General features: G+C 43.1%; 1 protein-coding gene across 2 annotated transcripts; it reads right to left on the bottom strand.

The window, feature by feature from the left end:
- Positions 1-4,223: 4,223 nt before the first annotated feature.
- On the bottom strand, positions 4,224-49,536 carry LOC112235558 (egl nine homolog 1). Of its 2 annotated transcripts, XM_024404008.2 has the most exons (5): positions 48,467-49,536; positions 33,965-34,084; positions 15,393-15,529; positions 14,886-14,953; positions 4,224-5,764 (listed from the first exon to the last, which is right to left on the bottom strand). In XM_024404008.2, the coding sequence occupies exons 1-5, from the start codon at positions 49,208-49,210 to the stop codon at positions 5,709-5,711; spliced, it is 1,125 nt and encodes a 374-aa protein (XP_024259776.1). In that variant the 5' UTR covers positions 49,211-49,536; the 3' UTR covers positions 4,224-5,708. The 2 variants fall into 2 exon arrangements, with proteins under 2 accessions (XP_024259776.1, XP_024259778.1); XM_024404010.2 differs by lacking the exons at positions 4,224-5,764; positions 14,886-14,953; positions 15,393-15,529 and adding an exon at positions 33,510-33,847.
- Positions 49,537-72,089: the final 22,553 nt, after the last annotated feature.

Raw genomic sequence — 72,089 nt, forward strand, 5'->3', positions numbered from 1 at the left:
TCAATTATGTATTAAAACACTAGATGGTTGATTATAAAATTTGATTTGATATGTATTGGCCATTGAGAGACTTTAAAGCCACTGTCCCCCATATTGGTGCTTCTCAGGAGCAGTCCTCCATAGGAATGAATGGAATGCTACATTATTTCAATTTAAGGGCAAAATTACATATATTTAAGCATTTATTTGTTGTAGAGTGAACAGTAACATTCATATTCTCAAAAAATTATACTTTAAGGAAAAACTATTTTTGTTTTGTTTGTTCATATAATACAATTTAAAAGTATGCATTGAGGTATCTGTTATGTAATATGCTTGACAAAGTGTTGGAGGGGTACAAAAATGGTGACAGTCACTTCAAAATAGCGCCACCTGTCAGTCATCTAGTGTTTATATGCACCATTGGTTTGTATGTGTGCTAGAGCAGATGGAAGTTATGGCTCCCTGCGTGGAGGCCACGTCAAGCAGTGTTCGACTTCCGGCGCCGACAGAGATGGCCGCCTCGCTTCGCGTTCCTAGGAAACTATGCAGTGTTTCCAATGCAGTGTTTTTTTTTTTTTTACGTGTTATTTCTTACATTAGTACCCCAGGTCATCTTAGGTTTCATTACATACAGTCGAGAAGAACTACTGAACATAAGATCAGCGTCAACTCACCATCAGTACGACCAAGAATATGTTTTTCGCGACGCGGATCCTGTGTTCTGCCTTTCAAACAGGACAACGGAATGGTTCCCATGCAGCGACCCAAAAAAACGACTCCGAAAAAGAGGGAAACGAGGCGGTCTTCTGGTCAGACTCCGGAGACGGGCACATCGTGCACCACTCCCTAGCATTCTTCTCTCCAATGTCCAGTCTCTTGACAACAAGGTTGATGAAATCCGAGCAAGGGTAGCATTCCAGAGGGACATCAGAGACTGTAACGTTCTTTGCTTCACGGAAACATGGCTCACTGGAGAGACGCTATCGGAGGCGGTGCAGCCAGCGGGTTTCTCCACGCATCGCGCTGACAGAAACAAACATCTTTCCGGTAAGAAGAGGGGCGGGGGCGTATGCCTTATGGCTAACGAGACATGGTGTGATGAAAGAAACATACAGGAACTCAAATCCTTCTGTTCACCTGATTTAGAATTCCTCACAATCAAATGTAAGACCGCATTATCTACCAAGAGAATTCTCTTCGATTATAATCACAGCCGTATATATCCCCCCCCAAGCAGACACATCGATGGCTCTGAACGAACTTTATTTGACTCTTTGCAAACTGGAATCCATTTATCCGGAGGCTGCATTCATTGTAGCTGGGGATATTAACAAGGCTAATCTGAAAACAAGACTCCCTAAATTTTATCAGCATATCGATTGCGCAACCAGGGGTGGAAAAACCTTGGATCATTGTTACTCTAACTTCCGCGACGCATATAAGGCCCTGCCCCGCCCTCCTTTCGGAAAAGCTGACCACGACTCCATTTTGTTGATCCCTGCCCTACAGACAGAAACTAAAACAAGAGGCTCCCACGCTGAGGTCTGTCCAACGCTGGTCCGACCAAGCTGACTCCACACTCCAAGACTGCTTCCATCACGTGGACTGGGATATGTTTCGTATTGCGTCAGATAACAATATTGACGAATACGCTGATTCGGTGTGCGAGTTCATTAGAACTGTGCAACTGGGTACTGGACTTCCTGATGGGCCACCCCCAGGTGGTGAGGGTAGGCAACAACATCTCCACCCCGCTGATCCTCAACAACACTGGGGCCCCACAAGGGTGCGTTCTGAGCCCTCTCCTGTACTCACTGTTCACCCACGACTGCGTGGCCACGCACGCCTCCAACTCAATCATCAAGTTTGCGGACGACACAACAGTGGTAGGCTTGATTACCAACAACGACGAGACGGCCTACAGGGAGGAGGTGAGGGCCCTCGGAGTGTGGTGTCAGGAAAATAACCTCACACTCAACGTCAACAAAACTAAGGAGATGATTGTGGACTTCAGGAAACAGCAGAGGGAACACCCCCTATCCACATCGATGGAACAGTAGTGGAGAGGGTAGCAAGTTTTAAGTTCCTCGGCATACACATCACAGACAAACTGAATTGGTCCACTCACACAGACAGCATCGTGAAGAAGGCGCAGCAGCGCCTCTTCAACCTCAGGAGGCTGAAGAAATTCGGCTTGTCACCAAAAGCACTCACAAACTTCTACAGATGCACAATCGAGAGCATCCTGGCGGGCTGTATCACCGCCTGGTACGGCAACTGCTCCGCCCACAACCGTAAGGCTCTCCAGAGGGTAGTGAGGTCTGCACAACGCATCACCGGGGGCAAACTACCTGCCCTCCAGGACACCTACACCACCCGATGTTACAGGAAGGCCATTAAGATCATCAAGGACATCAACCACCCGAGTCACTGCCTGTTCACCCCGCTATCATCCAGAAGGCGAGGTCAGTACAGGTGCATCAAAGCTGGGACCGAGAGACTGAAAAACAGCTTCTATCTCAAGACCATCAGACTGTTAAACAGCCACCACTAACATTGAGTGGCTGCTGCCAACACACTGACACTGACACTGACTCAACTCCAGCCACTTTAATAATGGGAATTGATGGGAAATGATGTAAATATATCACTAGCCACTTTAAACAATGCTACCTTATATAATGTTACTTACCCTACATTATTCATCTCATAAGCATACGTATATACTGTACTCTATATCATCGACTGCATCCTTATGTAATACATGTATCACTAGCCACTTTAACTATGCCACTTTGTTTACATACTCATCTCATATGTATATACTGTACTCGATACCATCTACTGTATCTTGCCTATGCTGCTCTGTACCATCACTCATTCATATATCCTTATGTACATATTCTTTATCCCCTTACACTGTGTATAAGACAGTAGTTTTGGAATTGCTAGTTAGATTACTTGTTGGTTGTTACTGCATTGTCGGAACTAGAAGCACAAGCATTTCGCCACACTCGCATTAACATCTGCTAACCATGTGTATGTGACAAATAAAATTTGATTTGATTTATAAAGAACCAAAAAGGATGTAGCTGTGCCTGCCCACTTATAATTGTTGATATCACAATGCCAAATTACTTTCTCATTTTAATAAAATCTCAATAGTAAATACAATGAAAATGTACAACCACGTCTTTATTAATTGTTTGTGTTTCCATGACAGCCTAATTTTTGACACCACAGTAAAGCAGACAGAGGGCTTTTTACTGTATCACCCTTCCTCCAGAAAGGGCAGGTGTAGAAGAGAGCATGTTGATGGGCATGGACAGAGAGTCATAGGATTTCTCATGACCACTGTGGTCTGCACACTCCTGACCAGGGGGACCATGCTGTACAGAACTGTCTACCCCTCCAATACCTCCTAAAGCCCCACTGAAGCAGAGTTGGATGGAGTTTGTGGTCAACACCCTGGGAGTGGCAGTGTGGATGATGTCCATACTGGCAATTATTCTGTTTCCCCATTACATTGGGGTTGTAGCTTTGTCCATCACCTCCATCACCAGCATCCTTGGGCCAAGTGCACTGAATACCTCAAGTGGAATTTGTCCATAGACAAGGTGACGGTCATTGGCTGGAACATTTCTCATCCTGGCCGGTACCGCTCATCTGATCTTCGTCTTCTTGGATGCTCTTGATGTAAACTCGAAAGCCAAAACTACCAACTCATGAATCATCTTGGTGTTTTTTCTGAATGCAATAGGTGGGCCCCTGTCCTGCTCCTGATAGTAGGGACCATACTCCTGGTTAGAGCAGAACAAGCCAGACTCTGCTATTCACTCAACCTCTCTCTAACAGCTCTGTACAGCGACTGTCATTCACTGTTACGTAAACAGTGTTGGCAGAGCCATCATCAACATTTATTTAGGGAGTTTCCTCCATATTCCTTGCACATATTTTATTCCTTCATACATTTGTAAACACCAAAAGAGTAGGGACTAGAAAAAGGTAATTGGCTTTCCTGTGGATGTGATGTGAGACAACGCCTGGTTAGAGAAGTTCCTGAGGAGACTCTGCAATGAAGGGATATAAATTCAGACATGGGTGAAAGAATGTATATTTCCGCTGTGCTTGATTGAGCTTGCCCTTTACAATGGAACCAATTGAAAGGTCAGTAATTACATACTGGAATTTATATTTTAAAGTTAATGCAAACAATACATACATACACTGCTCTCTAAATGTTGTCTTATTTACATGTCAACTGATTTATTGATACATGAATAGATCAATGGCAAATAAATACAGTTTGAACAAAAATTCAAACCAGCGAGTTCGGATACTAGCCCAACGCTCTTAACCGCTAGGATACCTGCCGCATTCAGTTGGGTCTGCCAATTCTCCTGTTGATAAACTCATTGGTCAGATGTGACCACATGATGGCGATGGTGTATAGCCAGAGAGAAGAGTCATGCCGGTATTCTTGCAGTCGCTCTCACTCACTTTCAACCTCTGCTCAGTGGTTAGTGAAGGTATCGCACACATGCATACGTGCAGATACACACACACACACACACACACACACACACACACACACACACACACACACACACACACTGTAATGATGAGACCATACAGCAGTAGACTCAAATTGCACATACAAAACCCACCTTTTTACAAAAAAATTCAACTTCAGAACTGCAAGGCTAATAGGTAGGTGTCAGTTTTTGTTTTTTAAGACAAAGGTGATATTAATGTCTGCAACAACTGACAGATCACTGATCGCAGGTCAGGATGCTTCTGTAGCGCACACAGGGCCGTGTTCATTAGGGCACGCAAGGAAAACTTTTAAAACTGTTTTGCAACGGAAAACGAGCATGTCAGTTTCAGTCCATTTTCTTCTGTTTGGTGCCTAATGAACAAGACCCAGTTACCAAGCATTGAGTGCCAGGACACAGAACAGCACCGCAGTCAACATATACCTGCAATGTGAAAATCACTACCGCAGTTTGCAAAAAATGTGAAAACTTCTATCTTATTCGAGTCAGTGCAGCTCAAGCTATTAATAGCCTTTTTACTCAACTAAGCCAAACCGGGCCGTGACTAGTTGTACTGTACTGGTCTGGCGTGGTTACTCATCATCCTAGAATTGTGATGCAAAGGATCATGTGAAAAGAAAGTATCCAAATTAGCGCAGTGCGGTTTGAGTCGGCTCTATAGTGCGCATCAGGCAATAGAGGGACATCACGCACAGCCTTTTGTACCTTTTTTATAACACTGAGAGATCCATCCGATGGAGACCACGACAACCCGTCTGACAGATAAGTACATATGGGTACACTCCTTTCATCACCCTAAAATTCACAACAATATATTTTTTTTGCATTCGGTTCACTTAATACATATTATTTTTCTCCATAGCTCATTTTTACACCGGCATTCTTCACATAATAAAGCCCAAAAATCAATGCAACAAGCAAAAACAGAAACTTGGCAAATAATGATGATTCCTTGCAGTGCAATGTCATCACATTCAGGGTCTCTGTGTGTGTTGTGTGTCAACTTTGGATATTACAAGTTTAAAGAAAGCAGACTATTCCAAGTTGGGTTCATTCATCTCTCTCCTCTACATCCCACCATCCCTTTTCCTTCCCTCTCTCCCACCATCCATCCCTCTTTCCCCATCTGTCCACAGCAGCAGCGGGTGATGGCAGGAAGCTTCTCTCATATTAGCTCAGATCCGACGGCTTGTTCAATTCTACGTTTACTCCCTTTTCTCCTGCACCTATAGGACGGAATAGAGAAGGAGGGTGAGCGGGAGAGTTATATTTTATTAAATTTTATTCAACCTGTTAAGAAAGAATTCTAATTTTATTCATTTTTATTCAACCAGTTAAGAACAAATTCTTATTTCTTATGACTTCATATAAATTATTCTTTCTTCAAATCAAATCAAATTGTATTAGTCACATGCTCCCAATACAACAGGTTCACCTTACAGTGAAATGCTTACTTACAAGCCCCAAACCAACAATGCAGTTTAAAAAATATGAATAAGAAATAGAAGGAACAAGTAATTAAAGAGCAGCAGTAAAATAACAATAGCGAGACTACATACAGAGTCAATGTGCAGGGTAATATGTACAGGTACAGTGCCTTGCAAAAGTATTCATCCCCCTTGGTGTTTTTCCTATTTTGTTGCATTACAACCTGTAATTTAAATATATTTTCATTTGCATTTCATGTATTGGACATACATAAAATAGTCAAAATTGGTGAAGTGAAATGAAAAAAACAGTTGTTTAAAAGAAAACAGGAAAGTGGTGCATTGATTCACCCCCTTTGCTATGAAGCCCCTAAATAAGATCTGGTGCAACCAATTACCTTCAGACATCACATAATTACTTAAATAAAGTCCACCTGTGTACAATCTAAGTGTAACATGATCTGTCCAATGATCTCAGTATATATACAGTCGTGGCCAAAAGTTTTGAGAATGACACAAATATTAATTTTTCACTAAGTCTGCTGCCTCAGTTTGTATGATTGCAATTTGAATATACTCCAGAATGTTATGAAGAGTGATCAGATGAATTGCAATTAATTGCAAAGTCCCTCTTTGCCATGTAAATGAACTAATCGCCAAAAAACATTTCCACTGCATTTCTGCCCTGCTACAAAAGGACCAGCTGACATCATGTCAGTGAGTCTCTCATTAACACAGGTGTGAGTGATGACGAGGACAAGGCTGGAGATCACTCTGTAATGCTGATTGAGTTCGAATAACAGACTGGAAGCTTCAAAAGGAGGATGGTTCTTGGAATCATTGTTCTTCCTCTGTCAACCATGGTTGCCTGGAAGGAAATATGCGCCGTCATCATTGCGTTGCACAAAAAGGGCTTCACAGATATTGCTGCCAGTAAGATTGCACCTAACCATTTATCAGATCATCAAGAACTTCAAGGAGAGCGGTTCAAATGTTGCGAAGAAGGCTTCAGGGCGCCCAAGAAAGTCCAGCAAGCGCCAGGACCGTCTCCTAAAGTTGATTCAGCTGCAGGATTGGAGGCACCACCAGTACAGAGCTTGCTCAGGAATGGCAGCAGGCAGGTGTGAGTGCATCTGCACGCACAGTGAGGCGAATACTTTTGGAGGATGACCTGCTGTCAAGAAAGGCAGCAAAGAAGCCACTTCTCTCCAGGAAAAACATCAGGGACACACTGATATTCTGCAAAAGGTACAGGTATTGGACTGCTGAGGACTGGGGTAAAGTCATTTTCTCTGATGAATTTCCTTTCCGATTGTTTGGGGCATCCGGAAAAAAGCTTGTCTGGAGAAGACAAGGTGAGCGCCTCCATCAGTCGTGTCATGCCAACAGTAAAGCATCCTGAAACCATTCATGTGTGGGGTTGCTTCTCAGCCAAGGGAGTGGGCTCACTCACAATTTTGCCTAACAACACAGCCATGAATAAAGAATGGTACCAACACATCCTCCGAGAGCAACTTCTCCCAACCATCCAGGAACAGTTTGGTGACGAACAATGCCTTTTCCAGCATGATGGAGCACCTTGCCATAAGGCAAAAGTGATAACTAAGTGGCTCAGGGAACAAAACATCAATATTTTGGGTCCATGGCCAGGAAACTCCCCAGACTCCCCAGGCGGGTGAACAAACATAAACCCACAAATTCTGACAAACTACAAGCATTGATTATGCAAGAATGGGCTGCCATTAGTCAGGATGAGGTCCAGAAGTTAATTGACATCATGCCAGGATGGATTGCAGACGGATTCTTGAAAAAGAAGGGTCAACACTGCAAATATTGACTCTTTGTGCTGGAGAGAGCACCTTGCCACAATAAAAGCCTTGGACACTTATGAAATGCTTGTAATTATACTTCAGTATTCCATAGTAACATCTGACAAAAATATCTAAAGACACTGAGGCAGCAGACTTTGTGAAAATTAATATTTGTGTCATTCTCAAAACCTTTGGCCACGACTGTACACCTGTTCTGAAAGGCCCCAGAGGCTTGCAACACCACTAAGCAAGGGGAACCAACAAGCAAACGGCACCCTGAAGACCAAGGAGCTCTCCAAACAGGTCAGGGACAAAGTTGTGGAGAAGTACAGATCATTGTTGGGTTATAAAAAAAGATCTGAATATTTGAACATCCCACCGAGCACCATTAAATCTATTATAAAAAAATGGAAAGAATATGGCACCATAACAATCCTGCCAAGAGAAGTCCGCCCACCAAAACTCACGGACCAGGCAAGGAGGGCATTAATCAGAGGCAACAAAGAGACCAAAGATAACCCTGAAGGAACTGCAAAGCTCCACAGTGGAGATTGGAGCATCTGTCCATAGGACCACTTTAAGCAGTACACTTTTAAGCAGTACACTCCAGAGCTGCGCTTTACGGAAGAGTGGCTAGAAAAAGTCATTGCTTAAAGAAAAAAATAGGTACACAAGTTTGGTGTTAGCCAAAATGCATGTGGGAGACTCTCCAAACATATGGAAGGAGGTAGTCTGGTCAGATGAGACTAAAATTGAGCATTTTGGGCATCAAGGAAAATGCTATGTCTAGCGCAAACCCAACACCTCTCATCACCCCGAGAACACCATCCTCACATTGAAGCATGGTGGTAGCAGCATCATGCTGTGGGATGTTCTTCATCGGCAGGGCCTGGGAAACTGGTCAGAATTGAAGGATGTTGCAAAATACAGGGAAATTATTGAAGGCAACCTGTTTCAGTCTTCCAGAGATTTGAGACAGGGACGGAGGTTCACCTTCCAGTAACATTTGAGTGGTTTAACTTCTTCGATATAGGGGGCGCTCTTTTAATTTTTGGATAAAAACACGTTCCCGTTTTAAACAAGATATTTTGTCACGAAAAGATGCTCGACTATGCATATAATTGACAGCTTTGAAAGAAAACACTCTGACGTTTCCAAAACTGCAAAGATATTATCTGTGAGTGCCACAGAACTGATGCTACAGGCGAAACCAAGATGAAATTTCAAACATGAAATGGCCCAGATTTTGAAGGCGCTGTGTTCCAATGTCTCCTTATATGGTTGTGAATGCGCCAGGAATGAGCCTACACTTTCTGTCGTTTCCCCAAGGTGTCTGCAGCATTGTGACGTATTTGTAGGCATATCATTGGAAGATTGACCATAAGAGACTACATTTACCAGGTGCCCGCTTGTTGTCCTCCGTCGAAATTATTGCGTAATCTCCAGCTGCGTGCATTTTTCCATTTGCTCCAGAGGAGAAACCCAACTGCCACGAATGATTTATCATCGAATAGATATGTGAAAAACACCTTGAGGATTGATTCTAAACAACGTTTGCCATGTTTCTCTCGATATTAATTAATTTTTTAACTCTCGATAGAGTTAATTTGGAAAAAAGTTTGGCGTTGTAATTTTTTTCTTAGCCAAACGTGATGAACAAAACGGAGCGATTTCTCCTACACAAAATCTTTTTGGAAAAACTGAACATTTGCTATCTAACTGAGAGTCTCCTCATTGAAAACATCCGAAGTTCTTCAAAGGTAAATGATTTTATTTGAATGCTTTTCTTGTTTTTGTGAAAATGTTGCCTGCTGAATGCTAGGCTTAATGCTATGCTAGCTATCAATACTCTTACACAAATGCTTGTGTAGCTATGGTTGAAAAGCATATTTTGAAAATCTGAGATGACAGTGTTGTTAACAAAAGGCTAAGCTTGTGAGCCAATATATTTATTTTATTTCATTTGCGATTTTCATGAATAGTTAACGTTGTGTTATGGTAATGAGCTTGAGGCTATGATTACGCTCCCGGATACGGGACTGCTCGACGCAAGAAGTTAAGGGGAAACATTTACATGCCTTGGAATGGCCAAGTCAAAGCCCAGACCTCAATCCAATTGAGAATCTGTGGTATGATTTAAAGATTGGGGTACACCAGTGGAACCAATCCAACTTGAAGGAGCTGAATAAGTTTTGCCTTGAAGAATGGGCAAAAATCCCAGTGGCTAGATGTGCCAAACTTATAGAGACATACCCCCAAAGACTTGTGGCGAAATCTGCTCGGAGCCTTCACCGTGCGCTGCCACTTTAAGAGCGCATGAGCAGTAAGGAAGGAGGAGATAAAGGGAGCTCGTTCAGCTCTTTGGGGAGGGGCTCTTGGGTGGCGCGACAGTTTGATTGTGTGTGCTGTGCTGCAGAAGTTTTGTTTGTTTTCAGCGTGTGTAGTTTATAGAGTATATAACTCAATCATCGGTTAATCGCTCTAGGTCGTGGTTGTTTTCGTTTGGGACCGCGCCTGTTATGGATCGCATGGATTAGTAGCAACATTGTTGCGAAGCTTTAACATACAAACCAACAAACCATCGGACAGTCAGACAGTACACCTGCACGCCTGAAGACCACAGCTAAGATCTCGCTGTGCTTTACCCTGCAACAGACTCTCTATTTTTCAAATGCACTTCCCATTGAAGTTCATTAGAGCTGGAATTATTTCCCTGCCAGAAGTGTTTGGAGGGACATTTTAGTAGGTTGCTTGCAAGTTGTATATTATGTGAACTGTATTGAGGTGGGGTGTACTTGACATGTGGCCGTGAAGACTGTGGACATTTTTAAGGCCCGATGAACACCCCCCAATTCATACCCTCTGCACTCATCCACTAGAAAATAATACAGATTATTGCAAATCCTATGTTGATGACTGGGTTCGTTCTTGTATGAAGTTGCTGTGGAATTGCTCTGCCATTATTAGTATTAGTATTATTGTATGAGGTATTCTTGTTTGGGTTACCCCTGTGTTGTGATGTGGGTTTTATATGGTGTGTATTCTCTTTTCTCTCCACTGGCTATCTGGTAAACAGGCTACACTCTAGGCAGTCTCTTCTGCTGATGTGTGTGTGTCTGGTAGTGGTACTCTCTCTATTCTACTCTTTTCCTTTCGGCATGGTTAATACCTGCCTGGCGCCCGAACAAAATCTTTCTTTACCCTCTCTAATAAATACCGCTACAGACTTGCAGATGTAATTGCTGCAAAGGGTGGCTCTACAAAGTTGTCACGTATGCTCTCTCTCCAGCTCTCTAGGTCACCATGCTCCCGCACCTAAGCTGGATCGACAGGTTCCCGCGCCTTATCAGAGGTGAACGCTTCGCTCCTGATGCCCGGGATCGTCATCTTGGTCAACGTCCTGTGGATGGAGCCACGCGTCGGGGAGGGGGTGCAGTCACGTGTGCTCCCTCTCCGGCCTCTAGGTCACCGGTCTTCTCGTTATGGCGCACACCTGTCACCATCGTTACGTGTATTATGACACTCACCTGGACTCCATCACCTCCTTGATTACCTGCCACTCCCTTTGGTTCCTTCCCCAGGCGTCATTGTTTCAGTTTCATGTCTGTGCGTTGTTCGAGTGTCTTGGTTTTTTATTATGTTTTCATTTATTTATTAAATGATTCACTCCCAGAACTTGCTTCCTGACTGTCAGCGCACACGTTACAAAAGTATTGACTTTTTTTTTGGGGGGGGGGGATAGATATGCACGCTCAAGTTTTCTGTTTTGTTAATCTTATTTCTTGTTTGTTTCATAATAAAGAATATTTTGCATCTTCAAAGTAGTAGGCATGTTGTGTAAATCAAATGATATCACCCCCAAAAAATCTATTTTAATTCCAGGTTGTAAGGCAACAAAATAGGAAAAATGCCAAAGGGGGTGAATAAGCCACTGTAGGTAGAGTTATTAAAGTGACTATGCATAGATAATAACAGAGTATCAGTGGCGTAAAAGAGGGGGTGGGGGGTTGGGCAATGCAAATAGTCAGGGTAGCCATTTGATTAGATGTTCAGGAGTCTTATGGGTTGGGGGTAGAAGCTGTTTAGAAGCCTCTAGGACCTAGACTTGGTGCACCGGTACCCCTTGCCGCCGTGAGGTAGCAAAGAGAACAGTCTATGACTAGGGTGGCTGGAGTCTTTGACAATTTAGGGCCTTCCTCTGACACCACCTGGTATAGAGGTCCTTGATGGTAGGAAGCTTGGCCCCAGGGATGTACTGGGCAGTATGCACTACCCTCTGTAGTGCCTTGCGGTCAGAGGCCGAGCAGTTGCCAGACCAGGCAGTGATGCAACCAGGATGCTCTCGATGATGCAGCTGCAGAACCTTTTGAGGATCTGAGGACCCATGCCAAATCTTTTCAGTCTCCTGAGGGGGAATAGGTTTTGTCGTGCCCTCTTCACGACTGTCTTGGTGTGCTTGGAGCATGTTAGTTTGTTAGTGATGTGGACACCAAGGAACTTGAAGCTCAATCTGCTCCACTACAGCTCCATCGATGAGAACGGGGGCATGCTCAGTCCTCCTTTTCCTGTAGTCCACAATCATCTCCTTTGTCTTGATCACGTCGAGGGAGAGGTTGTTGTCCTGGCACCACACGGCCAGGTCTCTGACCTCCTCCCTATAGGCTGTCTCGTCGTTGTCAGTGATCAAGCCTACCACTATTGTGTCATCAGCAAACTTAATGATGGTGTTGGAGTCGTGCCTGGCTGTGCAGTCATGAGTGAACAGGGAGCACAGGAGGGGGGGCTGAGCACACACCCGAGGGGCCCCTGTGTTGAGGATCAGCGTGGTGGATGTGTTGTTACCTACCCTTACCACCTGGGGGCAGCCCGTCAGGAAGTCCAGGATCCAGTTGCAGAGGGAGGTGTTTAGTCCAGGGTCCTTAACTTATTGATGAGCTTTGAGGGCACTATGGTGTTGAACGTTGAGCTGTAGTCAATGAATATCATTCTCACATAGGTGTTCCTTTTGTTCAGGTGGGAAAGGACAGTGTGGAGTGCAATAAAGATTGCATCATCTATGGATCTGTTAGGGTGGTATGCAAATTGGAGTGGGTCTAGGGTTTCTGGGATAATGGTGTTGATGTGAGCCATGGCCAGCCTTTCAAAGCTCTTCATGGCTCCAGATGTGAATGTTACGGGTCGGTAGTCATTTAGGCAGGTTACCTTAGTGTCCTTGGGAACAGAGACTATGGTGGTCTGCTTAAAACAGGTTGGTATTACAGACTCGGACAGGGAGAGGTTGAAAAAGTCAGTGAAGACACTTGCCAGTTGGTGAGTGCATGCTTGCAGTACACGTCCTGGTAATCCATCTGGCCTGTTTAAAGGTCTTACTCACATCGGCTGCAGAGAGAGTGATCACACGGTCATCCGGAACAGCTGATTCTCTCATGCATGTTTCAGTGTTACTTGCCTTGAAGCGAGCATAGAAATAGTTTTGCTCGTCTGGTAGGCTCGTGTCACTGGGCAGCTCTCGACAGTGCTTCCCTTTATAGTCTGTAATGGTTTGCAAGCCCTGCCACATTAGACGAGCATCAGAGCTGGTGTAGTATCATTCGATCTTAGTTCTGTATTGACGCTTTGCCTGTTTGATGGTTCGTCAGAGGGCATAGTGGAATTTCTTATAAGCTACCGGGTTAGAGTCCCGCTCATTGAAAGCGGCAGTTCTAGCCTTTAGCTCAGTGCAGATGTTGCCTGTAATCCATGGCTTCGGGTTGGGGTATGTTATGGTGGTTGGGGTATGTACGGTCACTGTGGGGACGATGTCATCAATGCACTTATTAATGAAGCCAATGACTGATGGGGTGTAGTCCATCGGAAGAACATATGCCAGTCTGTTCTAGCAAAACAGTCCTGTAGCTTAGCATCTGCTTCCTCTAACCACTTTTTATTGACCGAGTCACTGTTGCTTCCTGCTTTAATTTTTGCTTGTAAGCAGGAATCAGGAGGATAGAATTATGGTCAGATTTGCCAAATGGAGGGAGAGGGAGAGCTTTGTACACGTCTCTGTGTGTGGAGTAAAGGTGGTCTAGAGTTTTTTTCCCTCTGCTTGCACATTTAACATGCTGATAGAAATTTGCTATAACGGATTTAAGATTCACTGCATTAAAGTCCCCGGCCACTAGGATCGCCGCCTCTGGATGAGCGTTTTCCTGTTTGCTTATGGCGGAATACAGCGCATTGAGTGCGGTCTTAGTGCCAGCACCGGACTGTGGTGGTATGTAGACAGCTATGAAAAATACAGATGAAAACTCTCTAGGTAGTTAGTATGGTCTACAGCTTATCACAACATACTCTACCTCAGGCGAGCAGGACCTTAAGACTTCCTTAGATATCGTGCACCAGCTGTTGTTTACAAATATGCATAAGCCGCCATCCCTTGTCTTACCAGACACCGCTGTTATATCCTCCCGATACAGCGTACTACCAGCCAGCTAGCTGTATGTTGATAATGTCATTCATTCAGCCACGACTCCGTGAAGCATAAGATATTACAGTTTTTAATATCCTGTTGGTAGTTTATTCTTCCTTGTAGGTCGTCGATTTAATTTTTGAATGACTGCATGGTAGCTAGTAGAACGGAAAGCAGTGGAGGTTTATTCGATTGCTTATGAATTCTCAGAAGGAGCCCAACCTCCATCCTCTTTTTCTCCATCTTCTCTTTACGCAAATGACGGGGATTTGGGCCTGTTCCCAGGAAAGCAGTTTGTCCTTCACGTGGGCTCGTCGGACTTGTTAAAGGAAAAAGCTTCTGCCAGTTCGTGGTGAGTAATCACTGTTCTAATGTCCAGAAGTTATTTTCGGTCATAAGAGACGGTAGCAGCAACATTATGTACAGAATAAGTTTAAAAAATCAGTTACAAACAACACAAAAAAATGAACAAAAAATATGTTCTTATGGTGATCACTTTGACCCTGTATTCATAAAGTGTCTCACATTGCTGATCTAGGATCAAGTGCTGATCTACGATCATTTTATCTTATTTATTATGATCCAAAAGGCAAAACCGATCCTAGATCAGCACTCTTACTTTGAGATGTTTTATGAATACGTGCCCAGGACTCCATCTTACTTGTTAGATATTTCTCCTTGGCCCGAGCTCGTTCATCGGCATCAAAATACCACACTGTTATGGCATACCTGGACAGCGAGTGAGACAACGGAAACAGAGAGGTCAACTAACATACAATTATTCACATAATAGGTATACCTACTAACACCAACACTACCATTTGTCATGGTCCAACTTTTCTAACAGTATTGAGCATTTTCCAATATATTAAAGCTGGATATTGTTGGTGGTGTTGCTTAATGTGGTAACACTTTACAATAATGTCTGTTCATAGATCATGGCATGCATTAACCTAATGTAAACTATGTCACAATTCAGGCTTCAGCCAAGTTCTCAAAATGGCCTGTGACGGATGCTTTACTTAAATGACATTACAATAAGCAACACAAAACAGGAGGTTTGGGATTGTGATGGAAGACAAGCAGAAAACCCTGGGTCCAAGGTCAGGAGTATTGACATTTTCTCTGGGGTCAAAAGGTCAGAGGTCAAGCTAAGAGATCACCCTACCTGGTGTAGTATGCTGGCTGCACCTCATGGGGGTTCCGCCGGTCCGACCAGAAGAAGAGCAGGCGGTCGAACTTGGGTTCGATGTCGACGAACTGCGCCTTGGCCTCTGGGAAAATCCTCAGGATTCCTCCGTGTTTCTATGTGACAATACAAGTCATGTGTGACATCAATACATTATCCAAATAATGAATTCATTCATTCAGAAATTAAGTCCAAATTTAATAAAAATGTATTCTCCCATTTCGATTTGTCAAAGAACATAGAACCAATCCCCTCATAAAACAGCAAAATGTGTGAATAGAATAAAAAATCACATCGAATAAGAAGCTTTAAAAACATCTACTGTTCTGGGCATCGAAACATAACTTTTTTCAAAATACCTTGCTGCAGCAAGGTACATTCTTAATATGACAAGCTTTCGCAGGGAAACCAAGCACCAAGTTTCATTAGTAATAGCAACTAACTAAATATTATTTGAAATAGACTACATGGCCAAAAGTATGTGAACACATGCTCATCGAACATCTAATTCCAAAATCATGGGCATTAATATGGAATTGATCCCCCCTTTGATGCTATAACAGCTTTCACTTTTCTGGGAAGGCTTTCCACCAGATGCTGGAACATTGCTGCAGGGACTTGGATCCATTCAGCCATAAGAGCATTAGTGAGGTCAGGCACTGATGTCGGGCGATTAAGCCTGGCTCGGCGTTCCAATTCATCCCAAAGGTGTTCGGAGGGGTTGAGGTCAGGGCTCTGTGCAGGCCAGTCAAGTTCTTCCACGCCGATCTCGACAAGCCATTTCTGTATGGACCTCACACAGGGGCATTGTCATGCTGAAACAGGAAAGGGAATTCTCCAAACTGTTGCCACATAGTTGGAAGCACAGAATCGTCTGGAATGTCATTGCATGCTGTAGTAATAAGATTTCCCTTCACTGGAACTAAGGGGCCTAGCCCAAACAATGAAAAACAGCACCAGACCATTATTCCTCCACCAGAAAACTTTACAATTGGCACTATGCATTAGGGCATCTGCCAAATCCAGATTTGTCCTTGGACTGCCAGATGGTGAACTGTGATTCATCACTCCAGAGAACGCGTTTCCACTGCTCCAGAGTTCAATGGCGGCAAGCTCTACACCACTCCAGCTGACACTTGGCATTGGTGATCTTAGGCTTGTGTGCGGCTGCTCAGCCATGGAAACCCATTCCATGAAGCTCGCAACAAACAGGTATTGTGCTGACATTGCTTCCAGAGGCAGTTTGGAACTCGGTAGTGAGCGTTGCAACCGAGGGCAGGCGATTTTTACGCGCAACACGCTTCAGCACTCGGCTGTTCCCTTTTGTGAGCTTGTGTGGCCTACCACTTCATGGCTGAGCCTATGTTGCTCCTAGACTTTTCCACTTCACAATAACAGCACTTGCAGTTGACCGGGGTAGCTCTAGCAAGGCAGAAATTTTACAAACTGACTTGTTGGAAAGGTGGCATCCTATGACGGTGCCACGTTGAAAGTCACTGAGCTCTTCAGTACGGGCAATTCTACTGCCAATGTCGGTCTATGGAAATTGCATGGCTGTGTGCTCAATTTTATACACCTGTTAGCAACATTGTGGCTTAAATAGCTGGATCCACTAATTTGAAGGGGTGTCCACATACTTCTGCCCATGTAGTGTATGACGTGACCCTGACTGCATAAAAAAAGTGATGTGAGGTTTGGGAGCCAAACAGGGCTGTATTTTGGTTCAAACCATTTGTACCAGATTCACCTTCAGTTGAAGCTAAATGAGGAAGTATGTGTGTTTGTTGCTATTTACTTCATGCAGATAAGTGTGGTTTGGTGTAAACACATGACAAGGAAAACAAACAAGAGGAGCAATCACGTCCACCTCTTCCCAAATGCCACATACAAAGCTGTTACCATGTGAAGTGTTTCCTGGGAGTTGGGTTAGTGTGAGTTAAGAGGAAAATTAGTTACACCAAGATAACAAACACAATAACACACACGCCAAAATACACATTATAAACTGGGTGGTTCGAGCCCTTAATACTGATTGGCTGACAGCCGTGGTATATCAGACCGTATACCAGGCATGACAAAACATTTATTTTGACTGCTCTAATTACATTGGTAACCAGTTTATAATAGCTATAAGGAACCTCTTGGCTTTGTGATATATGGCCAATATACCACGGCTAAGGGCTGTGTCCAGGCACTCTGCGTTGCGTTGTACATAAGAACAGTCCTTGTCTGCGGTATATCGGCCATATATCACACCTCCTCGTAACACACACATCCCAACACATGATCCTGACACACACATACAAATAAATGCATGCAAACACACATAGGTACACACAGCAGCACATGCATCCCTACACACACACACACCCCTTGAAACACGCAGGATAGGAATGTTAAGGGTGCGAAAATGTTAAAAGGAGAATGGCTTTTTCAAGTGGGGGGCTACCTTGTTGCAAAAACATGACTCATAACTGCAGGTTTGCGTGAACTGCTTGGGGGCCGGTGTGTGACAGGTATGTGTGAGGGGTGTGTCCATGGGTGGGGTGTGTGTGTGTTTGCATGTGACTACTAGGGGGCCGATGTGTGTGTGCAGTGTGTAAAGAAGACATGAGAGGGGGGTCTGTTGACCTTCAAACATGCATGTTTCACCCAAGCTTCTCCGGAGGATCAAGTTATTCGTTCACCTCCTAAATGAGGCTGGGGAATGATGAAGAACTGGTGGGTATGAGAGAGTACTAACTTGTTCTTAACCCTACATCATAAGTATAAAATAATTTAAAGGGAACGTATTGCTCTATGGAGTGATTTTAGTGGCAACAGAAATTTAATCTGATCTCAATCATTTTGAAATGATTCAACATGATTAAATTCAGAATCAATTTCTGTTGGCTCTAATATCACTCCATAGTGCCATGTGTATACACTTGCAGTCCCAAAGCATGACAGCATTGAATCCAAGATTGCGTAGCAGTGGGATGTTTTGATTTTTCTTGTCCCGTGTATATATAGTTTCTTTCTTCGTATGTATTTTTAATCTAATTTTTCCATCTACAGACTGAACATACTCTCCTGCAACCCGCCTCACCCAATGCCGTATGGATCTGCTATTTTTTATACTTTAGAACCATAACCCCCTTCAAGCTAGCCAGCTACTAGCTAGTAGTCAGAAAGCCAGTGCTAGTTAGCCATCACCGTTAACAAGGGACATCTGCCAGCTTCAGCCCGGTCAACTCCTGCCAGCCTGCACAACGCGATATCAACCCAGAGCATATCGGACTGCTTTTCTCCACCATATCTCCGGATTCCTACCGCAAGCTCTGAACCTTTACTCTGGATCATTGCAGTTAGCTAGCTGCTATCCGAGTGGCTACTCCTGGCTAACGTCTCTGTCACGAAGCAAGCACCAGTTAGCCTGGAGCTAGCCTCGAATCTAGGCCCGTCTCCCGGCTAGCCGAATAGATCTATCAAGAATTCCTGGGATTCAATTACCTCTTTGGCCAATTGGCCTGGACCCTTTGCTGCCGACACGGAGCCCCGCCAATCCATCACGACTGATCTGCCGACGTAACCGTGCAAGGGGGTTTCAACACGCTTCCCCGTTGCGACGTCCCCCTGAGGCCCATCTGCTAGCCCCGGTCTGCTATCTGTCTGAATCTCTGTGCCTACAGCTCGCCTAGCTACTCACTGGACCCTATGATTACTTGGCTACACATGCCTCTCCCTAATGTCAATATGTCTTGTCCATTGCTGTTTTGGTTAGTAATTGTTGTCTTATTTCACTGTAGAGCCTGCAGCCCTGCTCAATATGCCTTAGCTAGCCCTGTTGTTCCACCCCCACACATGCGGTGACAGCACTTGGCTTAAATAGTGCTTCTAGAGACATAACCTCTCTCATCGTCACTCAATGCCTAGGCTTACCTCCACTGTACTCACATCCTACCATACCCTTGTCTGTACATCGGCTGATAAATTGTCAAGTACTTACCTTCCCAAAGAGCCATGGACCTCCGACCGAGAGGCAAGAAGGACGACCAAAACGTTGTTGATTCCCAAGATAACGATAACGCTACAGCTAGCAAGATTAGCATTAGCCCTCATAACTCAGACGACAGTTCCAGACTGTTGCTCTCAGCAGCCTCTTGCGAGCCTGCCGACATGCTGGCTACTCTCCTCCGGGAAATTCAGGATGGTAACAGAGGTCTTTCTCTGAAAATTGATAAGAAATCGGCTGAACTCCATTCTTCCATTGACGACCTGAAATCCTCCATGAATGATTTCCTTTTGAGAACGACTGAGGCAGAGTTGCGCATTAGCACAGTTGAAGATACCATCGCTAGACTCTTGATCGCTAGACTCTGACTCAGGTCTTGATACAACTGCAAAGGACAATGCCTACCTCAAAAACAAGGTAGATCAGATGGAGAACCAGAGTAGACGTAGTAATATCCGTGTGGTGGGATTGAAAGAGGACAGTGAGGGCCGTGACCCGGTCCGTTTCTTCACTCAATGGATCCCGGAGGTCCTAGGCATAATCAACTTCACCAAGCCGCTGGAAATCGAACGCGCCAACAGAACATCAGCGCCGAAACCCCGGCCAGATGAGCCCCCACGAGCCGTCCTGATCAGGTTCCTCCGTTTCCAAGACAGAGAGAAGATACTGCAACTCGCAAGAGCCAAAGGGGACATCACCATCGATGGAAAGAGGGTCAGCCTTTTCCCAGATATGAGCGCGGATCTCGCCAGACGTCGCAAGCAGTTCAGACCTGCCGCCAAAGCACTGAAGGAGAAGAACATCACCGGCTACCTCATCCACCCTGCGCGGATGAAAGTTCAGTACAAAGGTCAAAGCCATCTCTTCAACACACCGGGAGAAGTGCACACTTTTCTCAAAGAACTGAGCAACGTCTGAGCCAGGACAGTCTCTCTGGGGGACAAAATCCAGTTCATTTGTTTTCTCTTATCCGGATTGAACTGCTGGTATCTCCCGGTCACTATAATTGATTTGTACATTTTCAACTAACCGTATCTTCCCGGGGTGAGTTCTATTACATTTACAGGAGATTATATTTTGGTTTAGTCCATATCTACTGGGCGAAGCAATAAGTGGGCTTAGGCCCACTGCTTTCCCCCTCATTTATGTTAATCTTTCGAAAAGAGACTCAAGCATCCCTTACCGTGGGCAGTAAATATACAGCCATAAATATCTATTCACAACGTTTGTTTTCAATTTAGAGAGCTCGCAGGTTTTAGTTTACGCCAAGGTTTAGCTAGTAAGAGCAAGATGGAAAGCGAGCAGCAACGTATCTCTACAAGTGTATTCATGTTTGGTTGTTGGGATTGTTGTTTTAGTCTGACAATCAGGGTGGGTGGGATTTTTATTATTATTTTTCTTCCTTTTTTCTATGTTTATTGTTTCCTTCCTAAAGAGACACACAGGTCACTTTTGTGCTCAAACCAAAGTTGAAACATTTCCTAATTATCTGCATATGATAGATTTATATTCAGTTACATATTTGAAACCCAACCTATGCTTAATCCACTAAAATATGTCACATTCAACGTAAAAGGTCTTAACAGCCCGATTAAAAGGAAAAGAGTCTATACATACCTTAAGAAATTAAAGGCTGACATTGTGTTTTTACAAGAAACACATCTTATAGGCAGTGAACACAAGAAATCGAAGAGGGAATGGGCAGGACAAGTTTTTGCATCCTCTTTTAACTCCAAAGCAAGAGGAACTGCAATTTTGATAAGTAGACACATCCCCTTCTGCGTCAACAACACCATCTCTGATCCCTCTGGCAGGTTTGTTTTGGTGCAGGGGCATATGTTTTCAGAGTCTTGGACCCTATTGAATATTTATGCTCTTAACTTCGATGACCATATGTTTATTCAGAATGTCTTCCTTCAGGTTGCTCAAGCACCACCAGGATGGCTACTGGTTGGAGGAGATTTTAATTTTTTGCTTAGATACAGTTCTTGATAGGTCTTCTGATAAACCCTCACTTCTTACCAAAGCCGGCAAGCTCACCATGTCATTCATGAAAGATCTCAATTTACTAGACATCTGGAGACAGTTGCACCCACAGGATAGGGACTACTCTTTTTATTCACACCCACACATAGATAACTTTTTACTTTCGACACAACTGTTTCATAGAGTGTTAGATGTCGAGGATCTCCCCAGATGGCTTAGTGACCATTCTCCTCTGGTATTATCAATCTCCATTCCTACCAAGGTAAATGGAGCATATAGATGGAGACTAAATTCTACACTCCTAAAGCAACCTGAATTTTGTGCATTCATCAAAGAGCAGATCAATATTTTTAGAGAAGAGTCCTTCTCTCAAGCAGTGATTACTGTAATCCACAAGAAAGGGAAAAACCCGCTAAAGTGCACCTCCTATAGACCAATCTCTCTCCTTAACACAGATTGTAAACTGGTCACCAAGATGCCATCTAAGAGACTGGAGTCATGTCTTCCCCTGTTGGTCAACCCAGATCAGACTGGCTTCATAATTAATAGATTGTCCTCCAATAATCTCAGAATGTTCTTTGATATAATTCACCTTGCTAACAAAAACAAAATACCTAGTGTCGCAGTCTCCCTCGACGCTGAAAAGGCCTTTGATAGGGTTGAATGGCCATACCTCTTTCGCTTCTTGGAAAAGTTCGGTTCAGGTACCGTGTTTGTAAATTTGATAAAATCACTCTACAAATCTCCTAAAGCTAGGATTGCTACCAATGGGATTACTTCCTCCTCTTTCCCTCTTTATAGGGGGAACAGACAAGGTTGCCCAATTAGCCCCCACCTCTTTGACCTCGCCATCGAACCGTTGGCTGAGGCTATTAGAACGTGCCCTGACATACATGGCTTTGAGGTGGGCCCCCATACCCATAAATTATCACTCTTTGCCGACGACCTTATCTTATTTCTAACAAACCCAGAACACTCCCTCTCTCACTTGCAGATCCTACTACAGTGTTATAGTTCTTTCTCTGGATATAAGGTCAATTTTGATAAAAGCCTAATCTTACCGTTGTCTGTCTTTGACCATCATACCATCAAGCACAAGTTTCCTTTTAGATGGTCGCCTATGGGCTTCACATATTTGGGCATAATGGTGGATGGTAATCTGAACAACCTCTATAAACTCAATCTGGCCAGTTTGTTGCAAAAGGTGGAGGTTGACCTTTGTAAATGGATGGACTTACCTCTCACTCTACTGGGTAGAATCAATGTAATTAAAATGAATGTCCTGCCCAGATTTCTATATCTGTTTCAATCTCTCCCTATCCCTGTTCCCGCAGCATTTTTTTCCTCTCTCGACAAGCTGACCAGACGGTTTATCTGACACTGCAAAACCCCTAGGGTTGGCCTGGATAAACTGACCCTTGATTACAGTCATGGGGGCTTAAACCTCCCCAATTTTAGAATGTACTACTGGGCTGCACAGTCTAGGTTTCTGGCTCAGAGGTTTGACAATGGTCCCTCTCCCTCATGGTTGAACATTGAAAAGCTTGAGGTAAATGATTACACTGGGGCAGATTTGTTTTACAAATGGGACAGAAAATCTATAAAAACCATCACAGACAACCCTTTAATCATACATTCTGTCCTGGCATGGTGCAAACTGCATGAGCTGTTCGGACGAGGGGGATTCCTTTCCCCTAAAACCCCTTTATGGAACAATAGATTGATCCCTATGTTTTTCCAGAATAGTAACTTTAGACCATGGTCTGATAAGGGGATCACTCTTCTGGAACATTGTTACGAAGAGGGAGTTCTTATGTCTTTTGATCAGCTGAAACAGAAATACCACTTGCCTAACAGGGACTTCTTTAGCTACCTACAACTACGAAACCTTATTAGGGTGACTCTCAAGGGACAATGGAACCTACCTAAGATGTCACCTATTGAACAACTCTGCCACGCAGACCAACCACTGTTCAATACCATTTCCCGTGTATACGATGCTCTTATGTCAGGACTAACACTGCCTGGGCTAGATAAACCCCGACTTAGATGGGAAAAAGATCTGGGTATTGATCTTGATGAGGATCTATGGAGTGACCTATGCAGGGATGGTGTTACATCCACATTGAACTCCAGATACAGACTGATCCAGTTTAATTTCCTCCATCAGCTCTATATCACCCCATCTAGACTGCACAAGTTCAACCCAGATATCTCCTCCCTATGTTTTAGATGTGGCTCAGATGAAGGAACATTCCTCCATTCCACTTGGCAGTGTTCAAAACTACACAGTTTCTGGCAGGGGGTATGCGATACCATATCCTCAATTCACGGGGTTGCATTCCCTTTAGACCCGGAGGTCTGTCTACTGGGTAACTTTACTAACACCAATCTTAGGCAAAGCCATACTATAAAGCTAACAGAAATATTGCTAGCGATTGCCAAGAAATGTATTGCCTTGAAATGGAAATTGGATTCCTCCCTGCCAGTTGCAATGTGGCTATCGGAAGTTAATAGTTGTATCCCTTTGGAGAAAATCACTTACTGCTTGAGGAATAAGTTAAAGACATTTTACAGAATTTGGCAACCTTTTATTGACTATATGGAGAATCTCCCCCCACATCTCATTGATTGAATCTATATATAATCCTCACATAATGTTTCACACGTAATGTATAATATGTAGCCTACGGCAGGTGATCCAATGTCTCGTTATTATTATTTTTTCTTATTGTATGTTTGTTTATATAATTATAATTATAATTTATTTTTGTTACGCTCATCTGTTACTGTCACTTTGTCCTATCGTTGTCTAATATCTTTTCACTTTTGTTTTGAATGTTCTTAATTGGAAAATGCAAAAATAAAATATATATTTTTTTTAAATCCACCTTTCCAGAAACAAGTCTCTCACTGTTGACGCTTGTTATAGACCCTCTTCAGCCCCCAGCTGTGCCCTGGACACCATATGTGAATTGATTGCCCCCCATCTATCTTCAGAGTTCGTACTGTTAGGCGACCTAAACTGGGATATGCTTAACGCCCCGGCCGTCCTACAATCTAGGCTAGATTCCCTTAATCTCACACAAATTATTAATGGAACACACCAGGTACAACCCAAAATCCGTAACCATGGACACCATTTTAGATATCATCCTGACCAACTTGCTCTCTAAATACACTTCTGCTGTCTTCAACCAGGATCTCAGCGATCACTGCCTCAATTCCTGCGTGTGTATTGGATCCGCGGTCAAACGACCAACCCTCATCACTGTCAAACGCTCCCTAAAACACTTCAGCGAGCAGGCCTTTCTATATCCTGGAAGGATATTGACCTCATCCTGTTAGTAGAGGATGCCTGGTTGCTCTTCAAAAGTGCTTTCCTCTCCATCTTAAATAAGCATGCCCCATTCAAAAAAGTGTACAACTAAGAACAGATATAACCCTTGGTTCACCCCAAACTTGACTGGGCTTGACCAGCACAAAAATATCCTGTGGCGTTCTGCATTAGCATCGAATAGCCCCCACGATATGCAACTCTTCAGGGAAGTCAGGAACCAATATAATCAGTAAGTTAGGAAAGCTAAGGCTAGCTTTTTCCAACAGAAATTTGCCTCCGGCAGCACTAATTCCAAAAGGTTTTGGGACACTGTAAAGTCCATGGAGAATAAGAGCACCCCCACCCAGCTGCCCACTGCACTGAGGATAGGAAACCACAGATAAATCTACGATAATCGATCATTTCAATAAGCAGTTTACCACGGCTGGCCATGCTTTCCACCTGGCTACCCCTACCCCGGCCAACACCTCAGCACCCCCTGCAGCAAACTTGTCCACCCCACCCCCCCATTTCTCCTTCACCCAAATCCAAACAGCTGATGTTCTGAAAGAGCTGCAAAATCTGGGTCCCTACAAATCAGCTGGCCTAGACAATCTCTGTTTCTAAAATTATCCGCCGAAAAAGCTGCAACCCCTATTACTAGCCTATTCGTCTGAGATCCCCAAAGATTGGAAAGCTGCCGCGGTCATCCCCCTCTTCACCTTAGACCCAAACTGTTATAAACCTATATCCATCTGCCCTGCCTTTCTAAAATCTTTGAAAGCAAAGTTAATAAACAGATCACCATCCATTTCGAATCCCACTGTACCTTCTCCGCTATGCAATCTGGTTTCCGAGCAAGTAAAACTAAGTGCATGCTCTTCAATCGATTGCTACCTGCACCCTCCCGCCCGACTAGCATCACTACTCTGGACGATTCTGACCTAGAATATATGGACAACTACAAATGCCTATGTGTCTGGTTAGACTGCAAACTCTCCTTCCAGACTCACATTAAGCATATCCAATCCAAATTAAATCTAGAATCGGCTTCCTATTTCTATAACAAAGCCTTCACTCATGCCGCCAAACATTCCCCCGTAAAAGGGGATGTTTTATCTCCATCTCTAACTTTAAGCATAAGCTGTCAGAGCAGCTTACCGATCACTGTACCTGTACACAGCTAATCTGTAAATAGCACACCTGACTACCTCATCCCCATATTATTACTTACCCTCTTGCTGTTTTGCACCCCAGTATCTCTACTTGCACAGCATCATCTGCACATCTATCACTTCAGTGTTAATGCTAAATTGTAATTATTTTCATCTCTATGGCCTATTTATTGCCTACCTCCCTACTCTTCTACATTTGCACACACTGTACATAGATTCTTTCTATTTTTATTTTCTTTTGTGTTATTGACTGTACGTTTGTTTATGTGTAACTCTGTGTTCTCAACTGGCCTACCTGGTTAAATAAAGGTGAAATAAATAAATACAATTAAAAAAGGGCAAATGATACCTCATACTTACATGATTGAAAATCAGTACCTTTATCACTTTTAGTTTACTCTATGTGATAATAGATTGGCTAACCAAATACTCTCCTTATTCATTGTTTAGGTATTTGTAAATCAGTGGTCTGTACTCTCTTGGTACCTTAACTTGTGTCCTCTTGGCTGTTTTCCTTCATAGTAATCCCAACTGTGCCTCCAATTTTGTTACCCACTGTCAGCTTATAAAGTTAACTGAACATGTGGAAGTACCGTAACTTATTTTGTATTTGTACGAGGTAACAATCGGTCTACAACATGGTTTCTACTCTTTGAGGGTGTTTTCACATAGTCCTCTTTCAAGTGAACTCTTGGATAAGCTAAATAACTCAGTTATCTTTGTATTCACACTGCTCCTGCCTTTAAAATGAGAACTCAACTACTTTGCCAGTTCACGTCACCTATTCTGTGATCCGAGTCCTCTTTGCATTGAAATTGATATGTTTCGAAAGGAACCAATAACTTTTTCTAACATTCACTCAATGCACTCAGGGTTTTTACAAAGCGCAAGACAAGCCATTCCATCAGTTATCGGACAGCCTACATACATATTGGAAGCTAATAGATTGCATTTAGTTAAAAGATTAGACAATCAATTTTATCAGAAGATACTATTAACATGTGCCTTCAGAAAGTATTCACACTCCTTGACATTTTCCACATTTTGTTGTGTTACAAAGTGGGATTAAATTGTGGGATTTAATTGTCATTTTGTGTCAAAGGACCTACACAAAATATTAGAGCTGAGTGTCTTTCTGGGTAAGTCTCTAAGAGGTTTCCACACCTAGATTGTGCAACATTTGCCCATTATTCTTTTCAAAATTCTTAAAGCTCTGTCAAATTGGTTGTTGATCATTGCTAGAAAACTATTTGTAGGTATTGCCATAGATTTTCAAGCAGATTTAAGTCAAAACTGTAACTCGGCCACTCAGGAACATTCCCTGTTTTCGTAAGCAACTCCAGTGTCGATTTGGCCTTGTGTTTTAGGTTATTGTCCTGCTGAAAGGTGAATACATCTTCCAGTGTCTGGGGGAAAGCAGACTGAACCAGGATTTTGCCTGCGCTTAGCTCCATTCCGTTTGTTTTTTATTCTGAAAAACTCCTCAATCTTTAACGATTACAAGCATACCCATAACATGATGCAGCCACCACTATGCTCGAAAATATGGAGAGTGGTACTCAGTAACGTGTTGTATTGGATTTTTGATTCAGGACAAAAAGTTTGTTGCAAACAGGATGCTTAAAAAATGTATTCTGTACAGCTTGTCTTCTTTTCACTCTGTCAATTAGGTTAGTATTGTGGAGTAACTACAATGTTGTTGATCTATCCTCAGTTTTCTCCTATCATAGACATTAAACTCTGTAACTGTTTTAGTCACCATTGGCCTCATGGTGAAATATCTGAGTGGTTTCCTTCCTCTCCTGCAACTGAGTTAGGAAGTCTGTATATTTTATAGTGACTGAGTGTATTGACACCATCCAAAGTGTAATTAATAACTTCACCATGCTCAAAGGGATATTTTTACCCATCTACCTATAGGTGCCCTTCATTGCAAGGCATTGGAAAACCTTCCTGGCCTTTATGGTTGAATCTGTGTTTGAAATTCACTAATCGACTGAAGGGACGTTACAGATAATTGTATGTGTGGGGTATAGAGATTAGGTATTCATTCAAAAATGTTAAACACTGGGGTTGAATACTTATAGTTGTTAACTGTTAACTTTTGTTGTTAACTTTTCATTTTTTATACATTTGCAAAGATTTTGAGAAAACATAATTCCACTTTGAAAAATCTAAATGTAAAACATTTTTAATTCAGGCTGTAACAACAAAATGTGGAAAAAGTCAAGGGGTGTGAATACTCTCTGAAGGCACTGTAAATATTATAAGTAACAAAATAAATATCAAAAGAATAACTGCAGATTAAATCATGCTTTCATTCAAAATTGTACACCCAAATGTAGGCTACTGCTCCCTTAAGAGCTAGAATTGATTTTGGACCCTATGTTGTGATTCTCACCAAATATGATGTTGAATAAACAGCTTATGAAGCTCTCTTAACCTATAGATCACATATTGCAAACAAATAATCTTAACTAAAACAACCACACATATTTTGGTTCTCTGTGCATCCTTGACAATAGCTAATGAATATAAAAAACAGCACTTTTTTTTTGCCAACCTGCACCATCTCTCTCTTGTGGCACCAATGTGAGGGCTTATGTCAGGGGAAACTGTGTTGCATTAGCCTAGTGTGGTGCGGGAATAATGACAAGCGAACCTGAGGAGCTCACGTTGCCCTAAAAAAAGGGAACCGGACCCCCGTAATTCAAGCAACCTCTCGAGATCACGTGGGCTATGGAAAGCTGTTTTAACATGTATTCATTGAAATTCATTTAAAAAAATATATATATCAATAACTCCCAATAGGATTCAATGGAGAAACGGGTGTTTGTGAGTTCGATTCCCCCAGCAGACAAACTTTTTTCCTCCATGAAAATACTATCCACTGCTGCTCCTCAATAGCGCCAGAAGAGTTGTGCTTAGGCTTACATAATGTGAATATTACTGTAGCAACAGGGTTAGGGTCACGGCTTCCTGCGCATCTTTGCTGCAACACTCCTAACTTGGAGAAATACACGTGCAACCATGTTGCTGTGTCTTCCTGTTGGGAGCAGAGAACGTATGTAGCAGCATGCAAATGTGATCCTGCCCACATGAAGGCATTATCATAGAATTATTGATATCAAAAAATGATTTATTGATATCAAAAATAATTGACAAATTATACAAATAATAAAACATTTCATATGAATAATAAAAAATATATATATTGATATTTCATTTTTTTTAAATAAAAAGCAATTTACTAATATAAGAAATTCAATTATTGATATGAAGAAAGACAATTATTGATATAACATTTTTATGTATTTCCATATGGGGGCTCATTTGAGGGGTCTGAGTTCCTTTAGAGTGTTCACACTGCACCAAAAAAATCAAGGGAACCGCACTGAGTTCACAAAAATTGTCTGAAAGGGACCAAGTGTGAGTATCTGCATGGTGTAAATGGCACTAAACACACATACTTTCTAATTCGTCCTGCAGTTTGTTTTATAAAGTCTCTTTATTCATAACTGAAGGCACATCTGGGCTTACCCAGGCCTCCTTTTATAAACTTGATCTGTTAATAATCCTATATTGTAGATGAGTATTTCTTAAAACCTGTTTGTGGAGACCCAAAGGGCTGGACATTTTTGCTTTGGCCTAGCACTACACATGTCATTCCACTAATCAACTCATCCTCTAACCTTTGATTAGTGGATTTGTGTAGTGCTAGGGCAAAAACTCAAATGTGCACCTCTTTGGGTCCCAAGGACCAGTATTAACACTGCTGTAGATGGCACAGACCAAGTCATGGTGTAATCTAACATCCTACTATGTGCTCTGGAATAAACTGAACAAAAATATAATTGCAACAAGTGTTGGTCCCATGTTTCATGAGCAGAAACAAAATATCCCAGACATTTTCCATATGCACAAAAAGCTTATTTCTCTTACATTTTGGCACACATTTGCTTACATCGCTGTTATTAGTGAGCATTTCTAATTTGCCAAGATAATCCACCAACCTGACATGTGTGGCATATTAAGAAGCTGATTAAACAGCATGATCAGGTGTACCTTGTGCTGGGGACAATAAAAGTCCACTCTAAAATGTGTTGTTGTTTTAGAGAATTTGGCAGCACATCCAACCGACCTCAGAACCGCAGACCACGTGTAACCACGCCAGCCCAGGACCCCACATCCGGCTTCATCACTTGCGGGATCGTCTGAGACCAGCCGATGAAACTGTGGATTTGCACAACCGAAGAATTTCTGTCAGAAACCATTTCAATGAAGCTTATCTTTGTGCTTGTCGTCCTCACCAAGGTCTTGCAGTTCGGAAGTTGTAACAGACTTCATGGATGACTACCGGGCAGATGGCAGACAGTGTGTATGGTGTCGTGTGGGCGAGCGGTTTGCAGGCATAAGATCGGGACAACGAAAACAATTGCATTTTATTGATTGCAATTTGAATGCACAGAGATACCGTGACAAGATCCTGAGTCCCATTGTCGTGCCATTCATCCACCGGCATCACCTCATGTTTCAGCACAATAAAGCACCTGCCCCATGTCACAAGGGCCTGCACACAATTCCTGGAAGCTGAAAATGTCCCAGTTTTACATGGCCTGCATACTCACCAGCCATGTCACCCATTGAGCATGTTTGGGATGCTCTAGATCGACGTGTACGACAGTGTGTTCCAGCCAATATCCAGCAACTTCGCACAGCCATTGAAGAAGAGTGGGACAACATTCCACAATCAACAGCCTGATCAACTCTATGCAAAGGAGATGTGTTGCCCTGCATGAGGGAAATGTGATCCACTCCCTTTCTTTTAAGGTATCTGTGACCAACAGATGCCTATCTATATTCCCAGTCATGTGAAATCCATAGATTAGGGCCTAATTTATTTATTTCAATTGACAGATTTCCTTATATGAACTGTAACTCAGTAAAATCTTTGAAATTGTTGCATGTTACGTTTATATTTTTCTTCAGTGTATTAGCAGCTATTAAGACCCACTGGAATTATCTACCTCTTAGTAGAGTTCCTAATGTAGATCATTATAAAACAGGTTGTTTGGATCCTGGATGCTGATTGGTTGATCTGTGGGACAACAACTCTCGCAATATACCATGACGTGTTAATTCCACTGTCCCGCAGCCCAGGCAGGAAATTCATAAACTTAATCTCCCTTGGGAAAAAAATACTATTTGGTTTGCAACAGTTGTCTGCGTCATGTGCAACAATGTATCATTTGATAAATGCGATATCTAGCCCAAGAACGAACGTGAACCTAATCATTTACCATGGAAACCGTAAACACTCAGAATTCGATTCCGTCATTAACCAGTGCAGTGTGGGATATGTATTAATATTTATTAAATCCTTATTTATTGAAGTTCTTGTCTCTCATCATCGAATGCTATCTACATGTCAACGATTTGTTTAGCATAGCAACGTCGAATGAATAGAATTAACGACTGGGCCAAAACATGAGAAAATAACTCACGACCAGTTCTTCCATTCGTGTGCCATCAACGGAAAACGTCACTATTAACATCACCAACTAGCCTATTGGATATTTATTAAATCATTATTTATTGAGGTTCTTGTCTCTCATCATCATTGAATCTCTGCTAACTAGCTACATGCCAATGATTTGTTTAGCATAGCTATGTTGAATGAATATAATTATTTGAATTAAGGACTGGGTAAAAACATGAGAAAATAACTAAAGACCAGCCAGCTAGGGGAGCAATTTCAGAATGCAAAACCAAATGTACTTGTAATGAATATTTTTATAAATATGTTGGCAAACATTTTCTAAAAGCAATAATGCCCACATACCCAGAAATTATCGTGTGACAACTCCCTCCAAGGGCTGTATCCCGGCCCTTGGCTTCACCTAGGGTCTCAGAACAGCCCTTGACGGGAGCTGTCTGACAATAATTCCCGGGTTCTCAGGTATTATTTTTTAAATAATTCCCAACCCCTGATCCCCAACAGCACACATTTTTGTTGTAGCCCTGGACAAACTCACCTAATTCAACTAATTGAGGGCTTGATGATTAGTTGACAAGTTGAATCAGGTGTGCTTGTCCGGGGGGTACTGGATGACTGGATGTTGGAAACACTGATGATGCATCTATTGATAGAACCTCAGCTGCTATCAACTTCTCCAGCATTCCTCAAACCATTCCACGGAGACCTCCAGCCATTCCATTTATGTGATATTCCAGAGCTAGCACACCTGATTTAACTCGTCAACTAATCATCAAGCCCTTGATTAGGTGAATCAGGTGTGCTGGTTTAGGGCTACAACAAAATGTTTTGGGTGTCCGATGGTGAGGCATTTGCAAGTTTACTGTCGTGCTCAGTAGGGTACACCATAGGCAAATTAAACAACAGTAAATTCAAATCTGTGTCCTTATTGGAAAAGTTTAGGTAGTTCCTTGTTTCACTCCGTTTTCTCCTTACTGAACATGACCCAGGTAAAATCTCTAAGTGGTCCTAATTTCATAATTAGCTGCTAATCTTACACCAGGCCTGTAGGGCAGTGAGACTGACAGCTTCTCTTCTGTTGAGTCTTACTAGGACCTTGGCTGCAGCCCTACTATACGACCCCACTAGTGGATTCCAAACTGATAACTCCCTATCCCCTTATTCACGTTCATTCTTTCAGATCTGAGAGGAGGGTCAGCAAAGGCAAAGATCAGGGGAAAAGAGAAGGGAGGGCGCTATCGGATTAGAATTAAGGCCCACAATGTCAGAGTGGGAGTGTGAGAGGAGCTGCCTGCCTGTCATCCCCATTCCAGCATAGTTTCCACCTGCAATCACAATGTTCTAGTGGTAACCCTGGGGTTGGTTCTAGCAGTTACTGCCACTCCCTTTGGTGCATGAATGCCTGTGTGTGCGTGGGATTGTGAGCATTATTTGTGCAATTACATGAAAATGTAATAGCAGTGAGTGCCCACATTAGCTGTAAATTATGCAGACTGTGTCCATTACATGTTTTCCCTCCCAACAGGACTCCATAGTCAGCCGTGCTTCTGCCATCACTTGTCACACTGTAGCATGTATGGTTGCCATATTATAACAGATTCACAAGGTGTTGATGTCCATCAGAGGCTGTCCTTATATGGACACCATACATATGGTATGGAGTCAGTTATCTGACGACTCAAACTGAGTTCTTCCGCTGCTCTATCATTTGCTACACACTTCAGTCAGACTGCCATTGTTAAAGTCGTCTGTGGTGACCTCAAAATGAGGGGTGCTTTCCAAAACAAAGTCATCAGTGATTGGATCATCTCTAACCAATCAGAGTATCAAAGCCAATGATACATTTTCAAAATGACTTCTGGCTCTGGCCCAACCCACTGGTTTCTGGAGCAAGGAGTTTCAGAAGCCAGGCAATGGAGTCATTGTACAGTATGTGTGGGATTCATCCATAGCGTGTCAGTACCTGTTTAGACACCCCCCTTTCCCCTCACTTTATCGATCAACACTTCTCCCCTCCGCATAAACTCATTTAGTGGGCTGGTTGGTGAACTTTGGAATTACATCCAGAAACTGACCTCTGAAGTGTGACTGACATGGAATTTATTTAACTAGGCAGGTCAGTTAAGAACAAATTCTTATTTACAATGACGGCATGGAATTTATTTAACTAGGCAGGTCAGTTAAGAACAAATTATTATTTACAATGATGGCATGGAATTAACAGAGTCAATATACAAAGCCACAGTGTTGTTCCCAGCAGAGAAAACTGGTTGCAACGACGTCATTATGGCATCCTTGATGAATAGGCCTTGTATAGGTCTACTGTTTTTTTTTAAGGAACCAGAAAAATAAGGAACAATATTTTTTTTACTGGTTAGAATTTGACCAAAATATGTAGTCTTTCCCACGCCATCTTCATCTTGTAATGAAAAATGCTTCTTTACCCGGTGAAGTCTCCACAAACTGAGAATCAGTTTACAACCAGAAAAAGGCAAATTTGGGGTTAGTAGCAGAAAACATTTAAAAAATAAACTAAATATTGGACATAAAGTTTGCTTTCAGTTCATTGTATTGACATACCTTAGCCTCCCAGTCTTTATTGAGATAGTAAATACACGTTACACATCTCCCATCGCCGTTAGGGTTATCCACATGACGTACATACCCAGTCCCGTCGCCTGGGTAACAGGCCACCATGGCCTGAAAAAGAACATGAGAAGGACATGTTAGGAGGAAATATTTTGGGTAGCCATTTTGACAGTGTTGTAAAAGTTGTCACAAGATAAAAATGCTTCCCAACAGTAGACATACTTTCAACACCTATTTCTGAGATGTCCATGCAAGTCAGCAATAAATTATACCGGTTGAGGATATCATTGCAGATGCTTGGCTGTTGCTTCCAAATTCATTTTTAAATAAATTTTGTGACAATCATTACAATGCGTTTGACAACAAATGATTAACGCATAGCCAATTGTTTAAAGTGACCCCTTTTAACAGGCTATTCTATGTCACTTCAGAATACTTGCCTCCATGATTAGGCTACACTCTAGTACAGCATATAACAGGACAGCATATTTCCTATTATGAAATTGTCATGTCATTTAAGAAGTCTTGTTGATTCATAATTAATAATACTGCTGTTGAAATTCATATGTGTATAAAAAGTATATACAAAGTTATTCCCGTTCAATGATGCTAACAAAAAAGAGAATCACAAACAAAAAGGGGAGCTTGTTATTCATAATTGCTGATATGTGAAAGACGAGGCAGAGAGGAGATTGACACGCTTGCTGGGCTGATTTGAAAGGAAAGAGGCTAATTGGAGTAGCCGAGTTGTTTTTGCTGTGTCATCGGTCTGGCCTTTACTTCAAGTGTTAGAAAACAATGATTTATTATGTCGGTCTCTGGGTCACACGCACAAGTTGTTACGTAAAAAACCGTGGGTGGGAAGAAAAAAAGCCAGCTGGATTATTTTTATACACAGATACATCCTCTTTATTTATTTATTTTTATAAATGGATACATCCTTTTGGTTCTCGGATATTGCCACGGGACCGGGCCAAAGTGGAGGGACAAACACACACACACACACACACACACACACACACACACACACACACACACACACACACAAACGTGTATTTTGCTCAGTCATTGGAGATGTATAGTACTTTCAAGGACATAGGCTACAATTGAGTAGTCACAAAGTAGTATATTTTGTCAGACTTTATTTGGATAGTCCCATATAGATGATCTACATATCAAAAGAGATGGCACTGTGCTCTGATATTGATTCATTCATTGTTAGGAAAGAGCTTGCAAAAAAGGCATTTCACTGTACTTGTGCATGTGACAATACAACTTGAAACTTGAAAGTACAGATGGTCAAACAAGGCAACAGTAAACATGTCGTCCCCCATGAATGATGCCGCACCCCCCTTGGTTCAATTAGTGTAATTTTGTAAATGACAGATCTCTGTGGCAAGATGCATCATTCACGCACATTTTCATCAAAATCAGTCCAGTGGTGCCTGAGAAATCATGTGTGGCGAACAAACATACTGACGGAAGGGGACTCATTTAATCATGGGGGACAACTATCTGTCGATAAGCAATTGCTTGCTAAGGTTAAGATTAGGGCTAAGGTTACGATTAGGGCTAGGGTTAGTGGATAGTTAGTTGAAATGTTGTTGACAGTTATTGAACTGTCAATTACTGAACATCTACAAATCATATACAAACCACTTATTTTGGACTATCCAAATAAAGTGTTACCATATATATTTCATATCTAATCACAGAAACAGAAGACATTGATGCTACAAATCTGTTACCATTCAATTCCAAAGTATACAAACTGACAACACTCTGAATTTGACCTGCTTTCCAAACAATATCCCTGTCAAGTTCCTATAGCAAGTCCTCTTCAATTATGTTCTACAATAATCATAACTATGCTAAACTAATAACAGAATTCCGATAGGTCCTTAGACTGTCAACAAGGGCCAGAGTGTAATTCACCACCCCACAGGACTGTATGATACTATGACATGAGACTGCTTACACTGCCGTTTTCCCCAGATCGCTGGGCTCTCTCTGTATGTGTTTATTTGTGACCTGGAAGGCCTTCTGATCTCTTTTCCATCTGTGGAGGAGGGAGGAGGACGGAGGGGTGAGATGAGCTGAGGGGAGAGGGGGACGGGAGGCTGTTAACCACCAGGATGTTCTGCACGTCTCACGTTCACGCCGCTCTGCCAGGGTCATTTCCAGATGGTGGAAACCCCCTCGTCTTTTTATTTAAGAGAGGACTGCACGCAAAAGAAAGGAAATCAAAGGGAGGAAAGGGCGTCGGAGGTCACGAAATCGGTCACCGGCGCTCTGCGTCAGGCCTTGAGTCTAACTGGTATAGGCAGTGGTGACCATAGGTGCTGTGCAAGAGCGATTTCCATCGAGAGAGGGCATGTGAATGGAGAGAAGGGCGGGTGAGGGGGTTGGCAGCCATACCGCCTTCATACAGACAGTGCCCATACTAAACCTGGGGTTGCAAAATTCTGGAAACTTTCAATAACTTCCCTGGTTTTCTAGAAATCCTGTTTGGAGGATTACGGATTTTCTGCTTATTCGCTCCTGAATCTGGGAATCCTCCAACTGAGATTTTGGGAAAACCAGAGAATTGATTCAAAGTTCCAAGAATGTTGCAACCCTACACATACCTTATTATGATACAACATCAGTCTACAAAATACAAGAAACATCTTATACTGTAAGCACTTAATATGCATAACAAGAGTGTTATGGGGGTTGAGAGTCATTTGGTAACTGTGACCTGAAATTTCTGCTCGTTACTTTATTTTCCAGATGTTTAATGAACGCTTTATGTTAACAAAGTTGGTGATCAGTTACATTGTCTTCCGCACTGCTGAAAGCAGACGTGACAAAGCCAATGTATGCGTTATAGAATAGAAATGTATTGGAGCGAGGTACTCGCTTACTGTAGGCACAATGCATAAATGGGTCACAGCTCTAAACTGTATAAGGCCACATAAATGGAATAGGTTATATTGCACTTGTAGGCATTGCGCACAATACACTTCAACACTCCAGTCTTGCACACTTGGAGTGAGTGTGTCTGTATCTGAGTGTAAATGTCTGAGTATTCCTGTGTTTGTGTGTCTGAAGGTGAGGGTGTCTGTGCATATTTCAGTCTTTCTGTGTAATTGCATGGTTTGAAAATGAGTGTGTGTCTGTGTGAATGCACCTCAGTGAGTGTGTCAGTGTGTGTGTGAGAATGGTCTGCTGCTCTCTCATCCTGCTCGATCTCTCACACGCGCCACCTCCAGAGTAGGGTTGGGTAGTATCCAGATTTTCATATCGTGATACCATCCTTCTCTCATTCCGGGATATTACCGGCATAGCACACAAGCGGGAGCTAAAAACGCAAGAAAAGCTAATTGGCCTTCTATTACCGGAATGCTAACAACATTAGCACAAAATAAAAATCAAAGACACTGCTAACTGCTAATGAGTGAAAAACAAACAAACAAATTGCAAAGGGAAATCGAGCTCATAAAGTTACCGAAAGTCAAGAGAAATTGAGAAATTGTGTAATAAGAGAAATAAGAGAAATTGTGCAAATGAACAAAGTTGTGATGCATGCTTTTCTGAAGGAAGAGCAGCATGTGAACACTGGGCAGATGGGAGAAAAACGGAGGAGGGAAAAAAATGCTAATAGGAAGCACAGGGGAAGAAATGTAGCTGTGCAAATAACTCATCCAGAGTTTGACTTCCGGCAGAAAGGCATTATAAGATATCTAGTGAATTACATGCAAGCGTAACTTCATCACCTCATGTGCGCCGCACAACTGAGACTCGCCGATATACATAGAACGCTATGGACTCACCAGCTCCTGCTGTGCTATTTAAAAATAAACACACGCCCGGCTCATCTGTTCTGGGGAAATATGGTAAGCTTCATAATGTGACAGGTAAAATGAAGAACTCAATCTGCTTTATCTCCTAACATATAACACAAGTTGACTGCAGGGAGGTACAAATATTCACATTTATTGAAAACTTAATAGAAATTGTTGACAGTATTGAAAAACCATCCTGTGGCTTTGTCCAATACCCCGGGTATACCACAGGAGGTTGGTGGCACATTAATTGGGGAGGACTGGCTTGTGTTAATGGCTGGAGCGGAATTAGTGGAATTATAGCTGTTCTGTAACGACAGACGCTGGGTGACGAGATGCAAGTACAGGGTGTGGATTTAATAATAAATTGACATGAAACAAAACAAGAACAGCATCTGGACAGGAGAAACATTAACATCAATGCTGACTCGGGAATGAAACTGAGGAAGTGACAAATATAGGGGAGGTAAATGACGTGATGGAGTCCAGGTGAGTCCCATAATTAAGCGCAGGAGAGCGTAACGATTGTGGCAAGTGTGCGTAATGAGTGAACTGGTGACCTCGAGCACTGGAGAGGGGTAGCTGGAGCAGACGTGGCAGTACCCCGTCCTCTAGGGGTGACACCTGGCGTCCTACCTGAGCGAGCCTGACGGGCCGGCCGAGGTGTGGGAGCCCGACGAGCCGGCCGAGGCTTGCGAAACTCTCAAGCCAGCTGAGGCATCCCCGATTGTGTCAGAAGTGCACCCGGACCCAATGTCACCAACAATAAATAAATAAATAACAAAAAAACACTGCTTCCAATTGGTGAGTCAGGATTCTGTAACGGTTCTGTAAGAACAGACGCCGGGCGCAAATTGAAAGTACAGGGTGTGGATTTAATAATAAATAGACATGAAACAAAACAAAACCAGCGTCTGGACAGGAGAAACATAACATCAATGCTGACTTGGTAAATGACGTGATAGAGTCCAGGTGAGTCCCATAATTAAGCGCAGGTGCGCGTAATGATGGTGGCAGGTGTACGTAATGATGAGTGAACTGGTGACCTCGAGCACCGGAGAGGGGGAGCGGGAGCAGACGTGACAGGAATGGTATCAAATACATCAAACACATTCTTTCCATGTGTTTGATGCCATTCCATTTGTTGCGTTCCAGCCATTATTATGAGCCGTCCTCCCTTCAGCAGCCTCCACTGCAGTATACGGTATAAACAGTATACTGCCCAAGTTACTCCAGGGTGAAGAGTTGCTGAACTGATCTAAACTCGGCGGTGGCTGTGTCGGCAGCTGGAGCCCATCCAGACAGGATTTATTTTAATGATCGCGCTACGTGCAGTGCGTGAGGCTACCTGTCTGTCTTCTAGCTGGCTGCTGTTCCTCTAGCGGGGAGTGGGGACCTGCCCTGGCACTAGAAGAGCATCCAGGCCAGGCTCAACCGGTGTTGGAGTAAACACATTTGTTATGGTCAAAGGGAGGGAGGTTAGCGAGCCAATTGAGGATTGAGACGGGTCATGCACAACCCCCGCAGTGTGCAGTTTACGTTTAATGAGTTACTGTATGACACAGACACTTAGTGTTGTTTGAGATGGAGGACCTGAACTGTTTTATGCCTTAAGCTAGATTTACTTAAAGCAGCTGTTTTAAAAAGCAACTGTTTTCACTCTTTCAATGCAACTTCACTTATAACAGGAAGCAACTCATCCATGTTTGAAATTGCATGCAATATCCAATTCAACCATAGTCAATAAATATGCTCTTCTTTACGGCAGTGTTCTACAATTTAGGTCCTGGGGACCACCAAGGGTGTGGACATTTAAGTTCTATCCCAGAGCTAAACACACCACATTAAAACTTATCAGGGGCGTGAATGTGCAAAAGCTGTGGGTCCCCAAGATCACGACAGAAGAGCATTGCACTACTGTAAGAATTTGCTACAACAAGTCATGCCATCATATCAAAGCTTTCTGTGCAGCTGGAGACGAAAGTCGGTAGCCAACCATTGGTAAAGCAACGTTATTTCAGAAGCACATGAGAACCCATTTGGACCAGGATTCATTTGGTTTTCAGATACGAACTGCAGCACAGATAAGGAGTTCAAGCACTCAAGGATCCAAAAAAAAGGACGTTGCTATGATGTGAACATTTCTTAAATAACCTCTCAAACAGAGTAACATGAAACTCTTATTTCCTGTCAGTTTCAGACTGTATTGAGGGGGACTTTCCACAGGGAGTCTACAGTGCCACTGTGAGTTCTGGGCGACTGGAGCAGCCTTGGTCTTCTGAATTAAAACAACGGGGCAAAACCGTCTCTCCTTAGTCTGTGCATCTCCACCTTAGAATGTAAAGAGAGGCATTGGGCATTTCCTAGAGCTCCAGCACCGACCCACCACTAGGGAGGAAGTATAGGCTGACAGACCCAGAGACACCAGGGTCGTGCTCATTAGGGCACGCAACGGAAAACAATTTTTGCCACGAAAAATTTAAATGTGTGTTTCTTATTGGACGCTGACCCTGTTCTCAGCCTGTTCTCAGCCTGTTTTGTTTACATTCCCTAAATTGCTGTTTTAGCACGCATTAGCCTTTATCTCCTTAGCCTGTGAGGGTCAACCCGTTGCATCGCTGCCTGTCCAAACAAGCCCCTAAATTAATCAATAGCGCTTCTTAGACAGGAGAAAAATGTCGAGAAAACTGCCAGGACTGGTTCAAACAACCCTAACGCAGCCTGTAACTCACCAAGGGCGTTTTGAATTTTATATGAGGCCTGAGTTAACCAGTATAGACAACCAGTAGGAATTATGCCATAAGTTTCCCATTACCACGTGTGGACCACTGCATTTTGTAGGTCCCCATAAGTAAGATTCTTTAGGAAGCACAGGTGGATCCAACATTTAGGCAATGGGCCATGTTAAGGGGAAAGGGATAGTGTACAATTATTTGCCTAGTAACTTGAACATTTTCTCATTGTCTAGTAGGTGCTAACATGCTATTGTGCTAATGGTCAGAGAAACCAGCATGGCCCTGCTGCCTGTATCAGTGTCTGCAGGAAGTACTGCTTCGGCGCTTCTGGAAACATCCTGTTGTAGTGCACGGCCACAGATGACACAGGGACCAGCTGCATCGAACTGTTGCCAATTTCCTTAAATGTGTACAAAAGTGTATCTGGTGTTGTGCATTTTCCAAATATCGCCTAGTATCTTCCATTTGTTCCCAACGGAATAAGTCTATCAATTGCAGTTGACATGTCCTTTGAACTGTCAAACAGAAAAGTACACAGGAAAATCTCCTAAGCAATTTTAACACCCACAGTGTTCAAATAAACACTTTCAACATGTACATATAATTATCCAGAAAAGCATTAAATTAAAACTTTGAAAAGTGTTGATAAATGAACACATTTTAAAAGTCACAGTCCATCAATCAAGAACTTTAGCGTGTTAGGCTCCAAACACTTTGGGTGATAATGTATATTTCAAAATAGTGACAAGAGACAACACATAGAGATGTGCAATATTTGGGGGCAAATAAGTCAATTTTTAAATTGTTAGCTGATACAGCAGGTCCCAGGACCGCTGGAAAACAATCAATAAGGAAACAATCATGTTTTTTTTTGTTTTTTGTTAGCTGATACGACAGGGGAGTCTGAATACTCGCCGCACAATATCATGGTCAGTCTGTTTATTTTCCTACTGTTTAGGCCTAACACCCAAAAAATGTTCAAATGAAACCTTCAGGCCTGGACACTACTCTGCTTCTCACAAACTAATGACTGAGGCAAAGGTCCAATTATTATAGAAAATAAACAAGCTTACAGGGCGGATTACTTCCTATCAAATTTCTCTTGAAAACGCTATCTGTACTCTAGGTAGAGGATTGTTTTCCTTTAAGATCATACCATAGTGTTATTTCCAGTGTAGTATTGCCGTAATTTCATATTACTTTGAGATCTTGACACCAGATACCAATTCTAGTAACCACAAAAGCCAGGCTTTGCTTGTAGTGAAATGTTGTGTATGCATTCCCCACGTCAACAACAGAACCAATCATTATAGATAGAAGATACATCACATCAAGACACAGAGCATGTTAGGGTTCCAAAAGCAACATTCTCAGAGTAGTTTAGACGTTTTTGGTTTGGTTAGACACTCGGATATAAAGTTCACAGACCTTGAATCTGGGGCTTGCGTGACAAGAAAGCAGAGCTGCACTGTTTTCCACAAAGTTGAGCTTCATGCGTGCGTCTGTCTGTGTGTAGGGCCTGATAAGGGAAGCCCTCCAATCTACAGTCCAAACAGTCACGGATCTATCAGGGGTCGTCCTTCTTCACAGCTGTGACAAAACAAGTCACCTTGCTAGCCAACAGTGTGGAGAGAACTACAGCAGCTCGAAGGGTTCAGAGACACATACCCAAACAAAACCCATCAGTAGCTGACACATCAGTGTATTTTTTTCTCTATTGGTCAAACAACTTAAAGAGGCTATATGTAGCATCTGCCCGGAGGTGCTCTTGAGCCAAAGGAAGTACCCTAAATGGACAGAAATAACCCATTGTCCAGAAATGACCTCATTGGACAGTGGCACATCACAACAATGACAAAAAGCATACATTGTTTCCCTAATACTATTAAATGGATGTGTGATTTCATAAAACAGGAAATGAATGTATTAACGTATAATATGCATATGAAACATGCAGACAACATCCAAGCCAAAATTTGACTTAAACGATGACAAAACTAAACTTCCATAGTTTATCTTTAAGGCAATTGTCCTCTAAAACAAAACACAACCTTTTTGAGGCATGGGCACAAAGCTGACGGTAAAAAGGGGCGTTCCTCGCATGCAGGAAATGTGAAGGTCGTCCTGGCGATGGATGACTCAAATACAGCCTATCAGTAGCATTGGGTGCAGCCTGCCAGGAAGTCCCTGTTTAAAGAAATTGACTCTAGTTTTTATATCAGAGAGTTCAGAACAATAGAGAGAGAAGATACACAGCAGTTTGGCTGTGGGCCTGGGGACTGCAATGAACCCCTGGCGAGAACCTATAAGGGCCACAACAGATGCATACCTTAGTGAATTAGTCCTCCCGAGGGGGACAGATTGTGGAATGAAGTAGAGTTTGGCAGTAGAGTACCATTAATTAACAGCTGGTGAGAGAGGCACAAGGGGCAGCAATGCAACTCAATCGAAGGTATTCGAATGGCTTTGCATTTAGTTATTTTCCATTGTTTTGTAAAAAATTGCATCACCTGTCAACTGGTTAACAGTACACACCAACTCTGTATATAGAATGGTTAAGACTTCAAAGTTTGCCAAGAGATTAGACTTAATGAGTGCATACTAGCAGCGTGGTTCAACTGGTGTGTGTGGATAGACTGGAGGAATAACACAGTACTGTATTATAACCCTAGAACAGTTCTGTCTGGTGGAGGGGTGAAGACTGATCTCGCACACCAGTATAGGTTGCGTTCCTGCCTGGCTAGATGTGTACCAATGGTTGTGTGCCACATCATTAACTGTGCAGTCGGGCATCAGATGGCTATATCATATGATGTGGTTAGCTTATATGTTAAATACATATCCAAGCGTAGTAAGGTCTGGCATGTAATGAAGCAATAAAGTCAGGCAGGAACTCAATCATAAAGTAGGGGAAGCATCGGAACCAACGATCAGTCCAACACCGTCTGTGGTCGACCATTGCTCACAGGTGTGTGCCACACCCTCGCCGTTAGTTGGATGTGAGCGATTGGCCGTCATTCCCAAATTCATGTATAATCTTGTTCAGGGCGGATAAAGGGTAAAGAATAGTCAGTGTCCAGCCAACGCTGAATCCTTTCTGTTTTAGGCTTAACACTTTTGACTGCCCCCTACGTTCTTGACTTTCCCTAAATAAGTGTTAGAATGGTTATCCCCCGTTGCCCCTGCTTCTCCCGACAGTTGAAAGGGGGGGGGGGATACCTAGTCAGTTGTACAACTGAATGCCTTCAACTGAAATGTGTCTTCCGCATTTAAACCAACTCCTCTGAATCAGAGAGGTGCAGCGGATTACCTTAATCAACATCCACATCTTCGGCGCCCGGGGAACAGCCTTGCTCAGGGGCAGAACGACAGATGTTTACCTTGTCATACCTTTCGGTTACTGGCACAACGCTCTAACTACTAGGCTACCTGCCATGCCCATCACCCCAATAATTGACTCGAAACTAAGCCTGAACTATACCGAAACTGATTTCACACATATAACAACAGATGAAATAAATGAAGTAAAGTACAATGGGGGAAAAGGGGGTAAATGGGTTGATGAGCGAGGGAAAGCGAACAATGTATAATTATGTAATCACCAACTGTGAATAAAGAACAGGACGGGCCATTGTATTGATCTGTTCTAATTATAATCTACAAAATGGTATGTACCCTATATCTGGGTTGGCAAGGGGAGAAATGTCACCATGGACAATTTCTTCATTCCACTGTCAATGGCAGTGTTTTTATACACTTTTGCAAATGTAAAAAATTAAAAACCTGAAAAATCACATTTACATAAGTATTCAGACCCTTTCCTCAGTACTTAGTTGAAGTACCTTTGGCAGCGATTACAGCCTCAAGTCTTCTTGGGTATGACACTACAAGCTTGGCACACCTGTATTTGGGGAGTTTCTCACATTCTTCTCTGCAGCTCTGTCAGGTTGGATGGGGAGCGTCGCTGCACAGCTATTTTTAGGTTCTGGCTGGGGCACTCAAGAACATTCAGAGACTTGTGCTGAAGCCACTTGTGCATTGTCTCGTGCATTGTCTTGGCGGTCATTGTCCTGTTGGAAGTTGAACCTTCGCCCAGGCTGAGGTTCTGAGCGCTCTGGAGCAGGTTTGCATCAAGGATCTCTCTGTACTTTGCTCCGTTCATCTTTCCCTCTATCCTGACTAGCCTCCCAGTCCCTGCCGCTGAAAAACATACCCACAGCATGATGTTGTCACCACCATGCTTCACCGTAGAAATGGTGCCAGCTTTCCTCCAGACGTGACGCTTGGCATTAAGGTCAAAGAGTTCAATCTTGGTTTCATCTGACCATAAAATCTTGTTTCTCATAATCTGAGAGTCCTTTAGGTGCCTTTTGGCAAATTCCTTTTACTGAGAAGTGGCTTCCGTCTAGCCACTCTGCCATAAAGGCCTGATTGGTGGAGTGCTGCAGAGATTGTTGTCCTTCTGGAAGGTTCATCTCCACAGAGGAACTCTGAGCTCTGTCAGAGTGAACATCGGGTTCTTGGCCACCTCCCTAACCAAGGACGTTCTCCTCCGATTGCTCAGTTTGGCTGGGCGGCCAGCTCTAGGAAGAATCTTGGTGGATTCAAAACTTCTTCCATTTAAGAATGATGGAGGTCACTGTGTTCTTGGGGACCTTTAATGATGCAGACATTTTTTGGTACCTTTCCCCAGATCTGCGCCTCAACACAATGCTGTCTCGGAGCTCACAGCAAAGGGTCTGAATACTTACTAAAATAAGGTATCAGTAACATAAACTAATGGAAATGCTGTAGTGTTTTTGAAATAAAATAACAATTGTATTCTAATGTTACCCAAGGCCTTCATAAACACAATCACATTATAATTTTTGCCATATCATATATGAAATGTATGAATTACACTGTTAGAGTGTTGCAGACAGAATCACTCCTCATTCGCTTGAACGGGGTTCCTCGAGGCCCAGCGGTTCTAGTGTTAAGAGGGAGAGGATGTTGTGTGGGAGTGTGGCACATTGGTAGTGCTGTAGTCCCCCAAGCACATATGGCCAATAATTGCATGAAATCAAATCCTGCCGCCACTTTCCTCATGAATAAACTGAAAAACATACGTTAGGACGACAGAGCTCCATTGTCCTTACAAAGAAAAAGGAGGTAGTGATGGAGGGAAAGAGAATCTGGACTCTTTAGTGATAGGGAATACCCCATTCTCTCTGTTTTTTTGTCATAAGACTCAAATATCCTAGCATATGGAAAGTAGCATATTGTAGTAATAGTTTAAGTCTTAATAAATGTATGTAATATTAAATGAATTAAACAATTTAATAATCAAGTAATTTTGTTGATTTTGTTTTGTTTCAAGCAGTGGTGTAAAGTACTTAAGTAAAAAATACTTTAATACTTTATATATTTTTTGCAGTGTAAATAGTAAAGTAAACGCAACATGTAAAGTGTTGATCCCATGTTTCATGAGCTGAAATAAAACATTCCAGAGATGTTCCATACGCGCAAAAAGTGTATTTCTCTCAAATGTTGTGCACAAATTTAGTTCACATCCCTGTTAGTGAGCATTTCTCCTTTGCCAAAATAATCCTATGCCCTCCCAGGCCCACCCATGACTGTACCCCTGCCCAGTCATGTGAAATCCATAGATTAGGGCCTAATGAATTTATTTAAATTGACTGATTTCCTTATATGAACTGTAACTCAGTAAAATCTTTGAAATTGTTGCATGTTGCATTTATATTTTTTGGTCAGTAAATATTTGACAACTTTTACTTCAGTACATTCCTAAAGAAAATAATGTACTTTTTACTCCATACATTTTCCCTGGTCATCCCTACTGCCCCTGATCTGGCGGACTCACTAAACACAGATGCTTTGTTTGTAAAGAATGTCTGAGTGTTGGGAGTGTGCCCCTTGCTATCCCTAAATAAAATAAATAAAACATTGACAATTGTGCTGTCTGGATTGCTCAATATAAGGAATTTTAAATAATTTACACTTTTACTTTTGATAATTAAGTACATTTTAGCAATTACATTTACTTTTGATACTTAAGTATATTTAAAACGTTGTAATTTACTGGGTGACTTTCACTTTTACTTGTGTCATTTTCTATTAAGGTACCTTTACTTTTAGTCAAGTATGACAATTGAGTACTTTTTCCACCACTGGAATGCAATATGCACTATTCAATTATTATTTCCCCCCATTAAATGACTGTTATTTGACTGACAGACGCAGGGACCTGACTGGGTACCAGCTGGAGAAAGGGGGGACTTGTGAGCTCTCTGCAAGATGGGGGTAGTGTGTGTAGGCTCCTTAGTACGTTCAGAACTCTTGGTGTAAGGTGTGAGGTGTTGGACTGACAGACTCAGGGACACGGGTTCCTGTCCATATCAGGGCTACTTTCCAAATTTTCGTTCATACATTGCATTCAGAAAGTTTTCAGACCCCTTGCCTTTTTCCACATTTTACATTTTACAGCCTTATTCTAAAATGTATTAAAGTAATGTTTTTCTTCCTCAATCTACACCACAATACCCCATAATGACAAAGTGAAAACAAATTTTAAGAAATGTATGCTAATTTATTACAAATAAAAACCAGAAATACTTTAATTACATACGTATTCAGACCCTTTGCTATGAGACTTGAAATTGAACTCATCCTGTGCATCCTGTTAACATTGATCATCCTTGAGATGTTTCAACAACTTGTAGTCCCCTTGTTTTAAATTCAATTGATTGGACATAATTTGGAAAGGCACACACCTGTCTATATAAGGTCCCACAGTTGACCAGTTCATATCGGAGCAAAAATGTCTGCAGCATTGAAGGTCCCCAAGAACAGTGGCCTCCATCATTCTTAAATGGAAGTTTGGAACCACCAACAATCTTCCTAGAGCTGGCCGCCCAGCCAAACTGAGCAATCGGGGGAGAAGGGCCTTGATCGGGGAGGAGACCAAGAACCCGATGGTCACTCTGACAAACCTCCAGAGTTATTCTGTGGAGATGGAAGAACCTTTCGGAAGGACAACCATCTCTGCAGCACTCCACCAATCAGGCCTTGTTGGAGTTTTCCAAAATGCAGGATCAAGGGAATGATGAACAGAGCAAAGTACAGAGAGATCCTTGATGAAAACCTGTTCCAGAGCACTTAGGACATCAGACTGGGGTGAAGGTTCACCTTCCAACAGGACAACAACCCTAAGCACACAGCCAAGTCTCTGAATGTCCTTGAGTGACCCAGCCAGAACCCAGACTTGAACCTGATCTAACATGTCTGGAGAGACCTGAAAATAGCTTTGCAGCGAAGCTCCCCATCCAACCTGACAGAGCTTGAGAGGATATGCAGAGAAGAATGGGAGAAACTCCCCAACTACAGGTGTGTCAAGCTTGTTGCGTCATACCCAAGAAGACTCGAGGCTGTAATCGCTGCCAAAGGTGCGTCAACAAAGTACTGAGTAATTGGTCTTAATACTCATGTAAATGTGATACTTCCGTTTTTTTTATACATTTGCAGATTGTAGATTGATGAGGGAAAAAACAATTTAATCAATTTTAGAACGTCTGTAAAGTAACAAAATGTGGAAAAAAGTCAAGTGCTCTGAATACTTTCCGAATGCACTGTACAGGCCTATGCTTATTCCATATTATTTTAAGAATAGGCCTATCTGTTATTATAACATTATATGTATTATATATTCTTGTAGTATAATTAACATGATACCATATTCATATTATTATTATTACACATTTAAAAATATTTTATTATTGTTTTCAATATTATGATTATTATTATGTTGCTGCAAAAATAAATGCTTAAGACTTTCATAACTTTTAAATATGCCTACCTGGAGAAGATAAATAGCTATTTCAATAAGTTCAAATCTAATAATAATGTGCTACTCACTTTCAGTGTTTACTTACTTTCGTCCTTCCATTTATTCTGTAGTTTCCCAGTTTACCATTACAGTGTCGGACCATGTCGTCCATGCGACTCATGAGAAATGCTACCTTCTCACAACCAGGTTCTCTTCCTTCAGTCCAGGTTATTTTGTCTCCTCGTATATCTTTAGTGGAGTCGCTTCTTTGACTAACCAACTGTCCATCAGTAAATTTACCAGTCTTGTGGAGGGCTCTCACATCCTCCAAAATGCTCAGTCCAGTCTCTTCTCCAAGGAAATTGTCAACAACACAAATGCCATGCTTATTCATACATGGAACAATATAGTCCATAGCCAGTTTTTGCGGGGGGGACATCGTTTGTCCGTTGGTCTTAGAGCTGAGTTTAATTCCTTCCCCAGTCTGCTTGCTGTCAGACACACTACCCGAGCGAGTTGCTGAAGTGATCAAATCTTTCATTCTTTCGCCACCTGCAGGCGGATTTGAAAGCCCAGTGTTTGTGGTGCTCTGAGAAGCTGTTTTACTCTGTTGTTCTGTGCTTTTCTTTTTTAGCTGCTTGTCTTGCCCTCCTTTCGCAGTCCGTGCGGGCTGTTGTGTTGATTCGGGCTGTGGCTGACACTGTGGTTTCTCGGCCTCTTTACAAACCTGCTTGTGCTTCTTCCAGTCCGCTTTCTGGTGTTCTTTACTACAGTAGAAAGAGTTCCGACACCGTCCACATTTAAGCAGGTTTTCCATCTTTCCACAAAGCTCACAATACTGCTGGTCCATGTCCAAATCGGTCCCTGCGGCCCTTTCCTTTACGCTCTCTCACTCCATGCTTATACAAGAGCGAATGCCACTTTAAACCGAGGTCTTTTCAAGCGCTTCTACCGTGCAAGTTTAGAAGGCTCCTGAAACAATACAAACGAAACCGGAGAGCGGGGGCTCCCAGGTAAATCATTGAATCACGCGGTGACTTGCGCTCCTTTTGGGTTCGGTAGTAGATAAAATACTGTTTGAACGCGACATAACAAATTGTCTGACTCTTGTTTGCAGTGTGACGTTCTGGTCGAGTCGCATGGCGACGACGCACGGTACACCCCCCAACCCCCCCAACTCACTCCACACGTAGCCCAAAGTAACCCAACCCCTGGCGTCAGCATAACGAGGGCATGGCCAACCGTTAAGGGCCAAGGCCCATTCATAAGGTTGAAACAAAGAGTGCAGTTTTTTTTCAAATTAGTTGTTGTTTTTGTCATTCAAATCATTATTAACTATAACCACTCATTATTTTATATTTTCAGTTAAAGTTAAAGTGGTTGTTTACATATGCATGTTATGTTTACTGCTTATGAATGTGTTTCTAAGTTATGAATATGTTATGAAGTCCTTAGGTACATTTCATGATTTGATGTTCCCAATATTCTTCTCATCATTAAATAGAAAGTGTTTCGACCTGCAATGAAGCTTTGTTAATTTGCAATATGTCTTTCATCAAATGTACTTTTTATACTAGGATAAAGAGTGAACTTATTAGCCTAACATATAAAACGGTATATTCAGAGTTGATAAAAATATATGATACTACATTATAAATAAAATATCATAATAATCATAAACTAGAAATATACAAACAATTCACCACCCATTGATGTTTGACTCATTCACTGAAAATAGATACTGGCAAACGGTCATGTTCCTTTACCTAGAAATTCCTCTGCACCAGCAGCATAAAATAAATGAGGATTAATATCAAATCGAGTTGAACACCTGCTTGGTAAATACTGGCATTCTTACAGGAACTGTAGGAACTGAGTCTGGCTGCACGTACACAGTCGGCTTCAGTCTTTTTAGAGGGGAGGACCTCATATAGCACTCAACCTTTACCTCTCCCGAAGAAGAAGGCATGAATGTGTTTCATTGTAAAAACAAGGAAGACCAACCTGCAACCTTACTGTCTCCTAGCAGGGTTATAATAAACCATGAGTTGGAAGTGTATCATCAAAATTATACTGCTCAACTTTGGAATAAAAGGCTGTTGGTGCATTTAAAAAGTTGAGCATGCACTTTAAATAAAATATAGTTCAAATATCAACAACAACAAAAAGATTTTGATTGTGATAATACCCATTTTTGCTGTATAAACAGAGGGACACAAATGTAATTTTAAAAAACAACAACAACACAAATCACCAAGTAGAAACGTTTGGTAACACTTTCTATGAGGCACCAAAACTTTCAAATTGCGTTATGCCTTAAGATATACTTACAGTAAATTATAACACTAGAAAGTGTTACCAAGTTTTTTCTAGGCACTAGGGCCAACTCAGCCATTACATGAAGTGTGTCAAGGCACTGATTATGACATGCCGCCCTTGGATAAGACATAAAATTACCCAAAGATTATTATTTCTCATTGCTATCTTAGGGAGAGGTAGAGAATTGGACTGAGGCAGACATTTTGTCTGCCAAGTTTTTGAAGGGAACATTAGGGGCTTTTTCTAACTGCTTTTTTCTGTAGTTATCTTAAAGCTTGAAGTTAATTTTAGAGTAGAGTCCTAGATTAATTGCTTTTTCATCCATGCTGACTTGACCACTAGCCCTTTCCCAACAATTCAAGATTTCTTAAAAACAAATATAGTTTTTAATCAACATTCCAAAATTGATCGACAGCCCAACATTGTGGTGATTATCTCACAGCAAAACAGCAAGTGTTAAATCAGAAGTGTCTATATTGTCCTACACCACACGGTGTTAGCTACATCTGTGTAGTGTGGAACAATATAGACACTTTTTTGTGTTACATTTAATCCTATAAGTGTTCACTTTCGGGGAGTTTCAGTAACTGCAAAGAGTTGAAAATGAACACTAATACAGTTGACTACTTTTGAACACTGTAGAGTTGTAACTTGAATTATACAATGTAAAACCTTAAGGTTAAGATGTTCTCACAGAGGGCTAGTCTTTAGAGTGGTTGTTGTTTGCACAGTAACCATTAACATCTCTCAGTGGCTACATCTGGGGCATAATTATCCCTGATATGAAAAGTGCTTTGATAAGGTCTGTCTGAGTAACAGTTGGCTTGCTGGAACTTTTTCTGCTAATACTATCTTAGATACGCTAAGAAGGGAGGGTATTTTCACAACAACTTTTGGTAACTTTCTATGAGGCACATGCATTTATAATGCCTTATGATAGGCCTATAACACTGGCTGTGAACTGTCATAAGAACTCATAAGTAGATATAACATCCTTATAATACACTCTCTGAATTCTGAAATACCCCTTTGTACAGTACCAGTCAAAGGTTTGGACACACCTACTCATTCAAGTTTTTAAAAAAAACTATTTTCTACTTTGTAGAATAATAATGAAGACATCAAAACTATGAAATAACACACATGGAATCATGTAGTAATCAAAAAAGTGTTAAACAAATGAAAATATATTTTATATTTGAGATTCTTCAAAGAAGCCACCCTTTGCATTGATAACAGCTTTGCACACTCTTGGCATTCTCTCAACCAGCATCATGAGGTAGTCACCTGTAATGCATTTCAATGAACAGGTGCGCCTTGTTAAAAGTTCATTTGTGGGATTTATTTCCTTCTTAATGTGTTTGAGCCAATCAGTTGTGTTGTGACAAGGTAGGGGTGATATACAGAAGATAGCCTTATTTGGTAAAAGACCAAGTCCATATTATGGGAAAAACAGCTCAAATAAGCAAAGAGAAATGACATTCCATCACTACTTTAAGACGTGAAGGTCAGTCAATCTGGAAAATGTCAAGAACTTTGAAAGTTTCTTCAAGTGCAGTCGAAAAAAACCACCAAGCGCTATGATGAAACTGGCTCTCAAGAGGACCACCTCAGGAAAGGAAGACCCAGAGTTACCTCTGCTGCACAGGTAAAGTTCATTAGAATAACTGCACCTCAGATTGCAGCCCAAATAAATGCCTCACAGAATTCAAGTAACAGACACATCTCAACATCAACTGTTCAGAGGAGACTGTGAATCAGGCCTTCATGGTCGAATTACTGCAAAGAAGCCACTACTAAAGGACACCAATAAGAAGAAGAGACCTGATTGGGCCAAGTAATACGAGCAATGGACATTAGACTGATGGAAATCTGTCCTTTGGTCTGACGAGTCCAAATGTGAGATTTTTGGTTCCAACCGCTGTGTCTTTGTGAGACACAGAGTAGGTGAAGGAATGATTTGTGGTTCCCACCGTGAAGCATGGAGGAGGAGGTGTGATGGTGTGGGGGTGCTTTGCTGGTGACACTGTCAGTGATTTATTTAGAATTCAAGGCACACTTAACCAGCATGGCTACCACAGCATTCTGCAGTGATACACCATCCCATCTGGTTTGCGCTTAGTGGGACTATCATTTGGATAATGACCTAAAATGCACCTCCAGGCTGTGTGAGGGCTATTTTTACCAAGAAGGAGAGTGATGGATTGCTGCATCAGATGACCTGGCCTCCACTATCACCAAAACTAAACCCAATTGAGATGGTTTGGGATGAGTTGGACCGCAGAGTGAAGGAAAAGTGGCCAACAAGTGCTCAACATATGTGGGGGAACTCCTACAAGAGAGTTTGTTAAAGCATTCCAGGTGAAGCTGGTTGAGAGAAGACCAAGAGTGTGCAAAGCTGTCATCAAGACAATGGGTGTCCACTTTTTTGTGTACTACATGATTCCATATGTGTTATTTAATAGTTTTGATGTTTTCACTCTTACTCTACAATGCAGAAAATAGTACAAATAAAGAAAAACCCTTGAATGAGTAGGTGTGTCCAAACCTTTGACCGGTACTGTATGTTTGGATAGTAGGTAGGCCTATTATATTCACTTCATGGCCAGCCTGACTGTCATCTCTTCAGTTGCTTATTAGGCCCACTTTGCTGCCACATATAAAATGACTCAACAACATTGGCACTGGGGCACAGGGTATGTTTGGCAATAACTCACCTTCTTCTTTCTGCTCCATCTGACGGCGGCAGTGACTTTGCACGCCCCAACACCGAAGGCTTTGTTAGGCCCTGCCATGATGGTACGTGGTGCTGACGTTGGCACCTGCGGGTAGACCTGAACCGATCCGTGGTGTTGGAAGCATCACAGTATTGGCAATGCCAGTCTTGGCTTGCAGCTGAGTGTGCCTCTCTGATGCACGTGTATGCAAAACAGCTGTGTGTAAAGTGACCTTTTGCAGTGTTATGGATGAAACGTTATGGATGAAACACCAGTTCGTTATGGAAGCAGAGTCAAAATCATAATCAATGATTGGATAGAATTAACACAGCAATTTATGGATAAATAGTCTAAGCTAACCTTAAATCGTTGCAATTTATCCATTATTCTCACATGGGGGCTTTGAAAAAGCCATACCTTCACAGAAGAAGGCTGTAAGCATTTAAAGAGAACGTGGAGAGAGGACTCAAGCAACTGCACATTCACGACCCACATAAACTCCCACATCGCTCAGTATGTGATATGTATTGTCTCACTAAGAAAGGCGCAGTCGACCCAAAGTGATAAGCGCACTGGGTTTCTTAACAGATGCATACCAAATATAAATCCCTGCCCCTATCTACATGGCTGCGATATTACCACCTCCTTTAGAGGGTGTCACAATATACCAACCCCCTTTAGAAGGTGTTGCAAAAGATGGAGGTATACTATTTAACCGTCTGTTTTGCCCTCATTTTTATGTCACTTACGCGGTTCCCATGGAAAACAAGGGACCTGGTTTTGTCGATGTGGGCAGACGTTTTGATATTCTTGGATGCCTACCACGCCAGCTCATTTTCAAGGTTGCATCTGAAGTCTTACCCTATATTCTTCCTATCTAGTGCACCTTTGACCAGAGCCCTATGGTCCAGAGCCCTATGCACTACACAGGAAATAGCAGAGGTGTGGACTCAAGTCACATGACTTTGACTCGAGTCACAAATATGATGACTTGCAACTCTACTTTGACTTTAACACCAATGGCTCGTGACTTGACTTGGACTTGAGCATTTTAACTCGAACTGACTTGATACTCTACCCAATCCCAAATATAATAAATTATGCTATTTAAAAAAGTGTGCAGTGTATCAACTCTTCATTTAACGGGATCACAGTTGGAATCAGACAGCAGCCAATCAAATTGTGCCAGCTGAGAGAAAGTTGTGCGTGGCAATGCAGAGTAACGTCAGCAGGTGAATTCAGATGGAGCCCTTGGAAAGATGATACCCAAAATGTATTTTCGGATATAAAGACGACGCTGTATCAACAAAAAAAGGATTGCAACTTGCAAAACATGCAGGAAGAAAATTACAGACGGAGATACAACAATTTCCAACTTTGTTCGACATTTGAAGCTGCACAAAGAACGGCGTGGCTAATATAGCAGACAGCTATATATTTAATTACTTTACTAGTGTAGGCTAACATAACGTTAAATCAATGACCCTCCACACAGTCAGTCAGTGCGTGAACGTGAACATTGCACCCAAGATTGAGCTACAACTGGCTATGCAGTTGGTAGCCTAAATCCTGCCTGATGTTACTGCTGTTCCTAAAACCATTGACATTAGTTAGCCTACTGCAACCACACAGAGTGTGTGTGTGTGTGTGTGTGTGTGTGTGTGTGTGTGTGTGTGTGTGTGTGTGTGTGTGTGTGTGTGTGTGTGTGTGTGTGTGTGTGTGTGTGTGTGTGTGTGTGTGTGTGTGTGTGTGTGTTAAGGTTGGGCGATTGTGTACAAGCCTGCATCGCCCGATTGCGCCCCATAGTGATCCTCGATAGTCGATCTCTATTGGGGGAGTGTGTCTTTCTCATGGCTACCCATGTTTATACACGGAAAATAACGTTTATTTGGAAAGTAATAAATATATAGATATTTTTAAAAGCATTCATGATTTGCGTAAATGTAATATACTGTCTTACTCTTGTTAAAAATATGAAATGGAATAACATTTGGTGAAGAGCACATCATGACTTGTTTAAGACTTGAAACTCAAAGTTTAGGACTTGAGACTTGACTTGATACTTGACGGTCTTGACTTGAGACTTGACTCAGACTTGCCTGTCTTGACTTGGGACTTGAGTGCTAAGACTTGAGACTTAATTGTGACTTGTAAAACAATGACTTGGTCACACCTCTGGGAAATAGGGTGCCATTTGGGATGGATCCCAACTGTTTATTGTGGAGAAAGTCAGGTGTGCTGTCTTTTTTCCTCCTTCTCTTCCTTTTCTCCTCATCACCTTAAATAAACCAGACTGTCCCTGTATTATTTCAGATCATCAGCGTAGGGGGAAAGTGTGGCCTGAAACATTGCTGAATGTTGAATTGAAAAGGAATTTTGTGTTTCATGTAAGTAACCTTTGAGTTACTTTGTATATATAGTTTACTTTAACGTATTAAACATGTTTTATAATGGCCCTAATCGAAATGATAACAATCCTTTTTTAAGCATTGCACAATGGATTTTCTCATGGGTTTGGGAATTACTGTCCCACCTTTTGCGAAATAATGACTCAACCCATGTTAGGGAAAGGTGGGAAAAGTTTAAGCCTTGTCTCTTGCCAATCCACTGATCCAATACTCCACGAGTCACCTAATAGTCACCTTGATTGCTTAATGGCACATTACTGCCCAAGTGCCAAGGAAAGGATTGTTGGACACTCCACAAATCATCCAACCGTGGGCACTGCCAGGCACCTCTCTGACACTAGGGACACCAAGACGGTGTAGCAGTGAAGACGTGTTTGTTTGTCCTCTCGTGTACTTTTGTATTTTTTGTATTTTTTGTATATATATTTCAATTTATTTTTCTCTTTTCGATTTTTAATTCGATTATACCTTCCGGTAACCTGCCTCACCCAATGTGATACGGAATCGCCATTATTTTCAATTTTAGAACACATTCAAGAACCTCCAGAAGCTAACCAGCTAATTAGCTACAAGCTATTTAGTCATTGTTAGCCACTGCTAGCGGCTTTACCTTCTGCACAGATACCAGCCCTGTTTTTAGCCTGGATAATACTCACTAGTCTACCAGTATCGGACTGTCTCTCAACAACAACGTCGGATTCCTGCCGTAATCCCTGGACCACTACTTTTGATCTTCACAGCTAGCTTGCAGCTAGCTAGCTCACAGCTAGCTTGCACTCACCGTGGCACCCAGTACCGAAGCTATCCCTGAGGCCCACCTCCATGCCTACTCAGCTGTTCACCCGAACCCCACTCATACACAGCTAGAGCCCAATACTCCACCGGATCCTTGCTGTAAACTCTGGACCTTGGCACCGGATCACCGCTGCTACCGATTGGCTATAGTGGCTAACACCACTGCCACGAAGCTAGCACCAGTTAGCTGTGTTAGCCGTGAGCCAGGCGCATCTCCCGGCTAGCAAACTAAATTCTACAATACCTCTTTTGCCATCTGGCTTGGATTCTCTGTCGACACGGCGCCCCGCCTCACCACCACGACTGGTCTGCCGACGAATACTCCATCCGCTGTGCCTTCAACCGGCCTCCGTCGGAGCAGACGCTCCTACTAGCCCCGGGCTACTAACTTTAAACGCTGTGTCGCCCGTGTGCTAACGTAGTGGTGGCTTCCCTGTTCCATCTACTGCTGCCCCCTAGACACTATGATCACTTGGCTACATAGCTGATGCCTGCTGGACTATCAGTAATCACGGTACTCCATTCTGTTTATTTATTTTTATCTGTCAGCCCCAGCCGCGAACTCAGGCTCTGTGTGTAGTTAATCCGACCCTCTCTGCCTAGTCATCGCCATTTTACCTGTTGTTGTTGTGTTAGCTGATTAGCTGTTGTTGTCTCACCTGTTGTTTTAGCTAGCTCTCCCAATCAACACCTGCGATTACTTTATGCCTCGCTGTATGTCTCTCTCAAATGTCAATATGCCTTGTATACTGTTGTTCAGGTTAGTTATCATTGTTTTAGTTTACAATGGAGCACCTAGTTCAACTCTTCATACCTCTGATACCTCCTTTGTCCCACCTCCCACACATGTGGTAACCTCACCCATTACAACCAGCATGTCCAGAGATACAACCTCTCTTATCATCACCCAGTCCATGGGCTTACCTCCGCTGTGCCCGCACCCCACCATACCCCTTTCTGCGCATTATGCCCTGAATATATTCTACCACGCCCAGAAATCTGCTCCTTTTATTCTTTGTCCCAAACGCTCTAGGCGATAGCCTTTAGCCGCATCCTCATCCCACTCCTCCTCTGTTCCGCGGGTGATGTGGAGGTAAATGTTGCGTTCCCTCTTCATAGAGGCGTGCGTAACATAATGGGGGCTCGTCCGGGATCTTTCCATTAAACCCACCGGACCCTGCTGCTCTGAGCTCTCTCTGTGGTTAGTGATTGAGGTGTGATGGTAGGTTGTGAGTTTGGATGACTTGTTTAGTTAGTGTGTTCAGGAGACTGCATTGTATAAGATGGCTGCATCAGCCATCTCCAAGTTTTTTGAAGCGCCCTCTATTGATTGTTTAGTGAGGTTTCGTAAAGTAGACCTTATAGCTATAGCTGACCATTATGGATTTGTATTCCCTGAGAAAGCCCTAAAGGCTGAGCTTTTGGTGCTTTCAGGGAGGGTTTAGTGAGAGAACGGATTCTCTCATTGCAAGGAGAGGAGACTGGTAGACCTTCTGATGCCAAGTCAGAGGACAGGGCGGAGGTAGGGGTTCCTCGTACCCCCTTTACATTGCCCCGATTCGATCCTTTATCTTCTGCTTCGGGTCGTTCAGATGGGACTGCTAGGCTGAAGGTGAGGCTGGCTCGGTTAGAAATGGAGCAAAAAGATAAAGAGAGACAGATGAATTTTGAACTTGAAATTAGGAAAATAGAAGCTGACAAGGAGGTGAGGATCCGACAACTGGAGCTAGATGCTGGCTCCAGTGCGACTCCACAAGCTGCTCATCATCAAGCCCACTTCGATGTGAGTAAAAACATAGCTTTAGTCCCTCCATTCCGAGAGTCGGAAGTTGATTATTATTTCTCTGCGTTTGAGCGTGTGGCCGCTGCGCTGCATTGGCCACTCGAGGTTTGGCCGCTTCTATTACAATGTAAATTGTCTGGGAAAGCCCAGGAAGTAGTAGCTGCTCTCTCCCTGGAAGACAGTTTACATTACGATACAGTTAAAACTACCGTGTTGCGGGCTTATGAGTTGGTGCCTGAAGCTTATAGGCAGCGCTTGTCGGCAATGCAGAAGGAATACTCAGTGCATTGTCTTCTACCTCAACTGATCAAAAGCCTATCCAAATCCTACGTGACACCGGGGCGGCGCAGTCAGTAATCATTACTGATGCTTTACCCTGGTCTCCTGAAACGTATTGTGGCTCACATGTCATATTACAGGGGATAGAGACAAAAACCGTACCTGTACCATTACACTGGGTCCACTTAGTGTCAGACGTGGTATCAGGACGTTTCCGTGTTGGTGTAGTGTCTACACTGCCAGTATCAGGAGTAAAATTGCTACTAGGGAATGATATTGCTGGTGGTAATGTCACTCCTGTGTTAGAGGTAGTAGACAACCCAGAAATCAGAACTACAGATGAGAAATTGGTTCAAGCATTTCCACATGTTTTTCCTGCTTGTGTGTTAACGAGGGCACAATCTCGCAAGCTAGGAGATGTGGTGGATTTGGCTAGTTCTATTTTTGAGCATGTTGAGGTAGAAGACAATGCACTGAGTATTCCTTCTGCCTTGCCGACAGTTTTACCCCGTAAAAACTAAGGCAGGGGAAAACTAAATCGCGCCCCAATTACATGACATTCTTTTGTCTGTCACCCCTGAGAAGGTGATTGAATGTCAAAAGAAGACACCAGTCTTCGCAAGTGTTTTGCTTCGGTAATTTCCATTGAGGAAGCTAAAACTAGACAGACTGCCTACTTTATGGAAGCAGGAGTTTTGATGCGTAAATGGGCATCTCATGACACCATTAATGACTGGAGTGAAGTGTGTCAAGTGGTTGTTCCTACACCGTTCCGACAGCAGGTGCTGTCACTCGCCCATGACCAGGCGTGGTCTGGACACTTGGGGATCACAAAGACCTATAACCGGGTCCTTCGTCATTTCTTCTGGCCAGGTTTGAAGTCTGACGTGGTCCAATTTTGTAAAACATGTCACATATGTCAACTCACTGGGAAAGTGAATCAAACAGTTCCACGAGCGCCACTCTGCCCGATTCCTGTGGTAGGGGAACCGTTTGAAAGAGTGATAATTGATTGTGTAGGTCCATTGCCGAAAACCAGGTCAGGTAACCAGTTCCTACTAACAATAATGTGCAGTGCTACTCGATACCCAGAGGCTATTCCTCTCCGTACTATAACGGCTAAGACTGTGGTGAAGGCACTGGTGAAGTTCTTCTCTACGTTTGGACTCCCTAAAGTAATCCAAACTGATCAGGGATCCAACTTCATGTCTAAACTGTTTTCAAATGTGTTAAAGACATTGTGTATTTCCCATCAGGTCTCCAGTCCGTATCATCCAGAGAGTCAAGGGGCTCTAGAACGCTGGCATCAGACACTGAAGGCAATGCTACGCAAGTATTGTATGGATACCAGTACTGATTGGGATGAGGGGGTGCCCTTTGTCCTATTTGCTATAAGGGAAACGATACAAGAGTCCTTAGGGTTCAGCCCTGCTGACCTTGTGTTTGGACACACCCCACGGGGTCCGCTGAAAGTTTTGAAGGAGCATATCTTATCTCCTACACCCAGTAGCGCCCCTAAAAATGTGTTGGATTATGTCAGTAAGATGCGGGAGAGACTGCACACCGCATGTGCGTTAGCCCAAAAGTCTCTCTCCTCGTCTCAAAAACGCATGAAGTTGCATTATGACAAAAAGGCTGTTGGCCGTTCATTTGCACCAGGGGATCAAGTTTTAGTTTTGTTGCCAATCCCTGGCTCATCTCTGTCAGCACGTTTTTCTGGACCATATCTGGTGGAAAAGAAACTCAATGACACCAATTATGTGATAAAGACACCAGATCGAAGGCGTTCTTCCCGTGTGTGTCATGTTAACATGCTGAAAACATATTATGTGCGTGATTCTCCCGACAGCTCCTCAGGTAAGCCGGTCCAGCCCGCCGTCTCCAGTGTGGCTGCGGTGGTGCTGAAGCCTGGCTGGGACCTAGATGAGGATAAGGAGGATGGGTTGGAGTTACGCCATACATTACAGCAAGGTGAACGCCTATGTAATTCAGAGATGCTGAAGAAGTTACCCTCTCAAATGGAACATTTGGATAATGATCAAACTAAGGATCTTATCCTATTGATAAACAGTTTTCTCAGTGTGTTTCAGGACATTCCAAGTCGCACATCCATCTTGGAACATGACGTGGATGTGGGGAACGCTGTTCCTATACGTCAGCATCCGTGCCGGGTTAATGCTAAGAAAAGAGAGGTAATGAAAAGTGAGGTAGCTTATTTATTACAGAATGACATGGCAAAACCCAGTAACAGCTCCTGGAGTTCTCCATGTATTCTTGTTCCTAAGCCTGACGGTACGTCCCGCTTATGTACGGACTATCGTCGCGTAAATGCAGTTACAAAGTCTGATTCTTTTCCTCTACCTCGCTTAGATGACTGTATTAATAGAATAGGCTCTGCTGCTTACGTTAGTAAGTTAGATTTGTTAAAAGGTTATTGGCAGGTGCCTCTGACCTCTCGAGCTTCTGACATATCGGCTTTTGTTACGCCAGATAACTTTGTACAATACACTGTGATGCCCTTTGGCATGTGTAATGCACCTGCTACTTTTCAGCGGCTAGTTAACATTGTGTTTGAAGATGTGCCAAATTGTACTGCGTACCTTGACGATGTGGTGATTCATTCGTCTACTTGGTCTGATCATCTCTCCACTTTGAAAAGTGTGTTTCAGCGGTTGGAGAAGGCTTCTTTAACCCTCAATTTGGCCAAGTGTGAGTTTGGGAAGGCTACAGTGACTTACTTAGGGAAACAAGTGGGACGAGGTCAAGTGCGCCCAGTAACTGGCAAAGTGGAAGCAATTGTTGCCTTTCCTGCTCCCACTACTCGCCGCCAGTTGCGCAGATTCCTAGGGATGGTAGGGTACTATCGTACATTCTGTAAGAATTTCTCGACGGTAGTAGCTCCCCTTTCATCTCTGCTTAGTCCCAAGGTACCATTCAAGTGGTCCAAGGACTGTAACTACGCTTTTGAGTCCGCTAAAGCGCTACTTTGTAGTGCCCCAGTGCTTGCCGCCCCCAACTTTGACAAACCTTTTAAGTTGGAGGTAGATGCTAGTATTATGGGGGTGGGTGCGGTTCTCTTACAGGAAGATGAAGACGGAGTGGATCGGCCCGTCAGTTTCTTCTCCCGTAAGTTCAACTCGTGTCAGTCAAGGTACTCTACAATCGAACAAGAGACGCTGGCTTTATTGCTTGCCTTACAGTTCTTTGAGGTATATGTGGGCTCCAGTGCCTTGCCTGTAGTGGTCTTCACAGACCATAATCCGTTGGTGTTCTTGAAACAAATGTACAACCAGAACCGCCGCCTTATGCGGTGGGCTCTGATTGTGCAAAGATATAATGTACAGATAGCTTATGTGAAGGGCTCGGCGAACGTGGTTGCTGACGCTCTATCACGGGTTTACTAACTGGGGATACGTTGGCATTTATTATTGCAAAACTAGGTTTGCAATTTTTGTGGTGGGCGTGTTACGTTCCCCAGATTATGTGTTGTAGTTTGTATTTACATGTGTTTATTTCAGGAAAATGGCTTCCTGAAATCCCTCAAGCAGCTGATTGGTCGACTCCAGGGCTAATTGGAGAGCTGACCCCGCCCCCTCGTCAAGACGCAGCTGTCTCCAATTACCCATTCCTTCTGACACTATATAAAAGCCAGTGTTCTGTTCAGGGGAGAGATCTCTTCTTTTTGGAGGTAGAGATTTTGCTGGAGGTAGGGATTGCTGAGATTGATTGTGATAGAGGTTGATTTTTGCTGGAAAGTGGTATGTTCTGTGAGTTTGTTGCTCAGATAGAGCTTATTTGACATCCTTTTGTTTCTTAGTTTGTTTGAAATTGTTTAATATTCTGTTTCATTTGTTCCCAGGGGAAAGGGGAAGGCACCTAGGGAGTGCTTACGCAAGAGGCCCGCGGGCATACATATACCCGTAGCATATTCGCTGTCTAGACACACTAGGTAAGACCTGGGCGGACCACCCCTTGTATTTTGGTTAGGGCACCAGGTGGTGCTAAGTTAGGTAAGTAGTGGGTAGGCAGGTAAGATAGGAGAGGGGGGGGGCCTTTGAGATTTACTTTCTTTGCTTTGGTTCCGTCCAGCCCCTTTTCCCCATATTACCGTGTAAAGGAATAAAGTCCTTGTAAACGGTACCACATTCTGCCTGTTGTCATTCTTACTTGCACCTACAGTCCATACCTTTTTCGCTTCACGGAGAGTCTAGTTGTAGCAGGGTGTTGCGTTCCCTCTTCATAGAGGCGTGCGTAACAGTAAACCCAGGCCCTGCATGTCCCCAGGCACCCTGATTTGTTGACTTCTGTGATCGAAAAAGCCTTGGTTTCATGCATGTCAACATCAGAAGCCTCCTCCCTAAGTTTGTTTTACTCACTGCTTTGGCACACTCTGCCAACCCTAATGTCCTTGCCGTGTCTGAATCCTGGCTTAGGAAGGCCACCAAAAATTCTGAGATTTCCATACCCAACTAAAACATTTTCCATCAAGATAGAACTGCCAAAGGGGGAGGAGTTTCAGTCTACTGCAGAGATAGCCTGCAAAGTAATGTCATACTTTCCAGGTCCATACGCAAACAGTTCGATCTTCTAATTTTAAAAATTAATCTCTCCAAAAATAAGTCTCTCACTGTTGCCGCCTGCTACCGACCCCCCTCAGCTCCCAGCTGTGCCCTGGACACCATTTGTGAATTGATCGCCCCCCATCTAGTTTCAGAGTTTGTTCTGTTAGGTGACCTAAAATGGGATATGCTTAACACCCCGGCAGTCCTACAATCTAAGCTAGATGCTCTCAATCCCACACAAATCATCAAGGAACCCACCATGTACAACCCTAAATCTAAAAACAACCCTAAAAACAAGGGCACCCTCATAGACGTTATCCTGACCAACTGGCCCTCCAAATACACCTCCGTTGTCTTCAATCAGGATCTCAGCGATCACTGCCTCATTGCCTGTATCCGCTATGGGTCCGCAGTCAAACGACCACCCCTCATCACTGTCAAACGCTCCCTAAAACACTTCTGTGAGCAGGCCTTTCTAATCGACCTGGCCCGGGTATCCTGGAAGGATATTGACCTCAACCCGTCAGTTGAGGATGCCTGGTCATTCTTTAAAAGTAACTTCCTCACCATCTTAGACAAGCATGCTCAGTTCAAAAAATGCAGAACTAAGACAGATATAGCCCTTGGTTCACTCCAGACCTGACTGCCCTCGATCAGCACAAAAACATCCTGTGGCGGACTGCAATAGCATCGAATAGTCCCCGCGATATGCAACTGTTCAGGGAAGTCAGCTTTTTCAAGCAGAAATTTGCATCCTGTAGCTCTAACTCCAAAACGTTCTGGGACACTGTAAAGTCTATGGAGAACAAGAGCACCTCCTCCCAGCTGCCGACTGCACTGAGGCTAGGTAACACGGTCACCACCAAAATCCATGATAATCCATGATAATCGAAAACTTCAACAAGCATTTCTCAACGGCTGGCCATGCCTTCCATGCCTGCCATGCCCCCCCACCCCCCGCAGCTACTCGCCCAAGCCTCCCCAGCATCTCCTTTAACCAAATACAGATGGAAGATGTTCTGAAAGAGCTGCAAAACCTGGACCCGTACAAATCAGCTGGGCTTGACAATCTGGACCCTCTATTTCTGAAACTATCCGCCGCCATTGTCGCAACCCCTATTACCAGCCTGTTCAACCTCTCTTTCATATCATCTGAGGTCCCCAAGGATTGAAAAGCTGCCGCAGTCATCCCCCTCTTCAAAGGGGGAGACACCCTGGACCCAAACTGTTACAGACCTATATCCATCCTGCCCTGCCTATCTAAGGTCTTCGAAAGCCAAGTCAACAAACAGATCACTGACCATCTCGAATCCCACCGTACCTTCTCCGCTGTGCAATCTGGTTTCCGAGCCGGTCACGGGTGCACCTCAGCCACGCTCAAGGTACTAAACGATATCATAACCGCCCTTGATAAAAGACAGAACTGTGCAGCCGTCTTCATCGACCTGGCCAAGGCTTTCGACTCTGTCAATCACCATATTCTTATCGGCAGACTCAGTAACCTCGGTTTTTCTAATGACTGCCTTGCCTGGTTCACCAACTACTTTGCAGAACGAGTTCAGTGTGTCAAATCGGAGGGCCTGCTGTCCGGTCCTCTGGCAGTCTCTATGGGGGTGCCACAGGGTTCAATTCTCGGGCCGACTCTTTTCTCTGTATATATCAATGATGTTGCTCTTGCTGCGGGAGATTCCCTGATCCACCTCTACGCAGACGACACCATTCTGTATACTTCTGGCCCTTCCTTGGACACTGTGGTATCTAACCTCAAAACGAGCTTCAATGCCGTACAACACTCCTTCCGTGGCCTCCAACAGCTCTTAAACGCTAGTAAAACCAAATGCATGCTTTTCAACCGTTCGCTGCATGCACCCGCACGCCCGACTAGCATCACCACCCTGGATGGTTCCGACCTAGAATATGTGGACATCTATAAGTACCTAGGTGTCTGTAAACTCTCCTTCCAAACTCATATCAAACATCTCCAATCTAAAATCAAATCTAGAGTCGGCATTCTATTTCGCAAACAAAGCCTCCTTCACTCACGCCGCCTAACATACCCTAGTAAAACTGACTATCCTACCGATCCTCGACTTCGGCGATGTCATCTACAAAATAGCTTCCAATACTCTACTCAGCAAACTGGATGCAGTTTATCACAGTGTCATCCGTTTTGTTACTAAAGCACCTTATACCACCCACCACTGCAACCTGTATGCTCTAGTCGGCTGGCCCTCGCTACATATTCATCGCCAGACCCACTGGCTCCAGGTCATCTACAAGTCCATGCTAGGTAAAGCTCCGCCTTATCTCAGTTCACTGGTCACGATGGCAACACCCACCCGTAGCACGCGCTCCAGCAGGTGTATCTCACTGATCATCCCTAAATCCAACACCTCATTTGGCCGCCTTTCGTTCCAGTTCTCTGCTGCCTGTGACTGGAACGAATTGCAAAAATCGCTGAAGTTGGAGACTTTTATCTCCCTCACCAACTTCAAACATCTGCTATCTGAGCAGCTAAACTATTGCTGCAGCTGTACATAGTCTATCGGTAAATAGCCCACCCAATTTTACCTACCTCATCCCCATACTGTTTATATTTATTTACTTTTCTGCTCTTTTGCACACCAATATCTCTCTAGTGTTAATCTGCTAAATTGTAATTATTCGCCTACCTCCTCATGCCTTTTGCACACAATGTATACAGACTCTTTTTTTTCTTTTTTTTCTACTGTGTTATTGTTTACTCCATGTGTAACTCTGTGTTGTTGTCTGTTCACACTGCTATGCTTTATCTTGGCCAGGTTGCAGTTGTAAATGAGAACTTGTTCTCAACTAGCCTACCTGGTGAAATAAAGGGTAAATTAAAATGTACCATTTTTTTTTTTTTTTATCACCCTACACTGCTCTGCGCTGGCACTCCTGGTGGTGGGGTTTAGAGATAGTAAAAACAAACAAACAAATACAGAGAAAAACAAAACACACAAGCTTGGCAGACTGGCGAGGAAGGGTTTGTGTGCCTGCCTTGTCACAAGGTAAACATAACAACTTGTCATACGCTGACATAACTACCCTGTCATAAGGTAGACATAAGGTTGTCACAAGGTAGACAAAAATCAGCAATGTTTCAGGCCATAGGGCAGCTATACTCTACCCCATTGTTATGAGGTAATAAGCAGGTTTTCCCAAACCTATTTATAACATATTTTCACATGCATACATAGGGCAACTATCACTGTAAAACCTGATTAGTTACATTTACTATGCAGTATACTAAAAAAATATATATATTCTCAAATGGTTCATTGCCATTGGTTTCCTACAACCATTTGAGAATATACATATTTTTTTAGTATACTGCACTGTCAATGTTTGAGTAAACATAACAAGTGTTCTTGTTAACTGTAATTAAATAAACAGCTAAAATGTAACGTAACACGATGGTGTTGGCTTTACCTAATCAAATCAAATCAAATCAAATTTATTTATATAGCCCTTCGTACATCAGCTGATATCTCAAAGTGCTGTACAGAAACCCAGCCTAAAACCCCAAACAGCAAGCAATGCAGGTGTAGAAGCACGGTGGCTAGGAAAAACTCCCTAGAAAGGCCAAAACCTAGGAAGAAACCTAGAGAGGAACCAGGCTGTGGGGTGGCCAGTCCTCTTCTGGCTGTGCCGGGTGGAGATTATAACAGAACATGGCCAAGATGTTCAAATGTTCATAAATGACCAGCATGGTCGAATAATAATAAGGCAGAACAGTTGAAACTGGAGCAGCAGCACAGTCAGGTGGAAGTTGAAACTGGAGCAGCAGCATGGCCAGGTGGACTGGGGACAGCAAGGAGTCATCATGTCAGGTAGTCCTGGGGCATGGTCCTAGGGCTCAGGTCAGTTGAAACTGTAACAGCAGCATGGCCAGGTGGACTGGGGACAGCAAGGAGTCATCATGTCAGGTAGTCCTGGGGCATGGTCCTAGGGCTCAGGTCCTCCAAGAGAGAGAAAGAAAGAGAGAAGGAGAGAATTAGAGAACGCACACTTAGATTCACACAGGACACCGAATAGGACAGGAGAAGTACTCCAGATATAACAAACTGACCCCAGCCCCCCGACACATAAACTACTGCAGCATAAATACTGGAGGCTGAGACAGGAGGGGACAGGAGACACTGTGGCCCCATCCGAGGACACCCCCGGACAGGGCCAAACAGGAAGGATATAACCCCACCCACTTTGCCAAAGCACAGCCCCCACACCACTAGAGGGATATCTTCAACCACCAACTTACCATCCTGAGACAAGGCTGAGTATAGCCCACAAAGATCTCCGCCACGGCACAACCCAAGGGGGGCGCCAACACAGACAGGATGACCACAACAGTGAATCAACCCACTCAGGTGACGCACCCCTCCAGGGACGGCATGAGAGAGCCCCAGTAAGCCAGTGACCCAGCCCCTGTAATAGGGTTAGAGGCAGAGAATCCCAGTGGAAAGAGGGGAACCTGCCAGGCAGAGACAGCAAGGGCGGTTCGTTGCTCCAGAGCCTTTCCGTTCACCTTCCCACTCCTGGGCCAGACTACACTCAGACTACACTACATATGACCCACTGAAGAGATGAGTCTTCAGTAAAGACTTAAAGGTTGAGACCGAGTTTGCGTCTCTGACATGGGTAGGCAGACCGTTCCTTAAAAATGGAGCTCTATAGGAGAAAGCCCTGCCTCCAGCTGTTTGCTTAGAAATTCTAGGGACAATTAGGAGGCCTGCGTCTTGTGACCGTAGCGTACGTGTAGGTATGTACGGCAGGACCAAATCAGAGAGATAGGTAGGAGCAAGCCCATGTAATGCTTTGTAGGTTAGCAGTAAAACCTTGAAATCAGCCCTTGCTTTGACAGGAAGCCAGTGTAGAGAGGCTAGCACTGGAGTAATATGATCAAATTTTTTGGTTCTAGTCAGGATTCTAGCAGCCGTATTTAGCACTAACTGAAGTTTATTTAGTGCTTTATCCGGGTAGCCGGAAAATAGAGCATTGCAGTAGTCTAACCTAGAAGTGACAAAAGCATGGATTAATTTTTCTGCATCATTTTTGGACAGAAAGTTTCTGATTTTTGCAATGTTACGTAGATGGAAAAAAGATGTCCTTGAAATGGTCTTGATATGTTCTTCAAAAGAGAGATCAGGGTCCAGAGTAACGCCGAGGTCCTTCACAGTTTTATTTGAGACGACTGTACAACCATTAAGATTAATTGTCAGATTCAACAGAAGATCTCTTTGTTTCTTGGGACCTAGAACAAGCATCTCTGTTTTGTCCGAGTTTAATAGTAGAAAGTTTGCAGCCATCCACTTCCTTATGTCTGAAACACATGCTTCTAGCGAGGGCAATTTTGGGGCTTCACCATGTTTCATTGAAATGTACAGCTGTGTGTCATCCGCATAGCAGTGAAAGTTTACATTATGTTTTCGAATAACATCCCCAAGAGGTAAAATATATAGTGAGAACAATAGTGGTCCTAAAACGGAACCTTGAGGAACACCGAAATTTACAGTTGATTTGTCAGAGGACAAACCATTCACAGAGACAAACTGATATCTTTCCGACAGATAAGATCTAAACCAGGCCAGAACATGTCCGTGTAGACCAATTTGGGTTTCCAATCTCTCCAAAAGAATGTGGTGATCGATGGTATCAAAAGCGGCACTAAGGTCTAGGAGCACGAGGACAGATGCAGAGCCTCGGTCCGATGCCATTAAAATGTCATTTGCCACCTTCACAAGTGCCGTCTCAGTGCTATGATGGGGTCTAAAACCAGACTGAAGCATTTCGTATACATTGTTTGTCTTCAGGAAGGCAGTGAGTTGCTGAGCAACAGCCTTCTCTAAAATGTTTGAGAGGAATGGAAGATTCGATATAGGCCGATAGTTTTTATATTTTCTGGGTCAAGGTTTGGCTTTTTCAAGAGAGGCTTTATTACTGCCACTTTTATTGAGTTTGGTACACATCCAGTGGATAGAGAGCCGTTTATTATGTTCAACATAGGAGGGCCAAGCACAGGAAGCAGCTCTTTCAGTAGTTTAGTTGGAATAGGGTCCAGTATGCAGCTTGAAGGTTTAGAGGCCATGATTATTTTCATCATTGTGTCAAGAGATATAGTACTAAAACACTTGAGCGTCTCTCTTGATCCTAGGTCCTGGCAGAGTTGTGCAGACTCAGGACAACTGAGGTTTGGAGGAATACGCAGGTTTAAAGAGGAGTCCGTAATTTGCTTTCTAATAATCATAATCTTTTCCTCAAAGAAGTTCATGAATTTATCACTGCTAAAGGGAAAGTCATCCTCTCTTGGGGAATGCTGCTTTTTAGTTAGCTTTGCGACAGTATCAACAAGGAATTTCGGATTGTTCTTATTTTCCTCAATTAAGTTACCTGACGTTTTTATTCATTTTTATTTGAACTTTTTATTGAAAACGATGCTTCGAGTATGGGCGAGGGGACGGTTTAAAGTTATACTGTTACATTGATGCTGTTGACCCGGATCACTGGTTGCTGCGGAAAAGGAGGAGGTCAAAAGGGGGGTGAGTGTAATGGATGTGAAATGGCTAGCTAGTTAGCGGTGTTCGCGCTAAATAGCGTTTCAATCAGTGACGTCACTTGCTCTGAGACCTTGAAGTAGTAGTTCCCCTTGCTCTGCAAGGGACGTGGCTTTTGTGGCGCGATGGGTAAAGATGCTTCGAGGGTGACTGTTGTTGATGTGTGCAGAGGGTCCCTGGTTCGCGCCCGGGTATGGGCGAGGGGACGGTCTAAAGTTATACTGTTACATACAGGTGCAGTGATCTGTGAGATGCTCTGACAGCTGGTGCTTAAAGTTAGAGAGGGAGAAATGAGTCTCCAGCTTCAGTGATTTTTGCAATTCGTTCCAGTCATTGGCAGCAGAGAACTGGAAGGAAAGGTGGCCAAAGAGGAATTGACTTTGGGGGTGACCAGTGAAACATACCTGCTGGAGCGTGTGCTACTATGGTGACCAGTGAGCTGAAATAAGGCGGGGCTTTACCTAGCAAAGACTTATAGATGACCTGGAACCAGTGGGTTTGGCGACGAATATGAAGCGAGGGCCAGCCAACGAGAGCATACAGGTTGCAGTGGTGGGTAATATATGGGGCTTTGGTGACGAAACGGATGGCACTGTGATAGACTGCATCCAATTTGCTGAGTAGAGTGTTGGAGGCTATTTTGTAAATGACATCACCGAAGTCAAGGATCGGTAGAATAGTCAGTTTTACGAGGGTATGTTTGGCAGCGTGAGTGAAGGATGCTTTGTTGCAAAAAGAAGAGGGGGAGGACCGTGGCAGTTTTCTAATCTTTGGGGATCTCAGGCTATACGAAAGAGAGGTTGAACAGGCTAGTAATAGGGGTTTCAACAATTGCGGCGGATAATTTTAGAAAGAGAGGGTCCAGATTGTCTAGCCCTGCTGATTTGTAGGGGTCCAGATTTTGCAGCTCTTTCAGAACATCATCTATCTGGATTTGGGTGAAGAAATGGGGAGGCTTGGGCAAGTTGCTGTGGGGGGTGCAGGGCTGTTGACCGGGGTAGTGGTAGCCAGGTCGAAAGCATGGCCAGTCTTAGAAAAATACTTATTGAAATTCCCAATTATCACTGATTTATCAGTGCTGACATTGTTACCTAGCCTCAGTGCAGTGGGCAGCTGGGAGGAGGTGCTCTTATTTTCCATGGACTTTACAGTGTCCCAGAACTTTTTGAGTTTGTGCTACAGGATGCACATTTCTGTATGAAAAAGCTTGCCTTTGCTTTCTTAACTGCCTGTGGATATTGATTCCTAACTTCCTTGAAGAGTTGAATATCGCGGGGCTATTCGATGCTAATGCAGTACGCCACCGGATGTTTTGTGCTGGTCAAGGGCAGTCAGGTCTGGAGTGAACCAAGGGCTAATTTTGTTCCTGGTTCTACATTTTTTGAATGGTGCATGGTTATCTCTCTCTCTTTATAGCTCGCTCTCCCTTCCTCTCTCACACCACAATCTCCCTTCTATCTGTATCGTGGAGGTATGCTCTTGCAACAGATGGATGCAATCCAAGGGATAGCAGCAGCGTTGACAGGAGCCATCCAACATTCTACCGAAGCTACGTGTCAGACTGTGGCCAAAGAATGGAGCGATATCACATTCTTTGATGTTAATTGCCGTAGTAAAAATAGATCCAAGTGCCAAACCCTCCTTCCTGTGGCTATTGGGCCTGTAACTATTTTTTACTGATGGGCAGCTCAAGACCTCATATAACCTCATTTGTATTCAAGGTTGCCATTGAGAGTCCCATCTAGTTGATGAAATACTAGCTAAACTGTGTTGATTTTGTGGCTCAGCTACTTTTCTTCAAACCAAGCTGCTTACCTATTGCAGATTCAGTCTTCCCAGCCTGGTGCAGGTCTACAATTTTGTTTCTGGTGTCCTTTGACAGCTCTTTGGTCTTGGCCATAGTGGAGTTTGGAGTGTGACTGTTTGAGGTTGTGGATAGGTGTCTTTTATACTGATAACAAGTTCAAACCGGTGCCATTGATACAGGTAACGAGTGGAGGACAGAGGAGCCTCTTAAAGAAGAAGTTACAGGTCTGTGAGAAATCTTGCTTGTTTGTAGGTGACCAAATACTTATTTTCCACCATAATTTGCAAATAAATTCATTAAAAATCCTACAATGTGATTTTCTGGATTTTTGACCCTCATTTTGTCTGTCATAGTTGAAGTGTACCTATGATGAAAATTACAGGCCTCTCTCATCTTTTTAAGTGGGAGAACTTGCACAATTGGTGGCTGACTAAATACTTTTTTGCCCCACTGTATATGCTTGATGATTTACAGTTCATGTATA

The sequence above is a fragment of the Oncorhynchus tshawytscha genome, linkage group LG32 (genome assembly GCF_018296145.1).
Source record: "Oncorhynchus tshawytscha isolate Ot180627B linkage group LG32, Otsh_v2.0, whole genome shotgun sequence".
Lineage (NCBI taxonomy): Eukaryota > Metazoa > Chordata > Actinopteri > Salmoniformes > Salmonidae > Oncorhynchus > Oncorhynchus tshawytscha.

Coding starts and splice junctions, on each gene's coding strand:
- LOC112235558 (XM_024404008.2), bottom strand. CDS start 49,210: ATGGACCAGCAGTATTGTGAGCTTTGTGGAAAGATGGAAAACCTGCTT. Junction 34,085..48,466: donor GAATAAATGGAAGGACGAAA/GTAAGTAAACAC, acceptor GTTCTTTTTCAG/GCCATGGTGGCCTGTTACCC. Junction 5,765..14,885: donor CAAGGAGAAATATCTAACAA/GTAAGATGGAGT, acceptor TCCGTCCTATAG/GTGCAGGAGAAAAGGGAGTA.